General features: G+C 38.2%; 2 protein-coding genes and 1 pseudogene across 2 annotated transcripts; all 3 read left to right on the top strand.

Annotated features, from left to right (window-relative positions):
* The first annotated feature begins 10301 nt into the window (after positions 1 to 10301).
* LOC114684191 (killer cell immunoglobulin-like receptor 3DL1) lies at positions 10302 to 16923 on the top strand. Its single transcript, XM_037199546.1, has 6 exons — positions 10302 to 10661; positions 11924 to 12118; positions 13414 to 13707; positions 15815 to 15988; positions 16408 to 16454; positions 16562 to 16923. Exons 1-6 carry the CDS (start codon positions 10517 to 10519, stop codon positions 16703 to 16705), a joined length of 999 nt encoding a protein of 332 aa, XP_037055441.1. The 5' UTR covers positions 10302 to 10516; the 3' UTR covers positions 16706 to 16923.
* Positions 16924 to 46919: 29996 nt separating this feature from the next.
* LOC114684195 (killer cell immunoglobulin-like receptor 3DL1) lies at positions 46920 to 58684 on the top strand. Its single transcript, XM_037202168.1, has 9 exons — positions 46920 to 46981; positions 47209 to 47244; positions 51918 to 52202; positions 53342 to 53647; positions 55542 to 55835; positions 56616 to 56666; positions 57027 to 57194; positions 57599 to 57645; positions 57748 to 58684. Exons 1-9 carry the CDS (start codon positions 46945 to 46947, stop codon positions 57901 to 57903), a joined length of 1380 nt encoding a protein of 459 aa, XP_037058063.1. The 5' UTR covers positions 46920 to 46944; the 3' UTR covers positions 57904 to 58684.
* A 12487-nt stretch (positions 58685 to 71171) lies between these two features.
* LOC114684192 overlaps positions 71172 to 72089 on the top strand; it is a 15007-nt pseudogene continuing 14089 nt past the window's right edge.

Raw genomic sequence — 72089 nt, 5'->3', positions numbered from 1 at the left:
TCTTTTATCTGAAGTCATCCAGTTTGATCAAAACTATTTGTTGAAGACACTGTCTTTTTTTCAATGAATGTTTCAGATTTCTTTAGCAAAGATCAGATATACATAAATGTCTCGAATTCTGTCTGTGTCTTCATTTTGATTTCATTGATGAACTTGTCTGTCTTTGTACCAATACAGCAGTGTGTTTATTAATATATCTCTATAGTATAACTTGAAATTGGGAATGAGACTTTAGTCATTCTTTTATTGTTCATAGGAGTTTAGTTATCTTGTTATTTTGTGTGTATGTTTGCATTAAAGCTGAAACTGTCTTCTTAAGATCTGTGCAGCACTGTGATGGAATTTTGATGGGATTGCATAGATGGGATTCTATATATTACTTTGGTAGGATGCCATTTTTATTATGCTATTCTTACTGATACACAAGCATAAGGGATTCTCTACCTTTTGATATTCAACTTCTTAAAAACAAATTTCAAATAAAGCAACAACATACTTGCTTTGTTTGACTGATTCTTTAAAAGAAGTAGAATTTTATTATTTTAAATAACTACATGATTTATTAAGAAAATGAATAACTATAGCCTGACACTGGATTAATGGCAGCATTTGACTGATTGTTCATATAACATGAATAATTATTGAACATGTTGCATAGAACACCAGTGGAAACACTGAGTCTTGGATTTAAAAAGCAAAAGAACACATCAAAAGTTTGAGTACAATAATCAAATTGGATGATTTTGAATAAAGACAGTGGGTTCAAGATGCAACCCAATTGTAGTCATGGTCAATGTTGTTGCTGAAAAGCTAAAATCTGAAAAATTTGCAAAAAGCTAGGGTCCTCAAAGGCAATGGTAAAATGGGAGAATTTTTAAGCCTGGTATGAGAACACAAACCTTTAATCCAAGCACTTGGGAGGCAGATGCTAGTGAGGATTTGAATTCAAAGCCAGCCTGGTCTACAAAGTGCATTCCAGTATAAAAAGGGCTACAGAGACAGCCTGTCAAACAAAAAATAATGAACCTAGCGGTGAGGGCAGATGTTTCTGTTATTAAGCTTTCCGTGCTGTGGTCAGGTAGATGCCTCAAGCCTCTTACAACACCCAATATGTTTTATTCTGGTTCTGCCTCTTGTCAGCCAAAGCAGCACCATGCTGTCTGTGCTCCTAAACCTGATCTCTACTGGTGAGTCCTGCTGGGAATAGATGGTATGGAATAACAAGCTGGAAATATCATCCTGGGAGACTGAATCTGTCTACAGCAGAAACACTGGCCTCCATGTTTTATATTAGTACATGAGTTCATCCTACCTAAGTAAGATCTGATTCTAATGTACAGAGATCCAACAGGACAGGGATGTCAGATGACCAGGCTACTGGAAAAACAAAGATCATTCATCATGAGTTTTTCTTCCCAGGCCTCTTCCTAATACTGAGGACATTGGCACAAGCAGGTGAGTCTGTCCTTAAAACCTTGAGATACTATATATCATATAAATAGATAGGTTTCATTCTAATGGGAGAGCAGGCATCACAGGGTGTTAGCTGGTGGCTTCTGTGAGTGACTTGTTGGTGAGTGTTTTGAATTTCAAAATTAAGACCCTGGAAACCTGCCTATCAGTCAGTTCTTTCCCAGATTGTCCCAGACATTGCCCTTGGCTGGGTCAGGCATCAACTTTGACTGGATGAAATTTTATTTTTTGGTTTTTCAACACAGGGTTTCTCTGTGTTACCTTGGCTATCCTAGAATTTACTTTGTAGACCAGGACATCCATGAACTCAGATATTCACCTGCCTCCACCTCTCAAGTTTTGCAATTAAAAGTTTGGTCCACAGCACCTGCTGGATGATCATTTTTTAAAATGTATCTTCTACACTGCCACAGTTCCCACCTGATCACCTCCACATGTACTGAGATTTTAATGTTATGATTTATGACTTTTTAGATATATATGTCACTGGACAAATTACTATGGGATTATTTTGTCTTTAAACATCTGTGCTACAGAGATAATTTGTCTACCATCACCACCCTATTGTAACATCTAATTTTGTTTTGCTTTAGTGAGCTAATTTTACTTTTTCTACATGACAATATTTTCATGTAACTCATTATTAGCCTTTTCTTTCAGTTTCAAAAACACCACAGCATTTCCTGAGCTTACTGTGATGAACTTTATCTGCTACTGTATTTCTGAGAAGATCTGTATGTGCTTCATTTCTGAACAACACTGTTGCTGACATTTGTAGGCAGTGTCTTTCTTTTTCCACTATCTGGTCACTCTGGTCTCTTGTGTCCTGTAGATATTTGCTCAGAAGACTGCCATTAGCTGTACTGGAAATGCCTCATATGTTCTTTGCTTCTTTTGTCATTCTGATATCAGAATCTCTTACAATAATTATACATTCTGTGATCTTGATTATTTGGTTGGAATTTGTTTCATGTCATTTGCCCATCTTGGACCTGACCTTATCCTTTTTTTTATGCTTCAAGAATGTTGTATAGTTTTTTCTGCTTATTTTATTAGCTACTTTTTATGTCTTTTTGTAAATGTTTTACAAATTCTTTGAGAATTTCATACAATACTTTAATAATATTCAAACAGCTCTGTAAACTCATTCTACGCCCCACCGCTATCCCCGCAAGTAAACCTCAACATTCCTTTATACTTTGTTAAATTTTTCTGACTCATAATTTGGAATTTAGATAGTGTTAAAATATCTGGTCATTCTTCTCATTGTATTTTTATTCAATTTCTGTATTTACCTCTCAGATTATAAAGTGCCCAATCTAAGCTCACACATTCTCCTATTTTACCATGAAGTATACTATTGAAATGCTCTCTTAACTTTTTAAAGTTTTTATTCATTTGATGTATCTGTGTGTGTGTGTGTGTGTGTGTGTGTGTGTGTGTGTGTGTGTACATATACTATTTCACAAGTGTGGAGGTCAGAGGAAAACCTACTGGGATCAGTTTTCTCCTCTCCCCATTTGGGTCCCAGCAATGGTTTTCAGAATCAGGCTTGGCAGCAATAGCCGTTACCTACATATACATCAATCTGGTCCATAAAGTTCTCCAATTCAGTAGGTGTATTCTTTGTCTGTGGGGTGGTTTTCAAAGTTTTTATATTGTTTGATGATTCTTTTAAAAAATTCATAACATTTGCAACCCAGAGATTTTTTTCATAGTTAGATCACATCTCTTTTCTTTAATAAAATATGTTTTTCTCTGTAAATTCAATATTTTTGAGACTTTCATACATGAGTACTATACATTCATCATTTCCACCCCTTGGCATGTACCCAAAGAACCTGACATCCTATGCCATGGATGCTTGTTCCATCATGTTCTTTGCTGCTCTATTCTCAGTAGTTAGGACAAGGTAATAACCTGAATGTTCTTCAGCTGATGAATGGATAGTGAAAATGTATCACATGTACACTGTGGAATACTATTCAATAATAAATAACAATGAAATTTAGTAAGAACATAGATGGAACTAGGAAATATTATACTGGTCAAAGCAATACAGATTGAGAAAAACAAATGGCATATTTTCTCTTTTGTCTGTGGTTCATAGCTCCAAAGTTTTATTCATGCGGGGTGTTTTTTGGTAATAAATGGTAGGGATTATTTTTTATTCTTCTCTCATATATCATGTCCTGACCACCATTTCTGCTACATTCTCTCCTCCTAGCTCCCTCTTCCCTTTTTGCCAAGATCAAGTCCTCCTTTGTTTCCCTTCAGAAAAGAACAGGCCTCCCAATGGTATCAACTGAGCACAGGATAACAAGTGACAATAAGAGTAGATACACACTTTCAAGCCAAGGCTGAACAAGACAACCCCGTAGGAGGAACAAGGGCCCACATGTAGGTCCAAGAGTCATAACAAACAACAACATCCACTTCTCAGAGTCCCAGAAGAACACCAAGCTACACAACCATAACATATGCAGAGGTTCCCTGATGTTCTCTTCAGTCTCTGTAACTGAAGGCCATCAGCCTGGCTTAGTAAAAGCCTTGGGTCATGTTCTGATGATGCCCTTGATCACTCTGGCATCTATAATCCTTCCCCTCTCTTCCTTGGGCTTCCTGAGCACTGCCTAATGTTTGGCTGTGGATTGCTGCATCTGCTCCCATCTGTTGATGTATCTGGTCTGATGTTGAGGTCTTTGATCCATTTGGACTTTAGTTTTGCATTATTTTACATGTAGTAATCCAATTAGACCACCACCATCTGTTGAAGATGATTTTTTTTTTCCCTTGTATATTTCTGTCTTCTTTCTCAAAAATCTAGCTTTGCAGATTGACATTTGGGTCTTCAATTCAGTTTGATTAACCAACCTCTCTGTTTTAAAATCAATACATTATGGATTTTATTACTATAGCTCTGCCATACAGCTTGAAATCAAGGATGGTGATACCTCTGGAAGTCTGCTTATTTTTCAATATTGTTTTAGCTATCCTGGGTTTTTTTTCCACATGAAGTTGAGTATTGTTCTTTCAAGGTATATAAAGAATTGTGTTGGATTTTGAAGGAGATTTCATGGAATTTGTAGATTGCTTTTTGTACCATGGCCATATTTACTATGTTGGTTTTACTAATTTCTGAGTATGGGAGATGTTTTCAACTTCTGATATTGATTTCAATTTCCTTCTTTAAAAACTTGAAGTTATTGACATACAAGTCTTTCATTTACTTGGTTAGAGTTATTCCAAAGCTATTTTATATTACTTGTGACTATTGTGAAGGTTGTTGTATCTCTAATTTCTTTCTTAGCCTGTTTGTCATTTGTATATATAAGGGCTACTGATTGTTTTTAGATAATCTTGTATTTTGCCACTTAGCTGAAGGTATCTTTTGGCTATAGGAGTTCCCTGGTAGAATATTTTTGTATTGTTTTTGTATAACTATAATTTCATTTGCAAATGATGATACTTTGACTTCTTTTTAATTTGTATCTACTGGATTTCATTCAGGTCTGTCATTACTGAAGCTAGAATTTGAAGTACTAAATAGCATACATACAGAGAAAGTGGATAGCCTTGTGTTTTTCCTGATTTTCTTGGAATTAGAGTTTAGAGTTTCACTCCTTTTAGTTTGATATTGACCATAGGCTTTCTGTATATTGCTTTTGTTATATTTAAGTACATTCCTTGTATCCCTAATATTCTTTTACCATAAAGCTACGTTAATTTTTTTCAAAGGCTTTTTCAGCATCTAATGAGGAAATTATGTGGGTTTTTTTTCCTTTCAGGTTGTATACTATAGATTACATTGATAAATTTTCATATGTTGAAACAGCCCTACATCTCTGTGATGGAGCCTACATGATCATGGTGGATGATCTTTTTGATGTGTTCTTGGATGAATATTCTGAGTATTTATTTGAATGATTTGCATCAATGTTCATGAGGGAAATTGGTCTGTAATTGTATTTTTATGGTATCTTTGTGTGGTTTGAGTATTACGGTGACTGTGGACTCATTAAATAAGGTATTGTTGCTTCTGTTTCTAGGAATAATTTATGGAATATTGGCATTAACTCTCCTTAAATCTGGAAGAATTATTCTCTAGAATCTATTGGCCCTGTACTTTTATCTTCGGGAAAATTTTATTGACAGCTTCTGTTTCCTTGGAGATTATAGGTCTATTTAAATTGCTTATCTGATCTTGATCCTACTTTGGAAAGTGGTAGCTATTGAGAAAAATTTCCATTTCATTTAGATTTTCCAATTTTGTATTAGAGGTTCTTAAAGTATGCCCTGACTATCCTTTTGGTATATTTGGTGTCTATTGTTATGTCCCACTTTCATTTCTGATTTTGTTAATTCGATATTCTCTCCCTGCCTTTTAGTTAGTTTGGATAAGGCAGTGTCCATACTGTTGATTTTCTTAAAGAACCAACTCTTGGTTTTATTGATTCTTTATATTGCTCTCTTTGTTTCTCCTTTATTGATTTCAGCCCTCAGTTAGATTATTTCCTACTGTTTTTGATGTGTTTGTTTTATTCTGTTCTAGATCTCTCAGGTGTGCTGTTAAGTTACTAATATGAGACCTCTTCAATTTATTTATGTAGGCAGTTAGTGTTATGAACTTTTCTCTTAGCATTGATCTCATTGTGTCCCATAAGTTTGTGTATGTCATACATTCATTTTCATTGAATTCTATAAAGCCTTTACTTTCTTATTTCTGTCTTGATCCAATTTTCATTCAGTAGAGGATTCTTCAGTCTCCATGATTTTGTAGGCTGTCTTTTGTTTCTGTTTCCTAGAATTCCAGCTTCAATCTGTAGTGGTCTGATATGATACAGGGATAATTTCTATTTTCTTGTATGTGTTGAGACTTGCTCTGAGACCTACCTCCACAGCAACTCACTTCCTCCAACAAGACATCTACCTCAACAAGGCCACTACTCCTAATAGTCCCACTCCCTCGAGGCCATTGCCTTTCAAATCACCATAGAAGTCTATTTTGTTAGATATTAGAAAGGCTAAACCAGCTTGATTCTTGTATCTATTTGCTTAGAAATTCTTTTTCCACTGCTTTACTATGAGGTGATTAGGTAATGTTTATCTTTGATGTTAAGGGTATTTCTTGTATGCAACAGAAGCATGGATCCTGTTTTTATACCATTCTGATAGTCTGGGAATTTTTATTAGATTGAGTCTATTGATATTGAAAAATATTAATGACCAAGGATTGTTAATTCCTGCTATTTTGGTGGTGGTAGTGATCTGCTCTCTCTCTCTCTCTCTCTCTCTCTCTCTCTCTCTCTCTCTCTCTCTCTCTCTCTCTCTCTCTCCCCTCTCTTTCTTCCTTTTTTTTGGCTTTTTCGAGACAGCGTTTCTCTCTGTAGTTTTGGTGCCTGTCCTGGATCTCACTCTGTAGACCAAGCTGGCCTCAAACTCACAGCGATCCACCTGGCTCTGCCTTCCAAGTGCTGGGATTAAAGTCATGAGCCACCACTGCTCCGCTTCTCCTCCTTTTTTTTTCTCTGCATGTGTGTGGGTGGGTGGGCACAACATGAACATGTATGTTCTTCCATTGTTTGTTTTTATTAGTATAAGATTATTTATTTTTTATTTTTTCATGGGTGTAGTTAATCTCACTATGTTGAAGTTGTCTTTCTACTATCTGCTGGAGGGCTGGATCTGTGGATAGATATTGTTTGAATTTGACTTTATCATGGAATACCTTGTTTTTCCATCTATGGTGATTGAAGGCTTTACTGGATAGTAGGACAAGAAGGGGAGGCAGTTGAAATGGCCTACTCTGGTAATCAGATTGGTGAATACCCTAAATGTCATCCTAGAACCCTCATCCAGTAACTGGTGGAAGCAGATGCAGAGATCCACGCATGGGCACCAATCTGAGCTCCAGGGGTCCAGTCAATGAGAGAGAGGAGAGATTCTATGAGCGAGGGACATCAAAATCATGTTGGAAAAACATACAGAAATGTCCAGGTCAAACTAGTGGGAACTCATGAACTGTGGACCAATAGCTGTGGAGCCCCAAGGCACTGTACTTGGCTCTCTGCTTAGCTGAGACAGTTGTTTAGCTTGAACTGTTTAGGGGGCACCCCTAGCAGTGAGATCTGGATCTGTCCCTGGTGTATGAGCATGTTTTTTGAAGACCAGTGCCTATGGAGGGACACCCTGCACAGCCTTGGTGCAGGGAGCTGGGCTTGGGCCTGCCTCAACTGAATGTAGCAGGCTCTGCTGACTCCCTATGGGAGGTCTTGCCTTGGAGGAGGTGGGAATGTGGGGTGGTTGAGGGGAAGGCTGGGGAGCTGAAGGAGGAAGGACAGGGTGATCTGTGGTTGGTATGTAAAATGAATAGAAAATTTCTTAACAGGAAAAAAAGAAAAAAGAAGGAGAGGCAGCATACTGAGTCTATGGAAGCTGAACCTACTGAGTTGGAGAGTTACACATGCTGGAGGGCAGCCTATCTGTTCTTCATGCTTGTGTGACCTTCACCTGATCTTCTGACTGTTCTGGACTATCCATGGGCAGTAGATATCTACCCAGGTTTTGTTGGTGGTTTCTTATACTTCTGTAACTTAATTCAAAACACTCTGGGAATTATTCATCATGGGATTTATAGGTCTCCCTTTCTTTTTTGTTTTCTTCTTAAGCCTCACCATTGTTCTGTGTAATGTTTTACTTCTCTGATTTTAATGCTTATGCTCTTACACCTGGGTGCCTGTGCACTAATAATAATGAACTCCTCTGTCATTTATAGGAGTTCACTATTGGTAAACAGACCTTTGCTATTTAGTATAACTAGGGCGATTAGTCAGGTCAACTAGTTGCAACCATGGACAGGCTGCAGTTGGTGTCAGCTTCTGTAGTTTGGCTGGGATCCTTCCTGTATTTTGAAATCAGATGCTGTTCCTGGATGTACTTTCTGGTTCTTTAAGAGCCCTGAAAACACTCTGTAATCAGAGACAGTTTCTGGACAGGGTCTATGATGGCTCCTGGCTGGTCAGTGTTGCAAGATGTCTACCATGGATGACTGGAAGTATAGCTTGGAGTCTACCTGGTCTTCACTACAGAGGCTAGCTGTTGTCTCCTTCCTCAGTAATATCAACCAGGTAGATACATATCAATGATCAACATTCATGTGCTGGCCATCATGAGTCCAAATCCATTCTAAATACAAGTAAACAAGTTGTTGAGTTATGCTGTACTGCAAATGCTTCACATACAAGGAGCTGTGAAATGATGGAGAAACTATATATTGGCCTCTAAATTATCACCCTTAGTACAAAAACATGAGCCTGTAAAACCTCTGTAAAGGAAGATCTTTATGAAAGTACATTAGGAGAAAAGTAGTTCAAAAGGCTCATTCCCCCTGACTTGTTATAGATATTCTCAATTCTGTGGTCCTGGGGGCGATCTTCTGCATTGTCCATGAGTTTTGGAATATTCACAATGTATTTCTCATCTGAATATTGTTATATTTCTAGATTGCTGAATCAAGAGCAGTTTTTTCTGCTACCTTGGTTGAATCAATTCTGATCTATCATCTCACTCATAATAACCTTTCCTTCTACACTTCTGGTATAATTTCTTCTTAGATTACAATGATCATGATGAAAATGACTTCTTTATTCAATACTCAAAATTCCAAGCTTGGATCTTAGCATGAAAGATATATAATATATATGTGGTAGTTGGAGCATACTTACAGTCTTTTACTTAAGGCTTCTGTTGCTGTGAAGAGACACCACGACCATTGGCAATTCTAATAAAGGAAAACATTGGATTGGGGCTGACTTACAGTTCCAAGTTTTAGTCCATTATCATCATGGTAGGAAACCTGGCAGTGTGCAGGCAGAGGTGATATTGGAGAAGGAGAAGAGAGTTCTTCATCTTGATCCACTGGCAGAAGAAGGATACTATTCCACACTGGTAAAAGCTTGAGCATGGGAGACCTCAAAGCCCGCCTCCAGAGTGACACACTTCCTCCAACAAGGCCACACCTACTCCAATGAGGCCATGTCTCCTATTAGTGGCATTCCATATGTACCATGCATTCAAACAGGTAAGTCTACGGGGACCATAGCTATTCAAGCCACCACAATCTTTTGCAGCCAACACTTCAAAATGACCCTATTAAGTCTGAAACTTTCTTTGCAGAAATACAACACATACAAATCTACTCAGCTCATAAATGAAACCCCTGACAGACAAAACAAAGATTGCACCAAAGCACAACTTGGTGACTCCAAGGGTTTACTGATGTTATTAATAACCGTGTAGTTTAGGGGTATCTTACAGAAACAAGGGGTGACTCAAACCTATACTAAAAGCACAACTCTATATAGGTGCTTATCATGAAAGCCAAAACCCTGGAGCTCTGTGCACAACTTGCAGGCAACTGAACAGGTCTTAGAAATCTCAGTTATAGAGCTCAGCTGGCCAAGTAGCTTACTTTTTCTTTTTTTTTATTTTTTTTTTTTTTTTTTTTGGTTTTTCGAGACAGGGTTTCTCTGTGTAGCTTTGCGCCTTTCCTGGAGCTCACTTGGTAGCCTAGGCTGGCCTCGAACTCACAGAGATCCGCCTGGCTCTGCCTCCCGAGTGCTGGGATTAAAGGCGTGCGCCACCAACGCCCAGCTTGCTTACTTTTTCTATAGAGTTGGAAAGGGTCACTGGTGAATCTTGGATGCTTCAGCCTCCCAGGGCATAGAAAGATTGTTTGCTTTCTGATTATCCCAAGCCTCTCAACCTCTCATATTAAAACAGTGATGTTTCAATTCAGAGAAAATTGTTATACAGAAGATCCCAACAGAAGTAAAAATTGGAAGCTCAGCTCTCAGGGAAAAAGGAAAATCATTAAATTTTTTACGCTGTGCATCTCTTTGCAGGTGATCAAAACAAGCCTTTACTCTCTGCTTGGCCAAGCCATGTTGTTCCTCAGGGACATCATGTGGAATTTCAGTGTGACTATCATAGTGACTATGACACACTCAAGTTGTACAAAGAACATGGTAATCCTATTCCTCAGATGCATGGAAGCTCATCCACAGGGAAATTTGTCTTGGGTCCTGTGACACCAGCATATGCAGGAACATACAGATGCTATGGTTTTAATTATCAATCCCCTGATGAAACTTCAGCACACAGTGACCCTCTGAAGATCATAATTTCAGGTCAGAGATGACATTTGTAGTATCTTTTCATTCCCCAAAATATCTCAACCCTGTAATTGTCTGAAAAAGTATTAGTCAGAGGCTTGGATTTATAAGGAATATTCAACACAGAGAAATATATAATATTCTGGGCATAATATAATACACAAGGTCATGCATTTTTCTAGTCCCTAAGGCTTCCTGTGTGTTAAACAAGTGAAGCAAAATTTGGGCTTTAAGATGGAACTCAAATCTTAATAAGTTGACATCAGGAAGGGAGAATATCATGAATTCTCCCAGGTCTATAGCACTACAAGAATTGATATAACAAAATAAGGAAAAATTCAGTTGTAGGCAAAACAAATCATCATGAGGGAGACCCCCTGTCACAAACTCTGAACATGGAGGAAGGGTCCAGGTGCCAAGGAATGCATGAGGCTCTAGAAGCTGGAAGGCAAAAAAAATGGACACTTTCCTAGGGATCAGTAGTTACTATCCCTGAAGATACTTGATTTATGCCATTTGGGCTTTTCAGAATTCTTATCTCCACAACACTTACATTCTTTTTAAGAATCAAATTTGTGGTATTTGTTATGTTAGCATTTGGAAAATAATATGGGAACCCATGTCAAGGGCAAATTAAGAAGCATGGAAGGGATGCTCTGAGAGCAGTAAGTCAGGATGCTAATTCTTCAACATGTTGAAAGGAAACACTGTTCATGATTCTGGATCAGGAATGCCTTACAGAGGTTTGAACCACAGAGAGGGCTGAAGTGATTCCCTAGTTACTGTGGTCAACACTAATTCCTTTATCCTACCAAGGATTATACCTTATCCAAAGTAGCATCAAAAGGACACATAAAGCAGCCTGATTTGAAGATTGCCATGTTTCCTACACTCTCCAATCTTAGAAAAAGACAATAGTGTCTATGGAAGAAGGGTTCAAAAGACACATTCTCACAACAAGCCAGTGGGAAAATATTGTGCTAATTCTAGGGTCAAAGAAGTGGGAAATGGACACAAAGATGGAGGATTCTGTGTCCAGAGTTGAAACAGACAAGAACAAGTGCCCTGGAGCACTAACAGGGAGCAGAGACCAATTGAGGGAGAACCATAGGTCTTCAAGGACACAGGGATTTTGATCAGGTTCATACAATTTCTTTATTCTTAGGAATCTACAGGAAGCCTTTCCTTTTGGCCTTACCAACTCCCCTGGTGAATTTAGGAGAGAAGGTGACACTGGAGTGTCAATCAGAGATTATGTTTGAAACCTTCATTTTGACTTCACATAAAAAAGGAACAATCAAGGACTCTCTCCAGACTTTCTGCTGAAAATCGTCTTGGGAGGTCCCAGGCTAACTTCAAAATAGGTCCTGTGACACCTGACCATGCTGGGACTTACACATGCTATGGTTCTTACAATCCCTCACCATATGAGTGGTCAGACTCTAGTGACCCCATTGACATAAAGATCACAGGTAAGAGAGTGTTGCCTGCTCATTATTCTCTTTGTGATACAGAAAAATAATCTATACACTAAAATCTGTGGGAGGTCACAAGGAAAATGAGTGTGGGAAATTTACATGAAGCCAACCTTGGTGAGAGTTTTACTGACATAGAGAATGAAAAGAAATACACAAGAACAGACCATTTGTTGTAACATAAAGCACAGATACAGGGAGGTGCAAATGAGTCCTAAGTAGAGATAAACAGAAAATGGCGATTGGGTGAGCATGATATGAACCAGAGAGAATGAAGTCTTTCTACTAACATTTAGAAAATTTTTAACTTCTACCTTTACAAGAAGTCTACCAAGAGAACCAGACATATAATGTGTTATGACCTGAGTCCAAATAATTAGTTGGGCTGGTTCTTAATGAATCCTCATGCCTTCACACAGGTGGCACCCAGGAATTGCTGGGAATTAGTAAACATGGAATTTGTGCTAAGAGAAAAACTACAAAAAGACAGAATCAATCCTGAATGGAAACTTTGAAAATGGAGATGGAAAAAATATAGCAGATATTAAATATTTCAAGACAGAGCTTGTCAGATACATAATATATCTGGCTTTCTTGGTAGAATTCTTATAGACATAGAACCCCAAAACAATTCTAAAACAAATGCTTGGGAGGCAAACAATAGATCACACTTGAGCAGTACACACACTGAGAGGAACAAGAGAGGAAAGATCACCATGGCCACTGTTCAAGAGAAATACAAATGTTTATGAGTTATTCTGTACTTCGAAGTGAGATTAATTAGTGGAAATTGATGGACAATTGAGAATAATAGCATTATTATGATTAATATTCTACATATATAAATATATGTAACAATTTCTAAAAACAATTTAACACATGAAATGATATAACTATTTCAATTTCAAAAACTAAAAATATTTCTTAAAAAGTATAAATATATATTATGTATATTGAATGCACATGATATTTCATAATGATATCAATTGCTAGATAAAATTTATTTTGTTATAAAAACATATTTTAAAACACAGATGGAATGAACCAATGAAAATAGAGGCAGAAAATGTAAAAAAGCAAAAACTGTCATAAAATATTTGAGTAAGAAGTGATGTCATAGACTAAATATGATAACATAGAATGGAAGAGAGAAAAGGAAAAAGAGAGAAGAGAGGGAGATGGTGAGAGGCAGGAAGATCACAGAAATGGAATCATGAAGAGGGAACACTGAGCAGTGAATAAACACTAGTAAGACACTCTCTCTCTAACTGTCTCTGGCTCTTTTCTTCCAGGTTTATATAAGAAACCTTCTCTGTCAGCCCTGATGAGCCCTGTGGTGATGTCAGGAGAGAATGTGACATTGTCCTGCATCTCTGACCATCAGTTTGACATGTTCCACCTGTCCAGGGAAGGGGTGCCTCTGGGACAGGGGCTGCCTGCAATGCAGAGTCACAACAGGACATTCCAAGCCAACTTCCTTCTTGGTCCTGTAATCTGGAAAGGCAACTATAGATGCTATGGCTCTTTCAGTAACTCTTCCCATGTGTGGTCATCCCCAAGTGACCCATGGTACCTTCCTGTCACAGGTAAGAAAGCCTCATATAGATCCCATGTCTTGTGACTAATGAAATACTAAAACCATGTCTGGGACCCATCCAATTGATAATATAGAGAAAGTATCATGGGAAACTACAGTGAAGGATTGCTGTGCATGCTAGTGTCATATATGTATATGTGTGTGTATGTGTATGTAAGATATTTATATATCTACATATGTGTACATATGTAAAAATATGTATATAGGTATATATGTGTATGTATATATCTGACACATATATATGTAAATATGCATATCTGTAGACATACATGTACCAATAATTATCAGAAAAAAGAAGCTATCAACTTAAGAGTGGTATGGGATATATAAAAGCTTGGTAGAAAGGTAAATGAAAGGGCCTGGAGACAGGAAAGAGAGAAAGAAATGGACACACTTATATTTCAGTTGAAAACCTTTTATAAAAGACATGAAACTTGAGACATGATATCAGATTACAAAATGATAGACAGGTAGCCTCCCAAACACTCCTTATATGACTGCACCCACACTGGGAGATCTGTGTGTCCAGGCAGATATAGAAACAGGTCAGGACAGACTCATTAGGGATGAGGTTCAAATCAGTTTGGAAAGAGCAGAGATGGAGCAGCCCTCCTGAAATCTCACTCACCCAGATCTTCCCACAGCATTCCACTTGTATCATAACAAGCCATGATACTTTCTCTCTATTATCAATCTAAAGAGAGAGTCTACATCTAGAGAACACGCAATGGTACCCTGTGACTCTAAAGGTTCAACACTAAATGTTTTCATGGGTTCTGGTCACTCTCCAAATTTAAAAAATAAAAAAAAGCATTCCATAGAGGAAGGCAGACAGGCTCTTGATGAAGTGTCTTGTAAACTCATCAAGAAAGTGCACTTCCTGTATAGAATTGGATTCCACAACTAGTGAAACTCTCTACTGTGGAAACTTAGGATCCAAAATCTCCTTGGCTCATTTTTTTCCTCAGTTCCATCCTGGCTCATTAGTCTTGACATTGTCATCTCCACTCTCTGATTCTTGAACCCTGCAACATTAGAAGTTGTTTAGGAACAGTATGAGAAATATAAGGACTATCTGTCTCGAACTTTTGTACCTAGACATTCTGCGAGTGAAAAATAGAGTAAATTTTACTCCCTTCTCAGAATCAATGAAGTTCTTCTAGCTCTGTTCCTCATAGAGAGGAGGTGATGGGCCTGCAAAAGGAATCAAGCAAGCAGAATAGAAAATTTTATATAAAAAATACTACTTCTGACAGAATAGACTTGACTTTGCTTTTTCCCTACAAGAGAATTCAATGTCTAGTTCAAGGTGTTGTAGAAGTAGAAGTTGCAAAGCAGCTTAGCTGAGCACTGGTGTCAATCTCAGATGGAGAAACTGAACACGTGATTTACACATAGGGTCCTGCAGGTTTCTGCCAATGGCAAAATGTAAATATATTCCTGGATTGTGGTCTTCTCCTGGGCCATAGTCAATTTACAAGTAACAACACTCCTAACACTGACTCTCTTCTGAATAGTTATCAGTTGTCTACAGTACCTTGATAGGAGTAGGACTTCATGTTCACCTCCACTGTCTATGCTGGGATTTTCTCTACCTTGAGCTTGCACTGGTCTTGGGGATGCAGCAACATCCTCTTGTGGAGTTTATGTATGCATCCGCCCTACTGTGTCCAGAGACATTTTCTCTGTAGTTATCCATAGAATCTTTTTGGAATTTCTTCTTCCATCTCTTTCACAATGATCCCTGAACACATGGAGATGTGATGTAATGGTCTCATTTATGGACATGAATTATAAAATCTCTTATTCTGTGCAACTTGTCCAGTAGTGGCTATCTGTATAATTACCATCTACCATAAATATAAGTTTCTGTACTAAGAATTGAGAAATGTGTGAATATATGGGTCTAATGATAAGTCATTATGAGTCAGTATAATACTGTGTCCATTTAGCAAAATAACAGGAGTAGGTTCTCCATCAAGACTCCCATCCTATAGAAACATTATAGTAATTATCCATCAATAAATAAAAATTAAGAAATCTATCAAATTGGAATCCCAAAATGTACCTCTTATTGGGTTCACATCTTCCTCCAGATAACCACTGGAACCTGCATATTCTGATTGGGTTGTCAGTGACCATGATCCTTGTTGTCCTCATCATCATCATCCTCAACTGTTATTGTTGTTCTGGCATAAAAAGAAAGTCTCAGGAACAAGCTAGTGAACGTCATCTGAGTAGTGTGAGAAACCAACACCAGAGAAATACAGGTATGTGTTCTTTGTTTACCAAAGGATACTTTCACCAAGACAAGAGAACTCAGGCAGGGTTTTCTAGAGAGGAACCAGAGCCTTGGCTCTTTCCCTCAACTCTCAGAACACTGAGAAATTTCTGAATGAAAATTCAGCATTTTCACATCAATTGCATACACTGATATCTAGGACAAGGTTTTACGAGAGAGATGGGGGAAAGAGAGATAGAAGAAGAGATAATGTTGAAGAGGGAATTATTAAGGTAGATCATGGGTGGGGTGGGACTGTGAATATAGAGATGCAGAACAAATGACTCTGCTTTGAGGAAAGTGAGGAACCTTGTGTTTTAACATACATCTAACTAGTACATGGGATATGGAATGAAAAGGCATTGCTTATTATGTGAGTTTAATTACATCTGTCACCTAAAAATGCAGCCATCATGGACCAAGACTCTGAAGTGAGAGCAACACTGAACAGACAGGTAGGTTCTCCTGAGTCTGCTCTCTTCCATACAGTCTAATATTCCTTTATTCGCTGCAAGTTTGTGTTCGCTGCAAACAATATCACTTGATGTTTACCTCTTCCTAGGACCCTGAAAGACAAGAAGTGCAGGAGGTGACATACTTAAAATTTGATCAGATGATCTTCAAACAAATATTGGCCACTCCCAATTCCCAGATTCATAAGGAATTTTCTACTAATCCCAGTTTGTACTTGGAAGTCAGAAAATGATAAATTGAAATCAAAGATTGTCTGTACCCCCATGAGTTCTCCAAGATCTGAGGAAGTTTTCTGTGGAGTCCACAGCCCTTTCTCCAGTAAAGACTGATAGATGTAGTGAAATAACAGCTGAAATCTGAGACAGAGGTCTCTAACTTTGGGACCATCCTTCATTATTCTCATATGTTTTTCAAGGTGGATTTCCTTTACTTACAAAGTTTATGGCCCTCACAAACCACTCAACAGAAATAAAACTCTAGTGTTTAGTCCATGGATCTCTATTTCATTTCATGCTGGAGACCTCTGAAACCTGAGTAGCTATAAATTCTAAACTTACTTGAAGCTGTAACCATGTTGGGTATTTCACAATTCCCAATCAACAAAAACTCACTCTTTTGTAAGTATATATGAGCAATATATTATAACTTTATACAAAATAATGGGTCTTATCACAGTTTCTTTTATGTATGTGTATTTTGATCATGTTCATACCTAATTACCCTACACTGACTTTCTTCCACACCTACTGATATCCTTCAAGAAGGCTACTCTTCATATTGGGCCTTAACATATGTTGATTTTTGTACTCCAGATACCCTTTGTTAATGTTTTTCTCATCAGGAGCATGTATTTGTTTCTTTAATATTTCAGTGTAGACTTCCCTCAATTATAACATTTTCTAAGATGTGGTTAAAGTAAGACACATCCTCTTTCTCACATCTTTCCATTACTATGCTGCTGAAAACTTTGTGCCACTGAATTAGAGCATTGCTTTTTGGAAGAAGACTCACTAATACTCAAGAAATAAACAACACTTCACAAGTCTCAGGAGGACCATGAAACATGCAAGACTCACAGATTCAAAATCATGCTCAATAAAGTTATAGGAGTAATAATAATACCTGAGGAGAGGAGATCCTCCAATTAACCAAGCTGCCTGCAAGTCATGCAGAAACATCCAAGAATGAAGTTTTCATAAGATATCACTTGCAATAGTGTGCAAATTTGTTGGTGCAGCGTTGAGTCACCCATGATCCCATAATTATCCCCTGATCCATGATCCTATAAGTAATCCTAAACCTTGTTAGTTCAATTTAAACATATCTGGGTGGATCATTTCTTGGATCTGTCATTAGTGCCTATCTGTGATCAACAGATGTTTTCTCATATCTCAAAAGAAAGAGTCACTCAACACATTAACAATCTTAGATATGGTTTCTAAAGCTGTAATTAAAAAACATGACCAAAGATAATTGAAGGACAGGGTTTCTTGGCTTACATACCTCACATGTCTGAGGTCATGGTCCAATGAGGGAAGGCAAGGCAGGAACCTGGAGATAGGAATTGAAGCACATGCCTTGGAAGTTCATCATAGGTTGGATTTTTTCTTATAGTTTACCCAGCATAAGATGACCTGCCCCAGAATGGCACCACCCACGTGGGGATAGGCCTAGCTACATCATTTGAGAATAAAGAAAATGCCCAAAGGATTTGCCTATAGGCCAAGCTTGTGAGGATATTTTTTTAAATGACTAGATCTTGTGTCAAGATGACAAAAAAAAACAACTAGGACATTGCCCATATATAAGGCTCTCTTTTTCTGTAGGGAAAGAGAGGCAGAGTGGATCTAGGAAAGAAAGGAACCTAAGTTTGCCTGAACAGCATTGAGGGAGGAGAAATTGGACCTGGGACAAATTGTATGAGAAAAGAATACATGAAAATTATTTAAAAAATCATGCCTGGACTATTAGATGAATCTTTGTTTTTGTCTGTTGTTTTTTAAACAGGGAGTTGCCAAGTGACCTCTGACTAGTGGTCATACTGTCTCAGTCTCCGAGAGTTAAGATTCCAAGGACTGTGGGCATCCTGAAGATTAATTTTACATCTCTTTAACACAAGTTCCCTTCCAAGAATGCAGCACAGAAGTAAATTTGGGGGATATGTGTGATATAAAAGTTTCAGGGGTCCCTACAAATGCTATGGCTGTCAGAGAAACCAACCGTAGGAGGCAAGAATAAGACTTGGTTCAGTATTACTTAGTAATCCTGGCTAGTTTAAACTTCTAGAGCATATTTAAACACAATACAATTTGGGGAAAAAAAGATGTTTCCTGGTGTAATGCAGTAGTCAGTGCACAAAATTAAACTCAATGTACATGTTATACCTTCCAAGAAGATGGGCTCTAGAGATTGTCTCTATTAGTTTAAGGGTCTGAGGAAGGATCTGAAGTGGTCACCGTCATAAAAATAGCTTGCATGCTTAACATTCTTAGTTTCCTTGGTATTTGTAGGTGCAAGGATTTTTTTGCTCACAAAATCTCCTCCTTTCTAATATTTAAAGAAAAATAGTGTCTATAATAGACTCCAAGGTTGCATTCATTACTTCTATGACATGTTTAATTAATTTAGGTAACCATAAGAGAATTATAAGAAATTCTAACAGAGCCTCCCACAAAAAAGAGAGGAAAGCCATCTTAACCATGATGGCCATTCATAGGTCATTTGAGAATGTTGTCTATCTCTACACAAATCATTATTTTGTCCATCAACTGGATTGGAAATCTGACATTAAAGCATGTAAAAATGCTAGAAAATGTATTTAGCTCTATTTTTATTGTGGTCCTCAATTCATACATCTCTTGATTTATTTCTGCTATTTTTGCTGCAATATTAGTAGTTTCAATAATCATACAAACCATCTTTGAGACCTCTGTATTCCAGTTTGTATTTCTGGGATTGATAGTAAAGGAGCCACTACATGATTGAGTATTATAAAGCAATTAACATATCACAAAATTGGCAGTCAAATGGATGGAACTAAAAAAAATCATCCTAAGAGAGGTAATCCAGACCCAGAAAGAAAAAAAAAACATGTTATGAACTCACTTTTAAGTGAATATTTGCTGTTTAGTAAATAATAGTGGCCCTGGCCAGATGTAATTTAATGAAGAATAAACACAACTGGAGAAAGTTATACAACTACCCCAAATGTATAGGGGAAGCTGTGCCCATAAGATTACATGTATACATTACATGGGAATGCATGGTAAGTGGGAAGAATCATAGCTGTTATTGCACAAGAAGTTTACAACAAGAAACAGCCAATTCATTCTAAAGGCAGTAATTCCATAACGCCTTGCATGATGGTTTCCTCTAACAGAACCCTTAGTTCTGATAGGTTGACCTTCTGAACTCTAGTTGTCACCCACTGTATACTCCCATGGTCTTTTGCTACCAGCAGCTATTAATAACCTACCATATAAAGAGAAACAAACACCACGTGCTCATCTCATTAGATGCATAAAAGACCCTTGGCAACAACCAACATCCTTTCATCATAAAAGTTCTTGGGAGTTTAGAAATTCAAGGGTTTTACCCCAACATACTAAGGGGAATTTACAACAATCCCACAGCCAACATGAACTTAACTGGAAAGAAACTAAAAACCATTCCACTTAAATCTTAGGAACAAGACAAAACCTGTTCACTCTCTCAATACCTGCTGTGGGATGTTCTGTATGGCAAATGTGTTGCTCTGATTGGTTAGTAAATATAACACTGATTGGCCAGTAATCAGGCAGGAGTAAGTATAGGCGGGACAAGGAGGAGAAGAATTCTGGAAAGTAGAAGGCTGAGTCAGAGACACTACCAGCCACCACCATGACAAGCTGCATGTGAAGATGCTGGTAAGTCATGAGCCACATGGCAAGGTGTAGATTTATAGAAATGGGTTAATTTAATCTATAAGAACAGTTAGCAAGAAGCCTGCCACCGCCATACAGTTTGTAAGCAATATAAGTCTCTGTGTTTACTTAGTTGGGGCTGAGCGGCTGTGGGACTGGTGGGTGAGAGAGATTTGTCCTGACTGTGGGCCAGGCAGGAAAACTCTAGCTACAAACACCTATTCAAAATAGTACCTGAAGTCTTAGCTATACTAATAAGAAAACTAAGGAACTTCAAGGGGAAACAAATGGAAAAGAAGAAGCCTTTGTATTCGCAAGTGATAGGATAGAATACATACCTGAACTGAAAATTTCCACAGGGAAATAACTACAGTTGGATTACAAAAACTTCCCCAAATAGCTGGATACAAAACTAACTCACAAAAATCAATAGCCTGTCGGGGGGGGGGGGGCAGGGGAGAGGTTGTGTCACATGCCTTTAATGCCAGCATTCAGGGAGGCAAAGGCAGGTGGATCACTGTGAGTTCAGAGCTAGCCTGGTCTACAGAATGAGTTAAAGAACAGCCAGAGCTACACAGAGAAACTCTGTCTGGAAAACAATAGCCCTCCAATACACAAGTTACAAAAGTACTGAAAAAGAAATCCAGGTACCAAACCCTTCACAGTAGCCTCAAAAATATGAAATGTCCTGGAGAATCTCTAACCAAGAAAGTGAAAGACTTGTTTGATAAGAAACATCTAGACATTAAAGAAAGAAGCCAATGAATATAATAAAAGAAGGAAAGATCTCCCATGCTCATGAATTAGTAGGAATAGCAGTAAAAGTGGCCACCTTACCAAAAGTAATCTACATTCCATCAAAATTCCAATAGAATTCTACACAGATCTTTTTTTTTTGGGGGGGGGAAAGGTTTATTTCATCTTACAGGTTATATATAGTACCTCAGCGAGGGAAGCCTCAGCAGGTGCTGAAGCAGGAACTTAGAGCAGAAACTAGGGAGGAATGCTGCTTACTGGCTTGATTCCAGTCTCACTTTCAGTTTTACCTTTCTTACAGAAAACAGGCACGGGAATCAGGATCTGTCCCTGGTGCATGGGCAGGCTTTTGGGAGCCCGGTGCCTGTGGTGTAAATCCTTAGTGCAGTGGGGAGGGATTTGGACCTGCCTAGGCTCAGTGTGCAGGGCTCTGCTGACTCCCCATGGGAGGCCTTGATTTGGGGGATGTGGGAATGTGGTGTGGATTGGGAGGGAGGGCTGGGGGTAGGAGGAGGGAGGAGGTGGGATTTTGGGTGGTATGAATTCTACACAGATCTTAAAATGACATTTCACCTTCATATGGCAAAACCAAAAAAAAAAAAATCAGATTAGCTAAAACAATCCTGAACAATAAAAGAACTGGTGGAGGTCTCACTATTACCAATTTCAAGTTGTGCTGCTGAGCTATTGTAGTGAAAAAACATGGTATTGGTATAAAAACAGGCATGTTGGACAATGGAATTAAGTTTAACAGCCAGAAATATCTCCACACAGCTGTGAATATCTGATCTTTGTTAAAGAATCCAAAAACACACACTGGGGAAAAGACACCATCTTCAACAAATGGTACTGGCCAGTCTGGATGGCTACATGTTGAAGGATGGAAATAAATCCATACATATTGTGCTGCAAAAAAAAAAAAAACTAAACATGAAATGGTTTTAATTCCTAAACAAACAAAAAAAATGTAGGTACACTGGAACTGATAGAAGATAATGTGTGGAAGAGTCTTGAACTCACCTGCAGAGGAAAAGACTTTCTGAAGATAATGATGTTAGCACAGGAACTAAGATCAACCATTAAAAAATGAGACCTCATGAAACTGAGAAACTTCTAGACAACAAAGCAAACCATCATTCATACAAAGTGGCAGTGTACAGAATGGGAGAAGATTTTTACCACCACCACATATGATAGAAGATTAATGTCTAAACTACAGAAAGAACTGAAAAAACTGCATATCAAGTAAACATTTTAAGATGGGGTACAGATATAAACAGAGTTCTCTAAAGATTTAATTCAAATAGCTGAAAGCAGTTAAAGGAATATTCAATAACCTAGACATCAAGAAAATGCAAATTAAAACTACACTGAGATTTCATCTTATACCTGTCAAAATGGCTAAGGTCAACAAAAAGGAAACAGTTGATACTGGCAAGGATGTGGATCAAAGAGAACCTCAGGTATAGCAAGTGGGAGTGAAAACTTGTACAGCCACTATGAAAATCAGTGCAGTGGTCCCTAAAGAGGATGGGAATCAATATACAATTCAAAATATAATATCTCTTTTGAGTGTATACTCAAAGGATGCTTCACCATGTCCAATGCTGTTTTATTCAAAAACACTCGAAACAACCTAGATGTAACTCAACATAAAAATGAACACAGAAAATATGGTACATTTATACAATTGAGTACCAATGGGCCATTTAAAAATGAGGTCATCTTAATATTTGCAGGCAAATGGATGGAACTAGAGAAAATCATCCTGATTAAGGAAGAACAGAACCAGAAAGAACAATATGGTATGTATTCATTTATATGAGGATATTTTCTGCTAAATCAATGATAACCAAGCTACATTTTGTAGATCACAGAGGTTAGGTATAGACTATAGGACTAGTGAAAGAGATCTATCTGGTTAGGAATTGAAAATAGAATATAGTTATGGAGGGGCAGCAATAGGAGAAGGTGGGCAAAGGGTGGACAAGGGAGGACTATGGGGAGACATAGCTAAAATTAAGGACTTTTTAAGGGGTAGTATGGAAGCTTCTTAAATATAGACATATATGAAGCCAATATAACTAGAACTGCCAAATAATGGGAGAGACAGAGTCCCAACAGGACCTCTCTTATCCCAAACTGAAGCTTCCAGTAGCAGAAATGTGTTACATCTAACTGAGATGTTGGATAAAGTGGTACCATGAGAATCTCCAAATTACATAGCCTGTTGCCAAGACTAAAGGTTGCTCTCAAAACATTGACAGCAAGGCAATATTATTGAAGGAAGTACATGACTCATTGAACATAGAGAAGTCAAGATGGCGAGTAAATGGAGCCTTCACTCCTATGTACTAGCACCTTTGCCACAGGAATGTACTCTACATATTACCAAAAGAAAAATATAAACATCAACCCAGCCACAAAACCTTTGATTTACATTGGTGTCATGCCTACAAGATAAGCTATAGCAATATTAGCACAAAACTTGCAGGAGTAGCTAATCAATATCTTGTTTGACTTAAGGCCCACCCCATGTGATGGAACATATACCTGACACTACTTGGAGGACCAAGAACCTGAGACTAGATAGTTCAGAGTTCAAAAAAAGAAAAAGAAAAAACAATAAATGAGTTCTAATGACAATCTGAGATCAGTGCCTTGCTCAACCATCGTCAGGAAAGCATCCTCCTAAAAACAGATGGGAACAAACAGAGAGACCCACAGCCAGACATTATGCAGAGAGTGAGAGGCCTTGGAACACTCAGAACTAAATGGGATGTCTCCATCAAAACCCTCCCCTTGGAGCTCAGTGAACACAGAGGGAGAGGAGACAGAAAGGGTGTAAGGACCAGAGGGGATGGTGGACACAAAGATAACAGGATACTCTAAATCATGTTCAAAGCTCATATGAACTCACAGAGACTGGAGCACAGGTCTTGCACTAGTCTTCTGGCTAACTATTACAGGTTTCAACTTACAGTTTGTATGAGACTCCTGAGTGTGCAAACAAGTGAGTCTCCAGTTCTTCTGCCTCTCCTTAGGATCTTTTACATTTGTTTCTTTGTCTTGTCCAATTCTGATGTGATAGTTTTTTTTTCTCATATTTTATTTTGTTATATTTTCTTATTATTCCTTAGAAACCTGTTTGTACTCTGAGACAGAAAGAAGTATATATGGATGGGAGAAAATGTGTGGAGAAACTAGGAGGAGTAGAGGGAGGGAAAACCATAATCAGAAATATATGAGAAAAAATCTATTTTCAAGAAAATGAATGCTAAAATTTTAGATGTTATTGTCATAAGGATGTTCACCTCCCCTTGACATCTTGAAGCAACCTTGGAGCTACTGGAATATATAATTTGTGATCTACATAATTTATATATTTATTACTACTGGGGGAGTATGGTGAGGGAAGGGGTAGGGTAGTGGTGGAGTGCTTGCCACAACACATGGGTTTAGGTCAGTGGACCACTTTGTGGAGTCAGTTCATGTCCTCCAGCTTAAGTGGATTCCTGGGATGGATCTTGTGTTACCAGACTTTACATGTCAAGTGTTTCAATCACTGAACTCTCTCACCAATATCCAAGTAATTATTTTTAAAACTAGTATTGTGGACATACTGAACCATTTCTCTTCAAGAAGCATTGCTAGGAAGCTATTGCTGATGCTTCAGTGTTTCTGAAGATGAAGGTTTTAGACCTTGTTTACCTTCTTCATGACTAGTGTGACACAATAATCCTACGAGTGCAATAGTGGCACACATATCTAAGTGGTAGATAATAGTTGTCTAGTTGAACTTAAGGTCTACTCAAACACAAGGAACCATTGCCTGGTTCTGGAAATCTAATAACTATCCAGGACTAGTAAGATCATTGACCTTGGAGTAATCTACAACGGCCACTTTACTAAATAAACATAATTCAGAATATTCTGAAAAGAGTTTAGTCACAATCCTATCAGGACAAAAGGAATGTGTCCAAACAACTTTGATAAAGGAATATTCAACACAGTGAATTGTATACTAAGGTGGGCATGACATTATTCCCTGAGGACATGCATTTTCTAGTCTGTGAGACCTCTTGAATGTTAAATAAATCAACAAAAACTTGGGTTTGTGATGGAATTTAGGTAGTGTAAAGTTGACATTAGAATGGGAGACTATCCTGAATTTCCCTAGTTCTATAGAACCATAAAGTTTCATATAACAAAATTAGGAAATATACAGTAATGGTCAGTACAAAGCATTATGACAATGACAACCTACTGAAATCATTACAATGAAGGAAGTGACTAAGACCAAGAAATTTGTGATGCCCCCAGAAGCTCGAAGGCAAGAAATGGGTTCTCTAGAAATTTGAGCAGTAACATATCCCTGAAGACACCTGACATTCCATTTGAGCTTTTCAGAATTCTGATCTCCAGATCACTTATGTTGTTTTAATAATCACAATTGTGATAATTCGTTATGGTAGTGTTTGGAAAGAAATACAAAAATCCACAGAAAAGACAAATTAAAAAAAAAACAGGAAAAGGTTTGGCAGACAGGAGTAGAATCATGATGTGGATTCGCCAACATATTTGGAGGGGACAACATCCATGATTCTGAATCAGGTCTACCTTATAGAAATTTGAAACTTAGAGAAGACAAGAAGATATTTCCTGTTACCCACACTTATCACTAATTCTCTTATCCTGTCAAGGATTATACATGTTGCAAAATATCATAAAATGAATTCATAAAAGAGCATGTTGTTAAGGTTGTCATGATGTTTCATTTCAGCAATAGAAACCTTAATAAGACAGAAATTGTTACTTGCATAGTGGGATATTGCTGTAATAGACCTGACCCTGTCTTTGGAAGGATTGTGGAAAGACTTTGGAACTTTGGGTTAGAAAAGCCATTGAGTAGTGAGTCTTAAGTAGAATGTTCTGTGAGAACTTGGAAGGTGAGAATGTTAAGTTTGAGGCTTGGCTTGCAAAGTTTCAGAGGGAAGTTTAAAGACTATCAGGGCCATTTGTGATTTTAAATTAAGGTCCTGTGGTTCTGGTTAGCTGGGTCTCAAAAATCTGCTGTGATTAACAAGAAATCCAGACCTACTACAGTGAAATCTTTATATTACTTAGACAATTGATGCTGGTTAGCTCAAGCTAAGAAATTAGAAGTGATTAGGAAGAGACCGGCATCACTAGTGAAAACTTCTGGGAAGTGTTTCCTGAGAGTAAAGAGAATCTGTGTTACAGAGTTGGCCAAGGTTGTACCTCCTGCTGTCAGCCAGACTTGGTAATGTGTAAGTCACCCAGGTGGTACTGGTTTTGAAGGCATGAAGGGGGCACGGAGAACAGCTGAGGCTTGGCACTGTGAGAGCCCAGGAGAGGCCATTGGTGAAAGATGCAGCCTCAGGGACAGTTGAGGGCCCAGGACTGAAGGGGCCACACAAAAAAAATTGAGGTTTGGCACCATGAGGAGAGCCTATGAGAGGCTATTGGTACAGCCCAGTAGCAGCAGAAGACCCCAAAGTTTTGGAGATGCCAGTACCATGGGAAGATCATTGGGAACAGCAGTCTAGCAACACAGTGGAGCCAGTCAGAGCCTAGAAGATGAGCTGTGTATGCTGTGTATATTGCAGAGGGCAGAACCAGAGAAATTGACCCAAGCCCTTTGAAAGAGACCAGAAGATAATGCGTGATTGGAATTTTGTCTTGCTTTGATTTGATTATGACAGTGCCCTGATTCTTCCCTCTTGAAGTAAGAATGTATTTAACTGGAGGCCACAGTTGAAATACTTTGAAATTTAAAAGACTTTGGATTTTAAGAGATTGGATATTTTAAAGGAACTGAACGGGTTTGAATTTGTTAATACTGTAGGACTTTTAAAGTTATTTAAGATCATGGGGTGAGTAAGAAAGGAAGGGTTGTGGCTTCATGGTGACATGTTTGAGGGTCAAGTTGCCAAGAGGTCGGTTTTATTGGGTGGTTTTGTGTGTCAACATGGCACAAGCTATAGAGTCATCAGAAAGGAAGGATCCTCAGCTGTGGAATGCCTCTTTGAGATGCAGCTGTAAGGCATTTTCTTATTTAGTGATCAATGGAGGATGACCCAGCCCATGGTAGGTGGTAACATTCCTGGGCTGCTGGTCGTGGGTTCTGTAAGAAGATAGGATGAACAAGACATTGGGATGAAGCCAGGAAGCAGCACCCCTCCATGACCTCTGCATAAGCTTCTGCCTCCAGAGTCCTGGCCTGTTTGAGTTCCTGTCCCAACTTCCTTCAGTGATGAATAGCAGTGCTGAAGCACAAGCCAAATAAACCCTTTCCTTCCCAATTTGCTTTTTGGTCATGGTGTTTCATTGCAGCAGTAGAAACCCCAAAGTCCACTCACACAGGGACACATATTCTGCAACAAAGCTATACCTACTCCAACAAAGCCAAATTCCCTAATAGTGCCACACCCTATGAGCTTATGAGGGCCAATGGCATACATTCAAACTATTACATTAGTGATTAATAAAATCCTAAAACTATGATGGAGAGAAGGAATTGGGGAGCTATAGAGAAGTAATTCTAGAATTCCTTTTGTAATATATATAATGCATGTATATATATACACACACAAACTGTAGCAACTGATTCAGTAAGGTACATACATACATGTGTATATAAACATATACCTATAATATTAATGATCAATATGAAAAAGAGACTATCAACTTAAGGGGTGTGATAAGGCTTGAAAGTTGGAGGAAGTATATCTGGGAGAGGGTGGAGATATGAAATGGAGCAGAAAGAGATATAATTATAGTTAATTAATTAAAAAACTTTATTTGAAGTGATGGAGTTTGAGAATGGGTGTCAGATTACAAAATGATAGACAAGAAGCCTCACAAACTATCCTTATCTTGCTTGGCCAGTCATACTGGGACATCTTTGTATTCAGACAGATACAGAAAACAAGTCAGGAAAGACTCATTAGGAATGTGGTTGGGATTATTTGGGGCAGAGCAGAGATGGAGCAGCCCTCCTGATCTCTTACTCACAGTTCTCTCTATAATATGCCTTTTGTCCCATCACAATGTGAAATCCATGGAAAGTGCCATCTCCTCCAAGTAAACCACATAATGGCATCCCATAATACTAAAGGCTCAGAACTAAGGTGTGAAGTGTGTGCTGGTCAATGATCAAATTCAAAGACTTTTTCTGTAAGAGAAAGACAGATAGCATCACTGACCAGCTCTTGCTCACCCTCCTGTTGTGTTCTCTAGTATATTTATCAAGAACCTGCCCTTCCTACACAGAACCAGACTCCAACACTAGTGAGTAAATGATTTCTCTTCTCTATTGTGGAAACTTGGGGACCAAAAACTCATGGGTCTATGTTTTATATCAGCTGCATCACGGCTCTGTAGTCTTAGGGTCATTTCTCCTCTCTCAGTCATAAAATCTGCAATATCAGAAGTCTTTTAAGTGAAGTTTGGGACCTGGAGTGATTATTCTTTTCTAATTATTGTACCTAAAACTCCTGCAAGTAAACAGTATAGGACATTTAATCCCATCCAAGGGAAAATGAAGTGCTCCTTCTAGCTCTGTTCCTCCTGGAGAAGGGGTGGCGAGGCCTGAAAAAGGAAGAAAAACAGATGGGAAGCTTTTGTAGAAACACTATCTATAAAGTAATGGCCTTGACTTTAATTTTTCTCTTTGAGGGTATTTACTGCTTAATTAAAAGGTGTAGAAGTTGCAGAGCAGATTAACTGAGCAGTGGTATTAATCTCAGGTTAAGACACTGAACATATGACCTGCACCTCATGTCCTGCAGTTTTTTGCCAATGGCATAAGGCTGATGAGGTAAAACACTCATGCACAAGTCACATGAACTAATAATTATTGACAATTTAACTGTAAGAGATAAAAGTTGAGGATTCATGGTTTCCCCATATGCCAAGTATTAGAAATGCTGCAGTATGATAATGGAGTTACATCAGTACCTGACCTCAACCTTCCCTGCTCAGTAACCCATAGGATATGAAGGACTGCCCATCCTTAATTTTATATGCTGAGGTCATAAGGGCACATAGGCAAAGCATAAGGCAAATTCTAGTACAAACAGTAACAGAGCCTAGGGCATCTGGACAGATCTTGATTTCCACCATTTATTGCATGCATGGCACATCTTATATATTTTTTCTTTTTATTTATCCCTCTCTCTCTTTTTATTTATACCTCACCTCCCTACTTACTTCCAAGACCCCACCATCACCACCTGCCCAAGATTCACTGTTCTTCCATTTTCCTTCAGAAAACTGCAGGTCTCTCATTGATGTCAACTGAGCAAGGCTTAACAAGATTCAATAAGACTTGGCAAAAATCCTCATATCAAACCTGAATGTGGCAACCCAGGAGGAGGGTCCTACTAACAGACAAAAGAGTCAGAGATACACCTACTCTTCCCACTGTCAGAATGCCAACAAAACCCCAAGCTAAATAACAACAGCATTATGCAGAGGGTCTAGCTCACATCCAGGCTTGTTGGTGGTCACTTCAGTCTCTGTGAGCCCCTATGAGTCCTGCTTAGTTCATTCAGTGGGCTGTGTTCTCCTGGTGCTCTGGTCCCCTCAGGCCCCTACAATCCTACCTCCCTATCATGTTTGGTTCCCTCGCTCAACCTAGAATTTGGCTGTATTTGTTCCCATCAGCTGCTGTAGGAAGACTCTGTGATGATAATTGGGATAGGGACTGAGTAAAGTAAAATTTCATGAGGAATCATTTCATTGACATTTTTGTCAGTTATATTTGGTTATACCCTAGGTCTCTGAACCTTTCATCCAAGCTTTGTCGATCATGGGCTCCCTCTAGTGGCTTGGCTGCATTGACCCATGAGGTTGGAGGGAACAGAAGCAAGGAACAAGGTTCAAGATGGCTGTGGGAACCACGGAGACAGCTCTCTGGGACACTGCTTTCAGTGAAACAGCTCAGATTTATTTCAGAGTTTAAGCGATATGTAGTATTGGGGAGCCTGGTGGCAAACCCTAATTTGCATTTAGTGGAATGCTCCTACCACAGGCTTCATATGTGGTAGTAGAGTCCTATAGCAGAGTTTTGAGAATAACTCCTCAAGCAGGAATCTGTGACAAGGTTCAGGCTAAAGACAAATCAGATATCTGGTGTAGAGACAGCTTTCACATAAGGTCAGTCCTCCAGGCCCAGAGACATTCTCCAAATAAGGGCAGATAGAGGCAGGAAGTTTCACTGGGGAGGGAGGGAGTTTCCTTTTTGGAAAAAGCTGCCAGGCCATGAGAGACTGCAACCTCGACCAGCCAGCAATGCCTTCCAACAATGAGGAGAAAGCAGCATGAGCAGTAAGGAGAGATAAGGTAACAAGACATGTGAATGAGTGTAGATTAAAATTAATGGGTAATTTAAGTTTTAAGAACTAATGGGACAAGACTAAGCTAAGGCCAAGCTTTCATAATTAGTCATAAGTCTCTGTGTCATTATTTGGGAGCTCATGGTACAAAGAAAGACTTGCTACAATATGTATTATCTCTGGGCATAGGGAAGAATCTGGCATGGTCTCAGTCATACAGATAGCCATTGGGCTATTAGCCACCTCTGTTCCTGGTTTGGGAAGCATGGGAAACCCAAGATATATAGATAATCTAAGTGTCATCTGGACCATTAAGTATTTCTGGTCCTGCTTATAGGAGGTTGATATGGCTTGGCCCATCAGATAACATAGATCACCATGCTGTTAATCATCTCCCAGGTCCCAGCCTTTTAGGTGGAAATATAGGCTATGCATCTCTCTATTTGAAAAGACAACCCTGCATGCTTAACATTCTTGGTTATCCTAGTGATCTGTGAGCATATGGGGAGCTTAATGCTTCCAATATCCCCTCCTTTCCAATTTTTGAAAGAGAAATAATGGTTGAAATAGAGGTCAAAGTTGAATACATTAATTCTATGACTGGTCTAAATAATATAGGTAAGTATAGGAGAATTATAAGAATATCTAATGGAGAAACAAGGAAAGGGGAAAGACATCTTAACGATAATGGCCATTCAAAGGTCCCTTGAGAGATATTGTCTTTCTCTTTATGTAAATAATTATTTTGACCATCAATATTATGAGAAAATCTGACATATTTAAGTAACATTTGCTGGGAGGTTAGATAATCAAGATTATGCTTTAGCAACAAATGATCTATTAATGCTCTATTTTTTAGTTGTGGTCTTCAATTTACCCATCTCTTGATTAATTTTTGCAATTTTTTGCTATAATATTAGTAGTTTTACTAATCATACAGTCAATCTTTGAGAACTCTCTTTGTATTCCAGTAACCATTCCTCAGATTGGCAGTAAAAGTGCTATTGTGGCTGCAACCATTACAGGATCCAACAAATACAAACAATCATCACAGTTTTTGGGGGGAGAGGTCTCTTAATTTTATTGATCAATTGCAAAGATTTACTTAATTAGCCAGGCTGGATGAAAATTCTGGAGTCTGACCCCAAGCAGGTAATTTCAAGCATATTTAAACACAGTACAATTTTTTGAGGGTGGGTTCTTGATATGATACAATCTCCAGTGCAAAATGAAATATAATGGCATTGAAACTCAACTCAATGTACGTGTCATTTCTCCCAAGAGTGTAGGCTCTAGAGATAAGCTGTCTCTAATAGTCTAAGGGCCTAAGGAAGGAGCTAGAATAGTCTCAGTCATAAAAATAGCTTAGAGGTCATTTGGGCTATTAGCCAACCCTGCTCTGGGTTGTGGGAGCCTGAGGAAGTTCCTGGCTCTATAAAAATGTAAGGGTCATCTAGACTATTAAGTGTTTGCAAGTCTCATTGTGGGAACTTAGTATGACCTGGGCTTTCAGATAATACAGAGATAATAGAGACTGTTAGCTACCTCTGGCCCTGTAGTAGGAGAGTCATATGATCTGACCCTTCAGATAACAAAGATCATCATTCTATTAATCATACCTAATTCTCAGACTTTGGGGAGGAAAAATAAGTTAACCATCTGTTTCATAGAAGAGACAATCATGGATAGTTAACTTTCCTGGTTTCTTTTGTGGTTGCTGAGAACAAGGACCATTGTGCTCCCAACATGCAATCATAGAAAAATTTAAATAAAACATTTGCAAGAAAATGGATACAACTGGAAACTGGTATTCAGAAAGGTAAATCCTACATACTTCAATATATGAAAGCTAGATTAAAAATTATGTTTCTATATTTTTAATTTTTATTAACTTTTAAGGTCAGGTAACATATTTATCAAATATTTACACATATGTGTCATTCTCTGTGTGTGTGTATGTATGAGAGAGAGAGAGAGAGAGAGAGAGAGAGAGAGAGAGAGAGAGAGAGAACGAACTAGTTCTGTATTTTTTATGATGATCCCTGGAACTTGTAGAGACATATGTGATATAGAGAAGAAAGAAGAATAAGGATGGTGGAGAATAATGAATGGTGGGTGACAGAATTCATATACTACCTAAACAGAAGAGAGAACAAACTAGGAGAAGAATGGAAACCAGTGAGAGCAGGGGGAGACTGTGATCTAAAGTCTTCCAAGAGCAAATTCAGTCATTTCTCAGACTCTTCAGCCCAAGGGATCTTAAACAATATACAGAGATGAACAGTCATCTTGGAACATCTACAGAAACCCATTTCAAGACTTAGGGATGATCACAAAAGAGGGACAATGGAAGAACATAAGAGATAGAGGGTGTGAAGGAGTACTGTGAAAGTCTAGTTTCTAAACATGACGTGACTATTATTAAAATAAACACAGCAGCTGTTATTACCTAGGGGATCAATAAACATGAATATGCAACTGTATCTATGGTGTGCTGATGACTAACAGTCCTTCTGGTATATTCTCAAGATTGGTTCCTAGAGCTAGATGAAGTGGTGACACTTGTTTTTAAAATTTATAGGCAATCATAAATGTGAGTGTTATCTTGGTTTTTCTGCTACTGTGATTTTTAATTTAAAATGTCAACTTGCCACAATTTATACTCACTTCAAGATAAAGTCTGAGAGTTTGTCTAAATCACAAGAGTTGGCCTGTGGGCACATCTGGGGTGGAATTTTACTGTTTAGTTGGTGTGAGAAAACTTGCCCACTATTTAGGGAGTAGCAACATTACCTTGGCAAGATATCCTTAAATGTTTCAAAGTGAAGAAAACAAGCTAAGAATAAGCATGAGTTCCTTAAGCTCTGATTTTTAACTATGGATACAATGTGGTCAATTGTCTTTCTCAAGTGACTCTCTCTGTGACTCCACCAAAATGATGGCTCTCTAATTGAAATGAACCTTTTATATTTTAAAAAGGGTGAAATAGAAAAATGGTAATGCACTCATGTGTTACCAGCATTGAGAAGGCTGGGAGAGAAGGAACTCAAGTTTGAGGCCAGTCTGTTCTTAAGTGAATTCCGTTATACACTGGGCTGCATAATAAGTCCTACCAGAAAAAATAAATAAAAAGAAATTTAAGGTGAAAATAGAGGCAGAAAATTTAGCACCACTATAAATTTTCTGAGGAAAACCATCCTACATGGCAGAAATATAAATAGAAGAATTCTTGATCTCTTCTAATTGTCTATACAAGAGTAACTGAGAATTAAGTATTTAAAGAACAAAGTGTTCATTTTGCCTTTGAAGTAACACATATAGAAATATGTGGTCAGGAACTCAGACCTCATACATCCTGTAGGTTAATCTACTTATCAGAATTATCAGTTGTTATGAACACACACGGACAGGAAGCTAACTGGGCTGAGTCTGTATCAGAATAATGGCCACACAGGACACCACCATCCTGTTCTCACTAACTGCTCAAATGAAAGTGGGCTACCAAGGAAGAACAGACTCCCACAAAAGCTAGACCCACTCTTTACACAAAGATGAGTTGACACCTGTGGTAGCCAAGGATAGTCTATTCTCCTTAGCATTCTGCTGAGGGAGCTGTAATGGGTCTCAAGGTGTGGAGCTTGGCTGCCTCTGTTCGATACTTATCATACTGTTTGGGTTTCATGATGACTGTTGAGCTTCTGGCAACAAGAGACTGAACAACTGATACTTAAAAGGGACCCTCAAGACTGCTCATTTTGAAAAAAATGTTTTATTGATATATAGACATACAAATAATAGCTAGAGCTATTTTAAAAAAGACAGGCAGAGAGACAAACAAATGAAAATGGAGGAAAGATGGGTGATAAAGAAATTATTAAAAGTAGATAAATAAATCACATATACATACATGATTGACTGACAGATTGGTTGATTGATAGAATGAAGAGGCTAGATAAAAGATGATCAAATAATAGATTATAGCTATATACATATAATGGATAGAGAGAAGACAAATGACAGACAGACAGACAGATAATAGCTGATAGATACAACATGACTATAGATCACAGAGATATAAATAATTGGCATATCAAACTAATGGGACACATTGAAGTTGTTCATAGCACTAAGTACCTAAATAAAAATATTGTAGAGATATAATACCAGAAACTTAACAGCACATTGAAAATTATAGAACACCAAGAAGAAATCACACCAAAAAAGTGGAGGGCAAAAATAACCAAACCCATGGCAGAATTTAATTAAATAGAAACAAAATAAATACAAAGAATCAATATAACAAGAAGTTTGTTAATTGAGAAAATCAATAAGATTGACAAACACAATTCCAAATTAGATAAAACACAAAGAGAGAATATCCAAATTAACAAATTAGACCTGAATATAGGAATATAACAACAGACACTGAGTAAATTCAGAAAATCATAAAGACATAGTTTAAAAACTTGTATTGTACCAAATTGGAAAGATAAAAGAAATGGGTAATTTACTCGATATATACCACTTACAAAGTTAAGTAAAGATTAGATAAGCAATTTAAACAGACCTATAACTCCTAGTAAAATAAAGCAGTCATTAAAAATTTCCCAACAGCAACAAAATGCCTGACAGCAGATGAATTTAGCACAGCATTCTAACAGAAGTTCAAAGAAGATCTAATTCCAATAATCTTCAATTATTCCACAATATAATATAAACAAAAGTAACATTGTGCAATTCATTTCTGAGACTACATTCGCCATGATACACAAACCACATAAATCCCCAATTAAAACAGAATTGCAGACCAATTTCACTAAGAAAATTGGGTATAAAAATACATAATAAAATACTTGCAAACTGAATCCAAGAACAGATTAAAAAAGTTAATACACTATGATCATATAGGCTCCATCCAGGGATGCTTCAACATATGTAAATTGGTAATTGTGATCCACCATATAAACAAAGAAAAAAAAACACAAGATCATCTCATTCAGTGAAGAAAAGGCCCTAGGCAAACTCCAACTAAGTTTTATAATAATGTCTTGGAGATTTGGGGGCAACAACGGTCATACTTTAACACAATAAAGTCAATCTACAGCAAGCCCATAGAAAACATCAACTTAAATGGAGAGAAATGAAAAGTAATTCCAGTAAAATCAGGAAAAAGACAAACTTGTCCACTCTCTCAATACCTTTTCAATATACTGCTTAAAGTCCTAACTAGATCACTAAGACAAATGAAGGAGATCAAGGGGATACAAAAATGAAGAGAGAAGTTAATGCATCTATATTTGCAGATAATAGGATAGTATACAAATGTGACCTGGAAAATTCCACATAGAAAAGACTACATGTGTTATAATTTTCAGCAAAATAGCTTGATACGAAATTAACTCATAAACATCAGAAGTCCTATTATATACAAGTGACAAGTGGACATTACTGAGAGAGAACTATGGGAAATAACAACTTTCACATTAGACTCAAGTAATATAAAATAACTTCGAGTATCTCTAAACACGCAATAGAAACACTTGTAGAATAAAATCCATCAAGTCATTGAAGAAAGACAGAATCTTCAACAAATGGTTCTAGTCAAACTTGATGACTGAATATAGAAGAACTTAAATAGACCCATACTTATCACCTTACACAAAACTAACTCCAAATATGTAGCATGATCATATTCAACAAATGGTGCTGGCACAGCTGGGTGTCAACATGCAGAAGATTGCAAATAGATCCATATCTGTCGCCATGCACAAAAGTCAAGTCCAAGTGGATCAAAGACATCAGCATAAATCCAGCTACACTGAACTTGATAGAAGAGAAAGTTGGAAGTAGTCTGAAACACATTGGCACAGGAGACCACTTCCTAAATATAACACCAGTAGCACAGACACTGAGAACAACAATTAATAAATGGGACCTCCTGAAACTAAGAAGCTTTTGTAGAGCAAAGGACACAGTCAATAAGACAAAACAACAGCCTACAGAATGAGAAAAGATCTTCACCAATCCCACATCTGACAGAGGGCTGATCTCCAAAATATCTAAAGAACTCAAAAAGCTAGACTTCAAAATACTAAACAATCCAATTAAAAAGTGGGTTACAGAGCTTAACAGAGATTTCTCAACAAAAGAATCTCAAACGCCTGAAAGACAATTAAGGAATTGCTCAACATCCTTAGTCATCAGGGAAATGTAAATCAAAACAACTCCAAGATACCATCTTACACCTGTCAGAATGGCTAAGATCAAAAACACTGCGGACAGCTTATATTGGAGAGGATGTGAAGCAAGGGGAACACTCCTCCACTGTAGGTGGGAATGCAAACTTGTATAGCCACTCTGGAAATCAGTATGGTGGTTTCTCAGAAAATTGGGAATAAGTCTCCCTCAAGACCCATCTACACCACTCTTGGGCACATACCTAAAGAATGCTCAATCTTACCACAAGGACATATGCTGAACTATGTTCATATCAGCATTATTCGTAATAGCCAGAACCTGGAAACAACCTAGATGCCCTTCAACTGAAGAATGGGTAAAGAAAATGTGGCACATATACACAATGGAGTACTATTCAGCAGTAAAGAAAAATGATATCATGAAATTTGCAGGCAAATACATAGAACTAGAAAATATCATCCTGAGTGAGGTAACCCAGACTCAGAAGGACAAACATAGTATCTACTCACTCATAAGTGGATACTAGATGGGAGGGAAGGGATGGCCAGACTGCAACCCACAACTCCATAGAGGCTAACTAACAGGGAAAGACCCTAGGAGGGACACATGGATGAGCATGTGAAGGAGAAGTGGATGAGATCTACATGAGTAGACGGGGAGGGGGGCGTGGCAGGCGAGGAGTGGGGGATGAGAACATAAGGAAATGGGAGGATTGAGCTGGAACAGGGACAGAGTGGGAGGGCAGGGAGGGAGTTATCATGATAGATGAGGACATCATGGAAATTGGAAGAGGCAGGGTACTGGGGAGGCTCTCAGGAATCCACAAGGATGACCCCACCTTGGACTGCTGGCAGTGGTCTAGAGGGTACCTGGACCGGTCTACTCTGGTGACCGATCTAGCAACTACCCTAACTGTCATCGAAGAGCCTTTATCCAGTGAAGGATGGAAGCAGATGCAGAGATCCACGGCCAGCCTCCAGGCTGAGCTCTGGGAATCCAATTGATGAGAGAAATGAGGGATTCTGCAGGCAGGGGACATCAAGATCATGATGGGAGGACATGCAGAGATGACTGGCCACACAAGAGGAAGCCCATGAACTGTATAGACCAGTGGCTGTGGAGCCCTCATTTGACTGCACTAGGCCCTCTGGATATGGAAGATGGTTGTTTGGCTGGAACTGTTTGGGGGGCACCCAGGCAGGGGGATCGAGATCCATCCCTGGTGCATGGGCAGGTTTTTGGGAATCCAGTGCCTGTGGTGTGACACCTTACACAGCTTTGGTGCAGTGGGAAGGGGCTTGGACCTGCCTAGGCTCAGTGTGCTGGTCTGTGCTGACTCCCCATTGGAGACCTTGATTTGGGAGATGTGGGGATGTGGGGTGGCTTGGGAAAGAGGGTTGGGGGGTGGGAGGAGGGAGGAGACAGGATCTGTGGGTGGTATGTAGAGTGAGTAGAAAAATTCTTAATAAAGTAAAATGAAAAAAAATAAATTAAAAAATTAAAACTAGGAGTTAAATATCAGGGTAATAACCTGAAAGATCAGAGAAGCAAAAGAGCAGCCACCAGTGACTTCTTACATTTATGCATCCTCTGACTAAATAGTGACTGAGATCCTGTATCCACTTGCCTTATATTCCTGTCTCCACCTCCCTAGTGCTGGGATTAAAGGTGTTCACCTACACTGCCCAGCTGTTTCTCTTTTAGACTGGTTCAATCTTGTGTAGCCCAGGATGGCCTTGAACTCATGATCTTCTTGCCTCCTCCTCCCAAATGCTGGGATTAAAGGTGTGTGTCACCACTGACTTGGCCTCTATGGTTAACTATTGGCTAGCTCCACCTTCTGCTTTCTAGGCAAGCTTTTTTTTGTCAGAACACAAACAAAATATCATATAATACAAAGGTTCAAAGACCTCAATTTAAAAAAAAAAGATATATTGAACCTGAAAGAAGAGAAGCTGGGTAATACATTTGGACACATTGGCATAGGAAATGACTTTCTGAACAGAAATGCCCTACGAACAACAATTGATAAGTAGGATCTCTTGAGATTGAGAACCTTCAACAAAACAAAGGGTACCATCATTCAAGGCAGACAAGGCAGCAGTCTAGAGAATGGGAAAGGACATTTTCCAACTCCACATCTAATAGAAGACTAGTATCCAAAATACATAATAAACTCAAAAAAACTAGATATCAACAAAACAAATCACCCTATTTTAAGATAAGTCATAGATATAAACAGAGAATTCTCAAAAGAGTTATCAAAAATACCTGAAAATCACACAAAGTGATGTTCAAAATGATTAGCTATTAGCGATATGAAAATCAAAATTACTTTAAGATTCCATCTTACAACTGTTAGAATGGCTAAAATCAATAAAACAAGTAACAGTTCATGTTGATAAGGAAATGAATCAAAGAAAAAACTCATCTATTGCTGATGGGAGTGCAAACTTGTACAGCTACTGTGAAAATCAGAGTGTTAGTACTTCAGGAAGGTGTGAATCAATATAAATCAAGGTACAGCTATATTAAACTTTGCCAAGGACAATTTTAAGAGCCATGCCATATTGCCTGCCTGTGTTAAGTTTCTGTTATCCAGTATTGAGCCACTAACCAGAAACTTTTGACATGCCTGAACAAGTCCAGAGTTATTAGAAAGTAACTTAACATTTCCTTATTTTTCGGCTACACTGACCATTAGTAACAATGTTTTGTGGTTGGGTTGCTTGGTTGGGTTGCTTGGCAACTCAAGAGTCCCCTGATCTTTTCTCAAAGAAAGCTTCCTGGTCTGCTTACTATAAAACCCGCCTGAGAAAAATAAAATTTTGCAGCTTGATCAGAATACTGTCTTGCTGTCAACTCTTTGTGTCTCTTGACCCTTTCATTCACCATTCTCTCTTCTAGGGTCTCTGCTGAAGATCCTGCTGGCCAGGACAAAACTTAGGCATATATCCAAAGATATTCCATCCTACCAAAGAGATACTGGCTCAGATATATTCATTGCTGCTCTGTTTATGATAGATAGTATCTGTAATCAACATAGATGTTCCTCAACAGAAGAATGGATGAGAAAAATATGGTATATTTAAACAATGAAGTATTACTTGGCCATTAAATACAGGGGCCATCACAAAATTCATAGGTGAATAGATGGAACTAGAGAAAAACCATTCTCAGTGAAATAACCCAGACACAGAAAGACAATATGGTATATGTTTGCTTATATGTGGATATTAGCTAGTAAGTCAATGCTAACTAAGCTGCAATCCATGGATCCAGAGATTGAGTATAGACTGGGGGACTAGAGGTACAGACAGATCCAGTGGGAAAGGGCAATAGAATAGATAGTAATGGACAAATGACAGGGGCCCTAGAATAGGATGATCAAGTGGGGATGGGGAGTGAAGGGAGAATAAAGGAGGGAAGGTGGGAAAGCAGCTAAAATTAAGGGCCATTTGAGGGGTAGTAATACCTAATACAGTAGAAGCTTCCTAAAATATATTCATATATGAAGGTGATCTAAATAAAATTGTCTACAAATAAATGGAAGAAACAGAGTTCTAACAGGATTCTTGTCAAAAGAATCTTCCAGTACTATAAATAGGCCAAAGGGGTCCCATGGCAATCCAAACAACCCAAGCTGTAATGAACACAAACTGACAGCAAGGCCCTAGTGCTAAAGACATCACAACTCATTGAACATGGACAAGTTGATTTGGTGCCTACATAGAGCACAAAGGTACACAAGGATACTCTGCCCACTACTATGCATAAACATCAACACAGCCACTAACCCTTTGATATATATTGTTGTCATGCCTACAAGCTATGCTAGAGCTTTGGCAACAGAAGGTTGTTAGAGTAACCAACCAATATCTGGTTTCACTTGTGGTCTGGGACACAAGAGGGAACTGGTACTGAACACTGCTCAGGAGACCAAGAACCAGAGACCAGATAGCTCAGAGACCTGGGGTATAAGAAACACTACTGCTCTTTTTTAAAAAGTAGCAATAAAATGACTCCTAATGATATTCTACCACACTCAGTTGAGTACCTGAACACTCAGTCCTAAATAGATGCATCTACAAACTCCTCTTAGAGCTCAATGAACCTAAAGAAAGAGGAAGCAGAAAAAGTATAAGTCAAAGAGGATGGAGGACACCAAATGAGCAAGACCCTCTAAATCAGTGGATCTCAACCTTCCTAATGCTGCAACATGTTCCTTATGTGGTTACCACAAACCATAAAATTGTTTCTGTTACTAGTACATAACTCTAATTTTGATGCTGCTAAGAATTTTAATTTAAATATCTTATATGCAAGATATCTAATATGCAACACAAGTGAAAGGGTCATTTGACTATAAAGGGGTCCTGACCCACAGGTTGAGAACTTCTGCTTTAAAGCACAGTGATCAAAGCTCGTATAAACTCACAGACTGGAGAGCAGCATTCACAGGGCCCACAAGTGTCCTCTGAATATATATTATGGCTTCCAACTTAGAGTTTTCAATGGGATTCCTGAGTGTGCAAATGAGTGGGTCTCTGATTCTTGTGACTTCTTCCTCCTGTTTCTTTGTCTTGTCAAATTCTGATGTGATAGCTTTTGTTTTCTCTTACTATATTTTATTTTATCATATTTTATTGTTATCCCTTAGAAGCCTGTGAATTTGCAAAGAAGAGACAGAAAGGGAGTGGATCTATATTAGAGTGGAGGTGTGGAGGAACTTGTAGGGGGTAGAACAAATGAAAACCATAACCATAATCAAGATGTATTATATGAAAAACAAATCCATTTTTAATTAGAAGAAAAATAAAACTTAAAATGCAAGTTATTTTCACTTACCTACTGCTGGATTCTTGAAGGAACGATGGAGCTACTGGAATATTGCAATTTGTGTCCTATGTAATTTACTTATTTATTAATAACAGTGGGTACTGATAAGGAGGGGTAGGGCAAGGGTAGGGTGTTTTCTATCATTCGTGTGGAGGTCAGTGACCATGATGTGGAATCAGTACTTGTCCTACGACTTTAAATGGATTCCTGGAATGGATTCCATGTCACCAGACTTACATAGCAGGTCTATCCCTCATTGAGCCATCCTTCCCATAGACAAGTAATTATTTTTAAAGCTAGTCCTGTGGACACATTTGATCATTTATCTTCAAGAACCATTAACAGGAAGCTATTGCTGATGATTCAGAAATTCTGAAGATGAAAGGTTGAAGCCTTATTTAGTCTCTTCAAGACCAGTATGGCACAATGACACTAAGGCTCCAATAGTGGCCCATACATCTTAGAGGTAGATAGTAGCTGTTAAATTGGACTTAAGTTCTGCTCAAATACAAGGAAATATTGTCTGGTTCTGAAAATCTAATCAACTATTAAGGGCTAGTGTGGTTACTGACCTTGAAAAAAATTGAAACTACAGCTTTACTAAATAAGCATAATTCCTGATTACAATCTAAATATCTAAATATTTATCCTTGTACCCACAGATAGATATAGCTCTTACATCTCATCAAAAGCAAACTTCTATTAGTCTCAGCCAAACACCATTACAAAAACAGAAACTAATAAAAAATACAGATGACAGGTGATTGCGTCATACCCAGCTTATCTGATCTATCTACAACAGAACTCCTACACCCTATAGCTCAGGGGACATCATGCAAGATGGAGAAGAAAGGTCGTAAGAACCAGAGGAATGGGAAGTTTACTGTGAGATTGTATCTCCTAGAAATGTAGTCAGTCTGGAAATAATATGCATAACGTTATACAGATTAACAGGTTCCATTTAGATACTTAAGAATCTAAATATATAAGTGTGTCTCTGTGTGTTTGCAGATATATAAAGGTAATTAAAGATGAAGATGAATTAACAAAAGAGTTATGTATGAAAAACTGAGGGAAGTAAGGAAAAAAGATGTGGTATGATTATAATACATTTGAAAAATCTGTTAGCAAAATTTTAACTATAGAAATATAAAGTAATACATAAAAGAACAGTTTAACAATGTAATAAACTACAGCATACAATAAATACTATAAATACATACCACAATCCCAAGTTTTGTGTGGCCTTGCCAGTCTCTTTTCAAATATTACCAGTTTTTTGCAGTCTCTTGCAGATTTTTGTCCTTTGACAGATTGTACTAAAAATACACCATAAGAATATTGAAGTTTTTTGTTTAGTGCTGTGGATATCGCTCTGTATGCTGAAAATGTGTTGCTCTGATTTGGTTGATAAATAAAATGTTGATTGGCCAGTAGCCAGGCAGTAAGTATAGTACAGGCAGGACAAAGAGAAAGGAAAATTCCGGGAACAGGAAGGCTGAGTCAGGAGATGCTGCCAGCCACCACCATGAGAAGCAAGTTGTAAAGATACCAATAAGCCACAAGCCACATGTCAAGGTATAGATTTATAGAAATGGGTTAATTTAAGGTGTAAGATCTAGCTAGCAAGAAGCCTGAGCCATTAAGCCATACAATTTTAATTAATATAAACCTCTGTGTGTTTTCTTGGGTCCAAGCAGCCACAGGGCCATGGGAGCTGGGCAGGAACAGGAAACCTTTAGCAACGATTTAGATTCATTGGCATTTATTTAAAGTGCTATAGAGTCAGGGATGAGCCCTCTAAAATAAAACTGTTTGAAAAAATGCAGAAACAACTTGTCAAATTGAACATATTGGATATTCTCAGATATCTATGTCAACCATTCAACAATGAAGTGAAACAACACAACATAATAAGTATATATCTGGGACTTGGGGTAAAGAATGATAAGTGTTTAGAGCTGGACAGATTTCTCAGAGGTGAACAATGTATTCTGCACTTGCAGAGAACCAACTTCAGTTTGCAATGCCCACAGCAAGAATCTTACAACAGCCTGAGATCCAGTTCCAGGGGATCCAATCAATGCCCTCTTCTAGCCTAACAAGAAACCAGCAATCACATGTACATTGTGGTAGTATTGTGTTCCCCAAAATATTGTGTACCTAATAAACTTATCTGGGGTCAGAGAACAGAACAGCCACCAGATACAAAGGCTAAAAAATGGTGGCACTCACACCTTTAATCCTAGCATTCCAGAGGCAGAAATCCCTCTGGATCTCTGTGAGTTCATGGCCACACTGGAAACAGCCAGGTATGGTGACACACGCTTTTAATCCCAGAAAGCAAGCCTTTAATCCCAGGGAGTACTGGTAGAAAGCAGAAAGGTGTATAAGGTGTGAGGACCAGAAACTAGAAGCATTTGGCCTGGTTAAGGATTCAGGCTTTTGAGCAGCAATTCAGCTGAGACCCATTCTGGATATGAGGACTCAGAAGCCTCCAGTCTGAGGAAACAAGACCAGCTGAGGATCCAGCAAGGTGAGATAGCTGTGGCTTCTTCTGGCTCTCTGATTTTCCAGTGTTCACCCCAATAACTGGCCTCAGGCTTGATTTTATTAATAAGGACTTTTAAGATTCATGCTACATCTGGCACCCAATGTTGATGGTACGAATTCTCAAAAAATCTACTTGCCTGTGGCCTTGTGGGCCCCAGCTCAGGCCTGAGCTACACTTGGCCGGTTGTGGTGGTGCATGCCAGTAGCATTTGATTAAGGAGGCAGAGGCAGGAGAATCCTGAGTTTGAGGATGGCCTAGGAAGCTGGCTAAGGAGAAGCTTTGGCTGGGGGCCCAGCCACAAACGGTGGCAGTGGGACCATGGAGGCAGTGGCTACTGCTCAAAGTTGCTGGCTGCTTCTCATCATGTCGGTCACTGCGGTGATGCTGCTACCTGGGATGAAGGGTTTACTGCTGCTTGTTCAGAGAAGAATTGTCAGGACCATTGTGTTACAAGAAAGCATCGACAAAGGTCAGTTTGGAAAAGTTTGGCAAGACAAATGGTGGGGAGAAATTGCTGTGAAGATTTTCTCTTTTAGGGAAGAACATTCATGGTTCTGAGAGACAGACATTTATCAGACTATGATTGCCCCAAACTACAGAGGAGGTGCAAAAAAAAAAATCTGCAGGGAATCATGAACACGCCTAACAGCAACTTTGAAAAAGGATGATGGAACCCCACAAAGATGATTCCACATGGGCTATGGTAAAGCCATTAAGCTTATTAAACACCATAGAAATATTGACTTTGGACTAGGGCTATGGTAAAGCCATTAAGCTTATTAAACACCATAGAAATATTGACTTTGGACTACAAACTGTTCAGGACAATTTCGAGATGATTAGCTGAGATGATCCAGCCTGACAGACTACTCAAACAAGGACTTGTGAAAAGCCCTGAACTTTCCTATTATGCAGAGACTGGACAAATGATACAGGACTTGACAATTAACCCAAAAATTTTCTTTTCAGGATTCCTTAAAGATGTCTTCACCCTTAGAAAGCGGGAAGTAATTTTAAAAAAAACGATACCCACATTCCCAAAAGGTGGGATGAGAGGTTTTTGGTCGTTTAATGAGTTTTGGATATTGTCATTGTTTATGACAGTTGGTTACAAGTTAATTGTTAATGGTCAAGAAAAAAGCTGAACATGGAGATTAGATTCAGAGGTTTTTGTTTAAAAAAAGGAAAAAGAAAGATAAAGAAATAATAGGATAAATGGGTAGATCACAGAATCTACTCTAAAAAGAAAAGGGTAAGACATAAAAATGACAAAAGGTAGATTACTGAATCTATTATGAAAGGAAAAAATACTTTTAAAAAGGAACTACTTGTTTTAAATAAGATGAGTAATGAAAACTTTTTGTCTGAGTTTATCAAATGTTACTGGACTAGACATTGTTAATATATATAATGGAGTTTTTCGACTGAATCTGTCAAATAATGGACTAGACATTGTTAATGTAATCTTGACTGTGTATATTGTATTTACTTATTGGATATAATTTGTCTTGTATTAGTTATAAGCTTTTTAAATTTTAGACAAAAAGAGAGGAAATGTGGTGGTATTGTGTTCCCCAGAATATTGTGTACCTAATAAACTTATCTGGGGTCAGAGAACAGAACAGCCACTAGATACAAAGGCTAGAAAATGGTGGCACTCACACCTTTAATCCTAGCATTCCAGAGGCAGAAATCCCTCTGGATCTCTGTGAGTTCATGGCCACACTAGAAACAGCCAGGCATTGTGACACACACCTTTAATCCCAGAAAGTGAGCCTTTAATCCCAGGGAGTGGTGGTAGAAAGCAGAAAGGTATATAAGGTGTGAGGACCAGAAACTAGAAACATTTGGCTGGTTAAGCTTTTAGGTTTTGAGAAGCACAGTTCAGCTGAGAACCATTTGGATATGAGGACACAGAGGCTTCCAGTCTGAGGAAACAAGATCAGCTGAAAAGTTGGCTAGGCGAGGTTAACTGTGGCTTGTTCTGTCTCTCTGATCTTCCAGAGTTCACCCCAATAACTGGCCTCAGGTTTGATTTTATTAATAAGACTCTCTAAGATTCATGCTACAGTACATAATCACACAGACATGTACATATTCACACATAATTTAAAATGAAACTTTTAAAGACTCTAAACACTAGGTATTAAAATAAATTTCAGTTAAAGCAAAAACATACTTGCTTTGTTTCTTTGATTTTTGAAAATATGTACAATTTTATTATTCTAGAGAAACCACACAATCATATAAGAAACTGAACAAGTATAACCTGACCCTTGATTATTACTAGCATAATCATTTTGATTGACATATTGTGATTGCTGTTATAACATGAATCCTCATTGCACATGTTGCAAAGAACACAAGAGGATGCAATGAGTTTCAGATTTAAAAAGTATCAACATGCAAATATTTAGGACCATAATCAAATTTGATTATTTGGAATAAAATGTGTTGGGTCCAGAATACAAAACACAGTTGTAGTCATGGTAAATGCTGTGGCTGAAGAGCTGAAATCTGAACAATTTCCAAGACGCTGTGGTCCCCTAAAACCATAGTAAAAGGAGGGAGCGCTTTTGATGTCTGGGATGGAGACACACACCTTCAATCCAAGCCCATGGGAGGCCCTCTAGGGTAGACCTTTGAATTCAGGCCAGCCTGGACTACCTACAAGTGCATTCTAGGACAACCAGAACTACAGAGAAACCCTGTGTGGAAAAAAGTCAATAAATGTAAGGGTGAGAGCGGATGTGCTCTGTTGGTAATATTTTCATGCTGTGGTCACGTAGATGTGCCAAGCCTCTCAGAGCATCCTGTGAGTTTTATTCTGGCTCTGCCTCTTGTCAGCTAAAGCAGCACCATGCTGTACAGACAGCTCATGAACCTTGTGTGTACTGGTGAGTCCTCCTGGGAATGGGGGTGTGTGTCCTGGGAAATACTGTCCTGGGAGGCTGGATCCACCCACAGCAGAAACACTGGCATCCATGGTGGATTTTGGTGCATGAGTTTATCTTAACTAAATGGTTCCTGAATCTACTGTACAGAGGCCCAACAAGGAAAGGTAGGTCATATCACCAGGCTATTGGAAGGGGATAGATGATCCATCATGAGTTTTTCTTTTCAGGCTTCTTCCTAATCCTGAGGACCTTGGTACAAGCAGGTGAGTCTATCCTTAAAACCTTGAGATACTACCATTACCAATAGATAAGTTTCATTCTGACAGGAGAAAAAGCATCACAGAATGTTGACTGATGGATCTTGTGAGTGACTCTTTGGTGTGTTTTCTGAACTTCAAAGGTAAGACCTTAGAAACCTGCCTCTCAGTTCTCTCCCAGAAACTCTCAGAAACTGCCCCTGGCTGAGTTAGTCAACAACGTTGACCAGATAAATTTTTGTGGTCTTTATTTATTATTAATAATTTTTTATTCATTTTACATACCAGCCACAGATCCCCCTCTCATCCTTCCTCCTGTTCCCCAGTCTCTCCCCTGGAAAACCCACCCCTCATTCCTTCCTCTAACAAGGTAAGGCATCCCATGGGGAGTCAGCAGAGCCTGGTACATTCAGTTGAGTCGGGTCCAAGCCCCTCCCCCTGCATCAAAGCTGTGCAAGGTGTCCCAGCATAGGTAGTGAGCTCCAAAAAGCCAGCTCATGCACCAAGGATGGATCCTGATCCTACTGCCAGGGGCCTCCTTAAGCATATCAAGTTACAAAACTGTCTTACTTATGCAGAGGGCCTAGTCCAGTCCCATGGAGGCTCCTTGAGCCAGGGTTTTGCTGTGGAGCCCTGCTGTCCTAGAAGTTACTTTGTACAACAGGCTGCCCATGAATTCAGATATTGCCCTGCCTCAGACACCCAAGTGCTCTGATTAAAAGAGTGGTCTATAACACTGGGAGGATAATCAATATTTTCAAATAAAAAATAATCTTCCCTATTGCTACACTATCACGTGACCACCCCCACATATTTCGAGATTTTGATGTTATAATTTATGACTTTTTGAATATGTGTGTCACTTGACAAACCACTGAAGTTATTATTTTTCTTCAAACATCTGTGCTACAGATAGAATTTGTATACCACCAGCACACTATTGCAAACTCTTATATTGGCTTGCATTTACTGAGCTACTTTTGCTTTTTCTACATGAATATGTTTTCAGGTAACTCATTAGCAGCCTTTTCTTTCAGCTTAACTTCATAGCATTTCCTGTGCTTATTGTGATGAACTCTGTCTGCTACTATTTTTCTAAGAAATTAATTTTCCCCATTTCTGAAGATCAGTGTTGCTGACATTTATAGGCAGTGTCTCTCTTTGTTTTTTTCAACTTACCTTATTGAATATATCATCCTGAACCTCTTGAGGCCTGTAGGTCTTTGCTCAGAAGTCTGCCATGAGCTGTATTGGAAGTCTCACGTGTGTTCTTTGCTTCTTTTATCATTCTGATTTCAGGATCTCTTATTATAATTATATGCTCTCTGGTCATTATTATTTGGGTTGAATTTCTTTTGTGTCACTTGATCTTTTTTGTTCTTGACCATGTAAGTTTTACTCCACATTCAAGAATGCTCTATACTTTCTTCTCTACATTTTTTCTGTTTATTTTTATTAGTGCTGTTATTTCTTCTTTTAACATTTTTTTATTTTTTGAGAACACAATGTGTATTAGTTATATTCATCTCCTGCCTAAACTCATCCTAGTTCCATCCCCTCCTCTCCACATCCAAGGAAACCTCTCTATTTCTTTACACATTCTTGATTTTTATTACTGATAATTTGGTATTTGGGTAGTATCAAAAAATCCTGTCATTCTTCTTCATTATGTTTTCATTCAGTTTCTGTATTTATCTATCAGGATGCATAATGTCTGATGTAAGCTCACTCATTCTCCTATTGAATTAAGTGTATTATTGAAACACTATTAACTTTTTTAAATTTTGCATTTACTTGAGACACTCCCATGTGCACCTACATGAATGTGTTTTCATGTGTGAGTGTGTGTGTGTGTGTGTGTGTGTGTGTGTGTGTGTGTGGTATTGTATATACATGGAGTATTGCACAAGTGTGGAGGTCAAAGAACAACCTTCTTGAATCAGTTATCTATCTCCTCTCACCACATGAGTCCCAGTGATGGATTCCAGAGAGTCAGGCATGGTAGCAAGATCCTTTCCTACTTAGACATCAGGCTAGCCCACACATTTTCCAACTCAGTAGTTGTATTGTTTACCTAAAAGGGATGTTACCAAATTTTATGTTGTTCAATGATTCATTTCCAAATATTATAAAATATTCTAACAGTTTCTCTCTACATAGTTAGATCATGGCTATTGTTTTATAAAATACTTTTCTTTTTAAGTTTAATTTCTTGAGACTTTCATACATGAAAACTATCTTTGCATCATTTCTACCAATTGGCATATATCCAAATAACCTGACAGACTAAGGCATGGATGCTTTTTCAGTTTTGTTCTTTGCTGCTCTATTCTCAACAGCTAGGAGAAGGAAACAACTTAATGTTTTTCAGCATTTGAATGGATAACAAAAATATATTACATGTTCACTTTGGTATAGTAGTCAGTGGTAAGTAACAGTGACCATGAAAATCTGAGAAAAATAAATGAAACTATAAAATATTATACTGAGTGAGGCAACCCAGATCCAGAAAAAAACTGCAACATTTTTTCCATCATTTGTGCTTCATAGCTCCAAATCTTTAGTCATGGTTTCTTATAATTCTGTCATTTCATTAAAGATAAAATACTACTCTGAATTATTTATTATGGGCTCCATGGGTCTTCCTTTCCTCTGTGCTCACTACCAGAACCTCACCATTGTTCTCTGTTAATGTTTGACTTCTCTGATTCATATTTAAGTTCTGACACAAACACACCTGCATATTGAAGAGAACCACCTCCTCTGCCATATGCAGAAGTTCTTTGGTTGGAAATAGACCTTTGCTATATAATCTAACCTGAGAATGAAGTTGAGCAAATCGGTTGCAATCTTGTACCAGATGACCTTGGTGTCAATGTCTGCAGTTTGACTAGCTTGCATCCTTTGTTTTGAGATCAGATATTGTTGCTACTTGGGCTTCTGGCTCAGTAAGATCACTGACCACACTCCACAATCAGGGACAGTTTCTCACTGGGTCCATAATCGCCTCTACCAGGGCAGTGTTGCAAGATGCCATCACTGGCTGGAGTCCATACTGTCTTCACTGTAGTGTTTTGCTATTGTCTCTTTCCTCATGAACATCCACCATGTGGCTACAGAACATGGACCAAGATGCATGGGCTGTCAATCATGAATCCAAATCCTTTTCATCACCAAGTGATCCAAGTAGCAGAACAATACTATATTTTCAATTTTTATCATGCCAGGAGCTTTGAAAAGGTGGAAAAACTATATATCTGCCTCTAACTTACCACTCTTAGTGTAGAAAAATGAGCCAGTATAACCTCTGTGAATGAAACTCTATGCAAGAGTGCCTTAGGGACACTGTACTTCCAAGGACTATTCCCTCCTATTTTTGTGGATTTTCTCAATTCTGTGGTCCTATGGGCTGGCTCATCCTCATCGCTTAAGTCTAGAAAAATCACAATGTAATTCTAATCTGAGTATTGTGACATATCTAGATTAGTGTGTTGCTTGAGTTTTCCTGCCTTGCCCACAGTCAGGACAAATCTTTGTCACCCGCCAGTCCCACAGCCGCTCAGACCCAACCAAGTAAACACAGAGACTTATATTGCATACAAACTGTATGGCCGTGTCAGACTTCTTGCTAACTGTTCTTATAGCTTAAATTAATCCATTTCCATAAATCTATACCTTGCCACGTGGCTGGTGGCTTACCGGCATCTTCACATGCTGCTGGTCATGGCGGCGGCTGCAGTGTCTCTCTCCTCAGCCTTCCGCTTCCCAGAATTCTCCTCTCTCCTTGTCCCACCTACTTCCTGCCTGGCCACCTATTTCCTGCCTGGTCACTGGCCATCAGTATTTTATTTAAATAGAATGATATCCACGGCATTAGTGATGGTAAATCAAGGGCATTCCTTTTCTGCCATATTAGTGGCCACAATTTCTATCTGTCATATCACAAATGAATCTTTTCCTCTAATCGTCTGATATAATTTCTTTTGAGATTACATTTTCTATGACCAAATCTACTTTGTTATTTAATACTTAAGCAAAAATCTTAGGTAACATATCTTAGCATAATAGAAAGATATACCATATGAAATGTTTTAGTTGAGGGAGCACTCATTACAGGAAAATTATCTTATTGTATTGGGTAGTTTCCTTGGAAAGATGTGATACATACAAGTCTGCTCACCCCATAAAGGAAACCTATGACAGAGCAAACAATAATTGCACCAGATTCCAAATATGTGAATCTGTAGGTTTACCAAGAGTACTAATAGTAGTATGAGTAACAGGGTTATTTTCAGAAGCAAGGGATGACTCAAAGCTTTACTTAAAACACACCTCACTATGTGTAAGTATCATGAAAACCAAAACCCTGTAGATTTCTGCACAACTTGAATACAACTCAGCAGGTCTTAGATATTAACAAGGAGAGCTCAGCTGGCCCAGTAGTTTACTCTCTCTATAGAGCTGGGAACGGCCACTGGTGAATGTTGCAAGTTTCTATTTCCAGTCCATACAATATTTGTTTATCACCTGAACATCTCAGCCTCTCATATCAAAACAGGGATGTTTCAATTCAGAAAAAAATGTTATATGTAGGACTCCAAAGCCATGAAAATTTGAGGCTCAGTTCTTGAGGATGAATGGGCATCACTACATTTTTTACTCTGTCCATCTTTCTGCAGGAAGTCATGACAAGCCTTCACTGTCTGCCTTACCAAGCCATGTTGTTGCTCGGGGACAAAATGTGACTCTTATCTGTGACACTCATAATGAGTCTTTGACATTCAAGCTGTACAAAGAATTTGGGGCTGCTGTACCTCAGTTACATGAAGAAATATTCCAAAAGAACTATGTCTTGGGTCCTATGACTCCAGAATATTCTGGAACATACAGATGCTATTGTAACAGTCATCAATACACTAATGAACTGTCATCACACAGTGACCCTCTGAAGATCATAATTTCAGGTGAGAGTCTATATTTTGAGTGTCCCTTCATTCACTCCAAACCTCCCAACCTTAGAATTTCCAAGGAATATTAGGCAGAGTCTCATCATTATAAAGAATATTTAACACAGGGAATTGGATACTGCTATGGCCATAACATAAACCCAAGGACATGCACTTTCTTGTACCTAACACTTCCTAAGTGTTAAACAAATCAAGGAAAATTGGGATTAAAGATGGAATTCAAGGACTAGCAAGTTGACATCAGGATGAGAGAATGTCCTGAATTACCCTGTAGAACAAAAAGAATACTTGTAACAAAATAAGAAAAATGCAGTTGTAGGCAAAACAAATCAGTATGAAGGACACAATTTATTGCTAACTCTGACAGTGGAGGAGGATCCAAGTGCCAAGGATTGCATGAGGCCTCTGGAAGCTGGAAGGCAAAAATAATGGATACTTCCCTAGTGATTTCAGCAGTATCATATTCATGCATATAACTGATTTATGCTATTTGGGCTTGTTTCATAATTCTGATCTTCAAAACACTTGTGTTCTTTTTAATAATCATGTTTGTATAATTTGTTATGGTAGTGACTGAAAAATAATACAGGAATTCAATCAAGGGCAAATAAAGAACTCAGCAGGAAAGTGTAGCAGTCAATAAAGTCAGGAAGGTAATATTTTGGGAGGAAATAATGCTCATGATGTCAGATTTGGAATGCCTTACAGAAGTTTGATCTGTAGAGAAGGCCAGAAGAGATTCCCTGATACCAACCTTTACTATTAACTCTCTTATCTTGCCAATGATTATACTTAGTCCAAAGTAGCATCTAAAGAACGCATTAAGGAACCTGGCAGGAAGCTTGCCATGTTTTGTGCCTTCCCAGAACTTAGAAAGGGACAATAGTGGCTAGGGTAGACAGGTTCAGCAGATACACTCTCACAAGAAGCCAAGGGAAAATGTTGTGCTGCAACAAGAGTCATAGAAGTGGGAAATGTTCAGAAAATGATGGAGGAGTTTGTTTACAAAGTTAAAATAAACAGAAACAAGGACACCGGGACACAGACAGGAAATACAGCTGAAGGAGGAAAACCATAGGTTTTCTGGGATTCATAGATTGGTGTCAGGTTCATACTCACAATCTCTTTATTTCTAGGAATCTACAGGAAGCCTTTCTTCTTGACCCTGCCAACTCTCCTGATAAATTCAGGAGAGAAGGTGAAACTGGAGTGTCATTCAGAGATTATGTTTGACAACTTCATTTTGACTCTACACAAAAATAAGATAACCAAGGACTCTATCCAGCTTTCTGCAGAATCTCATCTTGGGGGGTCCCATGCCAACTTTTCAATAGGTCCTGTGACGCCTGACCATGCTGGGACTTACACATGCTATGGTTCTTACAATCAAACACCATATGAGTGGTCCGAATCCAGTGACCCTGTTGACATAAAGATCACAGGTAAGAGGGTGTTATCTACCCTTCATCCTCTCTGTGGTGCAAAGAAATTATTCTATAGACTGCAAGTCCTGGGATGTCATGAGTAATATGAGGGTGTCAAACTTAGAGAAAGGCAGCCTTGGTGAGTTTATTACTGACATGAACAATGAAAACAGAGATACAAAAACAGATCACTGGTTACAATGGAAGGCACAGCTACAGGGAAATCAAAGGAGTTATAACTGGGAGTAAGGAAAAAGAGGCAGCTTGATGAGCTTGATATGAATAAAAGACAATGAAGTCTTTTTCTAATGTTCAAAGGCCTTGAAAGTGCAGGATTTTGATTGCCTTCTACAGACACAGGACATCTGCAAGAATACATAGACATATTGTAAGTCTGACCTGAGTTCATGTGAAGGGTGGGGCTGGTTCTTCATGAGTCCTGAAGTCTTGGTACAGATGGCACCCTTAGAATTTCTGTCTAGACTGTCATGATTCCTTTCTGGTGGTTGACCCATTATTCATCCCAGAATAGTATTACCTTGGGTAACTGAGTAGATCACCAATCACTGTCTGTTCTCCATATCACCACACTCTTGTCAGTTCATGTTCTAAGTTATTCAGACATTTGAGGATGGCTGAAGGAAAAAAATCTGATAGGGTGCCTGCTGGGATAAGCAGACACATGTAAAACAGAGACATGGAAATATATGCACACAGTAACTCAGACAGGGCCTGAGAGAAAGATTCAAAGATGGAAAGTGCTGAGGAAATAATAAGCATGGCATGGGAAGAGAAAACGTGTAAAAGTCTTAAGCTTGAATGGAAGACTTGAAAGTAGAGGTGGAGAAGTAATGGCAAATGCTGTAAGTTTCCAGACAAAACTAGGGAGGCAGATGGTAGATCACACTTGAACAGTACACATGCTAAGAGAAACAAGAGAAGGAAGATCATCTTGTCCCCATACCAAGGGAAACAAACACATTTCATAGAACATCCTGTGCTTTGAAAAGAGAGACTAATTAAAATGGATTGCAAAAAGAGAAGATAGAATATGAAAAACATAGAATGAAGTCAGATTCTGGATTATCAGCATACATAGGATGAAGGAGTTATAGGTTATGAAATTGGAAACTAACCATGAGGGGAGAGGAGATTTACAAGCAGGGATGGGGAAAGAGGTGGAATACACATGCCATGGAAGAGTAAATGGGGGGAAAGGACCAGCAAAGGTGGTACAAGTGAGGGAACCAGGAAGAACTGTCTGAGGATGTCTTAACGAAATCCATTACACTGCACTCTAATTAAAACAAAATAACCTGTGCCTCTAATTAAAAGAATTGATTGACAAAACATTTGGAAAAACTGAAAGGACAAAATATAACATAATGGAATCAGTGGAAGTTTGTGGACAAGAGTGAATAACAGCATAAATATGATCCACATTAGATATATAAATATATATGAGACATCACTTAAAGAAAAAGAGGCCAGAAAATTTTTAATTATATTTTAATTTCAAGTTTTTATTGAAAATAAATACACTAATACATTATATACACAAGAAAATTTCATAAGGCATTCAATAGCTATATAAAGTTAACATGTTAATGAAAACAAACTTTAGAAACACAGATGGTATGAACCAATGCATATAGAGGCAGACACTGGCAAAAAGCAAAAAATGGGGTACAATGTATGATTGCAGGATTGAATTCAGAGCCTCGAAAAAACAATATAGGAGGTAAGAGGGAGAGGGGAAAATCATGAAGTAGAAAAAAGGAGAGATATAGGCGGGAGAGAGACAGACAGACAGACAGAGATGAGAGACCAGGAAGGAGAAGAGAGAAATGAGGAGGAAATAAACACTGGTAAAGAACAGCCCCTCTAAATGTCTCTGCCTCCTTTCTTCCAGGTTTATACAAGAAACCTTCTCTTTCAGCCCTTATAGACCCTGTGGTGACATCAGGAGAGAACATGACCTTGTCCTGTGTGTCTGACCATCAGTTTGACATGTTCCATCTCTCCAGAGAAGGAGTGCCTCAGGGACATGGGCTGCCTGTAGTTAAGAGCCACAATGAGACATTTCAGGCCAATTTCTATCTTGGCTATGTGATCCAGGCAGGGACCTATAGATGTTATGGCTCTTTCCGTAATTCTTCCAATGTGTGGTCATCCTCAAGTGACCCATTGTACATTCCTGTCACAGGTATGAAAGCCATACAAATATGACTGATGAAATACTAAAGCCATATCTGAGAATCATTGTACTGATGATAGAGAGAAAGTTCTTAGGCAGCTACAGAAAATGGTTACTGGGAGTTATTTATAATATATATATATATAATATATATATATAAATAATACTATATATATATCACATTATATATGTATATATATATAAATGACTCAGTAAGATACACATTTACATATGTATATATATTTGTGTGTGTCTAAACACATGTAACAATATTAATCAAAGAAAAATAGGCTTTCAACTTAAGGGGTGTGTGGAAAAGCTTGGAGAAAGTTTACCTGGGAGGGGATGGAGAGATGAAAGTGAGATAGTTGTATTTCATTTAAGAACTTTTTAAAAAAGACATGGAATTTGAGAATGGCTATCAGATTATGAAATAATAGACAAGGAGCCTCCCAAACAGTGCTTATGCTGCTTGGCCAGTCACACTGGGATGTGTATGTATTCAGGGAGAATAAAAAAAGTCAGGACAGACTCATTAAAGATACGATTGGCATCAGTTTGGGCAGATCAGAGATGGTACAGTCCTCCTGATCTCTTCCTCACATACATTCCCTATTGTCTCATCACAATTTGAAATCCAAGGAGAAAATCCACAAAGAAAACTATATAATAGCAATCCTGTAAGAGACAGAGTGGGTGTTGGTTACTGTCCAAATTTAAAAAATGTTCCTTAAGGGGAAGGCAGACAGCCTCTGATGAACTCTCTCCCTCTCTTGTCCCCTTCTCCAGTTAACTCAACAAGAAACTGCACTTCATGTACAGAACCAGATTCCAAAACTAGTGAGTAAATGATACATCTTCTCCATTGTGGAAACTTAGGGAACAAAAAATCTAGGGTTCCTGTTTTGGCTCAGCTCCGATTATGAAGTTGTGGTATCTGTATTAATCAGTATCTATCACAAATATAAACTACCTTGATGAGAATTGAGAAAAGAATTAATATATGGGTGTAATGATAAGTCATTAGGAGTCAGTTTAATATTCTTTCCATTAAGCAGAACATTATTGGTGGGTTCTCCATCAAGACTCTTGTCCTAAAGCAGCATTGTATCAATTATCCATCAATCAATAAATATTATGCAATTTGTCAAAATGTGGACATTAAGATTTGCCTCTTATTAGGTTCATGTCTTCTTCCAGATATTCACAGGAACATGTATATTCTGATTGGCCTGTCAGTGACCATGATCCTTGTCTTCCTCATCATCCTGCTTTACTTTTGTTACTTGGCCAAAAAGAGCAAGTCTCAGGAAGAAGCCAGTGAGTGTCAACTGAGTAACACGAGGAACCAAGACTGGAGAAATACAGGTGTGTTTTCTTCATTTACAAATGATACTTGGGCAAAGACAGGGAAACTGAGGCAGGGATTTCTAGAGAGAAATAGAGTCCTTGCTCTTCCCCTCAGCTCTCAGACCACTGACTAATTCTTCAATGAATCTTCTGCATCTTCACATCCAAAGCTAATATTGAAGAGAAGGTTTTACGAAAGAGAGTAAGGGGGAGAGAGAATATGCTAAAGAAAGAATTATTAGGGTACACCATGTGTGGGATGTGACTGTGAATATAGAGCAGCAGAAAATCTGATTCTAATTTGCCACAGGTGAGCAAACTTGGTTTTTTCCATACATCTCACTAGCACTTTGGATTTAAAATGAGAGTGCATAAGTCCTTTATTATGTGTGTTTGATTACTTCTGTGTCCTAACAATGCAGCCATCATGGACCAGGACTCTGACATGAGAACAACACTGAACAGACAGGTAGGTCCTCCTGAGTCTGCCCTCTTCCATACAGTTTAATATTCTTTCATTCTCTGCAAGAATGTATGCACACAACATCACTTGACATTTACCTATTCCTAGGATCCTGAAAGACAAGAAGTGCAGGATGTGGCATACTTAGAATTTGATCAGATGATCTTCAAACAAAAATTGACCACTCCCAATTCCAGATTCCCAAGGACTTTTCCACAGATCCCACTGTGTACATGGAAGTCAGGAAATGTTACGCTGAGATGAAAGATCTTCTTCATCCCATGAGCTCTTAAAGAAAGCTCTGAGGAAGTCCTCTGTGGGGACCACAGTCCTTTCTCCAGTAAAGACTGATAGATGCAGTGAAACAACAGCTGGAATGTGAAGACAGAGGTCTATAATTTTTTGACCATCCTTTATTATTCTCATATGGTTCTCACAGTGACTTTCCTTTACTTATGAAAGTATGGTCCTCATTAACTCCTCCAAAGTAATCAAACCCTTTTGCTTAGTACTTAGGTATGTATTTCATTTCACTCTGGCAGACCACTACAAACGTTCTACCTGTACATTGTTGACCTACTTGAAGCTATTTTAAGTATCTTACAATTGCAGATCAACAGGAGGCTCACTCTGTATTGCTAATATGTAATAATGTTATACAAAATAATGGTTTTTAAGGCAAATTTGTATATGTATAAAATCTATGTTGATCATAATTCATACCCAGTTACCCTATATTGACTTTCCACCATTCCTGATGATATCATTCACCAAGCCCACTCTTAACATTGGGTTTTATATTTTGCTGTACTGTGTACCCTAAATGCTGTAAGTCAAAGTCTTCTCTCACCAGAAGAATCTTCATATTTCTTTAATATTTCAATGTAGGCTTCCCCAATATTGAAACATTTTCTAAGATGTGGTTGAAATAAACACCTCCTACTCTCATCATTCAATTACCTTCCTATTGAAAAATTAGTTTATCAGTCCTTGGATGGGGTTTCTGGTACAACTATTAGGGTGTTTGGCCATCCCATCACCAGAGTAGGTCAGTCCCAGCTGTCTCTCGGCCATTGCCAGCAGTCTTTTGTGGGGGTATCTTTGTGGATTTCTGTGGGCCTCTTTAGCACTTTGTTTCTTCCTTTTCTCATGTGGTCTTCATTTACCATGGCCTCCTATTCCTTGTTCTCCCTCTCTGTTCTTGATTCAGCTGGGATCTCCTGCTCTCTTTCCCTCAACCCTTGCCCTTCATTACTCCCATTCATGTCCAGGTTGTTCATGTAGATCTCATCCATTTCTCCATCATTGGGCAATCCTCGTGTCTTTCTTGGGGTCCTATTTTCCAGGTAGCCTCACTGGTGATGTGAGTAGCAGTCCAGTCATCTTTGTTCCACATCTAGTATCCTCCTATGAGTAGGTACATACCATATTTGTCTTTCTGAGTCTGGGTCACCTCACTCAGGATGATTTTTTCTAGATTCATCCATTTGCCTGCAAACCTCATGATGTCATTGCTTTTCTCTGCTGAGTAGTATTCCGTGGTGTATATGTGCCACAATTTATTTATCCATTCTTCAGTTGAAGGGCATCTAGGTTGTTTCCAGGTTCTGGATGCAGACATCCACGGCTAGGCCCCAGGTGGAGCGCCGGGAGTCTAATTAGCGAGAAAGAGGAGGGTTTATATGGGCAAGAATTGTTGAAACCAAGGTTGGATAAAGCACAGGGACAAATAGCCAAAAGAATGGGAACACATGAACTATGAACCAAAGGCTGAGGGGCCCCCAACTGGATCAGGCCCTCTGAATAGGTGAGATAGTTGATTGGCTTGATCTGTTTGGGAGTCATCTAGGCAGTGGTACCAGGCCCTGGGCTCATTGCATGAGTTAGCTGTTTGAAACCTGGGACTTATGCAGGGACGCTCAGCTCAATCTGGAAGGAGGGGACTGAACCTTCCTGGACTGAGTCTATCAGGTTTATCTCAGTCCTCGGGGGAGGCCTTGCTCTGGAGGAGGTGGGAATGTGGGGTGGGCTGGGGGCAAGGGGAGGGGGCAGGAAGGGGGAGAACAAGGGAATCTGTGGCTATTATGTAGAACTGAATAGTATTGTAAAATAAAATAAAATAAATATATAAAAAAAGAAAAGTTAGTTTCTCTGAATTGAAATATTGCCTTTTGGAGGAGAAATCATTAAGACACCAGAAGTAAACTAAACTTCAAAAGACTCAGGAAGATGCTGAGACATACACAATTCACAGGGGTCCTCCCTAATTTTGCATGAGTAATAACAAAAGCAGAGGAGACCCTCAAGTTTACCAAGCTGCACAATATGTCAGGAGCTGCAGGGATTCAAGTTTCCTGTAGCCTCACCCATGTTGGCATTGGCTTTGGGGGTGCTTCAAATTTGTGTCACTCATGCTCCCATAATCATTTCCTCGTGCATTAGGATGGCTAAAGTTACATTGATGGCTAAGTATATGTTGAAAGTTGGAAGTTTCTGTAATTAAAAGAACTAGATATAAAAATTGAATTTACACATGATAAAGTCTGCTTATATTTTATTTTTAACTGTCTGGTATGTTATAAATATAGCAATTCTTTTTCTGTTTCTCCAAATAAAAGGTTTCTTTGTACCAGATGATACTTTGTTTGCACATAGACGGAATGTTTACTTTAGGTACTTGGCCTTTAAAATCACCTGACTGAGGTGTCTGGGTGCTGCATTCAGGAATCCCAAGTCGCAGATATGTACGTGGTGCCACTATATGAATAAGAATCCCTTCTTTGTTAAACTTTATTAATGGTGTTGTCTCCTGAGTTTGTCATTGTTGGATGGGTGTTTTGTTCCTTGCTTCTTTTTTCTCTCAGATTTTCTGACCTAAGTGGCCAGTGGTTCTGGTGACTAGAAAGTCATCAGATCCAGTAGGGTACCTCCCCTGGGTATTGTGTAGTCTGTGAGACATCTGTGAGTTTTGGGTGCAAAAGTTGCTCTGAGGTTCCGAGAACCCATGTTGTCTCTGGGGCTCAGGATACCCGCTTAGTCTCTGGGATTCCTAATATATTGTGGCCTCCAGTAAAGTAGAAGTTTTCTGCCAAAGTTGTGGGATGGGATATGGAGCTTGGGGAAGAAGGAGCAGTTGGGGACTGTTGGGGCAGGTTTATGGAGTTCAAGCTGGCAGTGGGTAGTTTCTTTCCTTGGGTCCTAAGAACCAGCCTGGCTTTGGATAAACAGAAGTGTTCTGCTAAAGTTGTGGGTTGGAATATGGAGCCTAGGGGAAGGGGTACTGACGGGACCTGTTGGGTGGGCTTTAAGGAATGTTAGTGGGCAGTGGGCAGTGTTTTACCTTGGGTACCTAGAACCAGCCTGGCCTCCCATAAATCAGAAGTCTTCTGCTGAATTTGTAGGCTGGAAAATGGAACCCAGGAGAGAGGGTACAGTCTGAGGCCTTGTGGCATGATGTAAGGTGTGCTAGCAGGCAATGGATGGTGTATTATCTTGGGTTATTAGAAACAGCCTGACCTCCAGTAAAACATCAAGAGTTGTGGCAAACTCAGGAACCAGCATGTAGACTTATGATCATTCAAAAACCAGTTGCCAAAATGCCTGTATAAGGACACAATCAACATTAGAAAGGGCAACATAGTACCTCTAGAGCCCAGCTATCTTACAATAGCAAGACCTAAACATTCCAAGCCAGGGGAAGCATAAGAAAATGACCTCAAAATCAAATTTATGAAGATGATAGCAGTTGCTAAAGAGGAAATTTTTAAAAATCCCTTAAGTAAATTGAAGAAAAGACAAATAAAAATTGGATGAAATAAATAAATCTCATAATATGCCAAGAAAATTAACAGAAAAAAAACAGATGAATGAAACCATTCAAGACAAGAAAATGGAAATAGAATCAAAAGAGAAAACACAACAGCAGGGAAATATGGAAATAGAAAATCTGGGGAAGTAAACAGGAACTACACATGTAAGCATCACAAACAGAATATAAGAGATGGAAGAGAGAATCTCAGGCATAGAGGAAATAATAGAGGAAATAGATTAATCAGTCAGTCAAGAAAATGTTAAATCTAAAACATTCTGAACACAAAACATCCAGGAAATCTGGGGTACTGTGAAAGTGCCAAACCTAAGAATCATACAGTTGAATATCCTGCCCTGCACAGCATACACACTGAAAATGGTAGCTACAAAAACTGCTGAGAGTAGGGCTAGTGAAATGGCTCATGAGTTAAGAGTGCTTGTGATGTAGAAGAGGACCTGTGTTCAGTTCCTGTCACCCATGTGTGGTTGCTCACAACCAACTTTAATTCCATTTCCAGAGGATCTAATGCATATGTGAACATACAAATATACATGCACATTGATATAATTAAAATTGATATGTTAAAATTTTTCTGAAAATAAAAACCTGATCTGAGGAGGAAAAAATGATGTAGTAAAGATCAGTAATAACTCCTTGGTGTGTACCTAAAGGTATCTAATACTGAACGCTGATAATACTTGCACACACATGTCGATTGCCACTGTGTTCACAGTATCCAAGACAGGGAACCAGGCTAGATGCCTGTCAACAGATGAGTTCGAGTTAAGAAATGTGGTATACATATCTCAAATGGATTCTTATGCAGCCATAAAGAATAATGAAGTGATGCCATTTGAAGGATAGTGGATAGCACTGGGGGTCATCAAGTTAAATAAAATAAGTTAGGAAAAGAAAGATAAATATGACAATTTCTTCCATATGCATAATCTAGATTTAAATGTGAGTGGAAGTTTGTGTGTGTGTGTGTGTGTGTGTGTGTGTGTGTGACATGAAATGTATATTTACTTTCTTATGGTGAATTCATCCAATCTGTCTTTATGTGTTTTGTTATAAAAGCAGAAGAAATGGGAGAAGTTTGGGGATAGGAACTGAGTTCTGAGGTAAGAAAGAGGAGCAAAGAAGATAGTAGGGGAGGAGATATAAGCAAGGGACAGTATGTATGTATGTATGTATGTATGTATGTATGTATGTATGTATGAAAATATCATGGTGCCATTATTTTATACACTAAAAATACCTTAATGTCAAAAAAGAAAAACTCAGCTGTATAAAACCCACACAACAAAAAGACAGAAATTGTCAAAATCTTACTGTATTAAACAGTTCTAAAAATAAGTAGCAATATTTTTTATTCCAAAAAAGCAATACTTTGTGGAACAAAAAAGTATAAATGCTCAAACTGGTGAAGCTCTGAACAAAACCAGACCCATAACACCATAATTCTGTAAGTAATTCTAATAAACACAGTAGTTCAGTAAAATAGACCTAAAAGGATCATTTATTTGACCTGTCATTGGTACCATATCTGGGATCAACAGATGAATGCACTTATCTTCTGAAAAGGAGTCACACAACCTATGTACACACTACCAGTCTTATATATGGTTTCCATTTACTGTGATAAAACCCCATGACCAAAAGCTCATTGAGGTAAGAGCTTATTTGGATGATATATCTTACATATCCCTGGTCACAATCCCCTGAGGGAAGCCAAGGCAGAAATTTGAAGGCAGGAATAGCAGCAGATGCAATGAAGATTCACCACATACTGGATTGTTCCTCATGCCTTGCTCAACCTACTTTCTTGCACAATTTAGGATGACCTGCTGAGGAGTGGTGTCACCCACAGTGGTCTAGGCTTTCCTACACCATGAAATAAGACAATGGCCAACAGACTTGCCTAGGGGTAATGATGTGGAAGAGTTTTCTCAGTTGAGTGTACCACTTCCCAAATGGCTATAGCTTGTTTCAAACTGAAAAACCAAAAACCAAAACAAAACAAAGCACAAGTCAGATACTATGCCATATGTTCTTTTTGCATTTTCATACTGTGACTGTGAGATACATCTTTTTTGTGTGTGTGTGTGTGTGTGTGTATGTGTGTGTGTGTGTGTACTTGCCTGCCTGCCTGCCTGTCTGTCTGTTATTTGATAAAGGGACTCACTAAGTATCCTCCAACTTGTGCACATCCAGCTTCAGCTTCAATGTCTCAAGCATTAAGGATACAGGAACTGTGAGAATCTAATGATAGAATTTTATTTGAAGTCTCTTTAATCCAAGTGGCCTTCCATAAAAGTAGCAGAGAAGTGTTTTCAAAGGCCATGGGACTTAAAAATTTTTATGCACTATAAGTCAAATGCAAGAATATGGATGCAACATGAAATCATTATGTTTAGCAAAATAAGTCAGATTCAGAAAGGTAAATACTGCATTTTTTATATGTTTAAAATATATTTAAAAGTAATATTTTAGATTTTTTATTAACTTTTTAAGTTAGCATACTATGTATTGTGTTTCATTATGACATCTGTACACATATGTGTCAATCTGTATATGTCTGTGAGAGAGAGTAAGGGATGATGTGTGTTTTGTTTTGTGTGTGTGTGTGTGTGTGTAAGAGAGAGAGAAAACTAGAAAAAAGTCATTGGAAGGAAAGTAGAAATCTTAATATAAGAATTTCTAATTGGAAAGAAATTTTATATATGTATACTTTGTATTTTGGTCATATTCAATGCTCCCTCATTTCCCTAACCTCTCAGAAGAACAGTAATCTTGAAACATCTACATAAACCTCTTCCAGGACTCAGAAAACAACACAAAAGAGGACCCAGTGAAATGAATGTAATATCCAGACTATGGGGAAGAGTGTTGTGAAAGTCTGGTTTCTAAACATGACATGACTCTTATGCAAATAAACTCAACAGCTGTGACTACTTAGTAGATCAATAAACATGAATATGCAACTGTATCCATGGTGTGCTGAAGACTAACAGTCCTTTTTCACATGTATTCTCATGATTGGTTGGTATAGTTAGATAAAGTGGTAAGACTTGGGTCTAAATATTTTAGGCAATTGTAAATGGTAGTGTTATCTTAATTTTTCTGCTATTGTTATATATATTTTAAAAGTCAACTTGCCATAATCCAGAATCACTTCAAAATAGTGTCTGACAGAAAACTGGTCTAAATCACAAAGATTTGGTCTATGGGCATGTCTAGGGAAATTTTACCTGTTTAGTTTAATTGGTGTGAGAAGACCTGCCCACTATTTAAAGAATAAGAGAATTCCCTAAGTGGGATATCCTGAACTGTTTAAAAGTGAAGAAAACAAGTTGAAGATAAGCATGAACTCATTAGTCTCTGTTTTTTAACTGTGGATGCAATGTGACCAGTTGCCTGTCTCTAGGGAATATCTCTGTGACTCACTCACAATGATGGAACTGTGAGTCAAATAAACATTGTTTTAATTAAAAATAAAAGTAAAATCAGTTAAATAAAAGTATGGTAATATGCACAAATATACCCAGCATTTGGCAGGCTGAAGGGGAAGAAACTTGAGTGTAAGGCCAGTCTGTGCTTAATAAACTGGATGTAAATTGAACTTCATAATAAAGCACACCAGAAAAAATTAAAAAGAAATTTAAGGTGAAAAATAATCAGAAATTTGAGCACTGAAAGGCATGCTTTGAGGAAGACCTTCATAAATGTCAGAAATATAAACAGAAGGACTCTTCTGTCTCTCCTAAGACTCCAGTCAGGATCAATTGAGAACTAAATATTTCAAGAAGGAACTGTTCTTTTGCCTTTGGATTAACAGATATAGAAATATGTGGTCAGGTTATCAGAACTCACCATCCTGTGCATTCTACTCTATCACAAATATCTGTTGTTTTGAACACACAGACAGGAAGCTAAGTGGGCTGAGGCCATATTAACATCATGGCCACACAGGACACCACACTCTTGCCTCTCAGTGAGTCCTGAAATGAAAATTAGCAAGTAATACAGGGCTCCCACGAAAGCTAGACCTGCTATTAACACCAAGACTAGCTAATTGTAGTAGCATCCAAGGATAGTGTAATCTCCTTAGTGTTCTGCTGTGGTGGCTGTACCTGGGTCTTGAGCGGTGGGGTTTGGTTGTCTCTATTCAACCCATGACATACTGTCTGGGTTTCGTAGTGACCCCTGGAATTCTGGAAAGAAAGTACTGAGAGCAAAAAACGTAAGGGTGGTTCTCAAGACTGTGCTTATTTTGGAAATAAATGGTTATGGATATACAGACTAATATGAGAGCTAGACCTAGATAAAAAAAGGATACACAGACAAAAATAGATGACCTATAGAAGAAAGATAACTGGTAAATAAATAATGGAAAGATTGTTTGATAAATAAATACATAAATGAATGAATGACAGGTTTGTTGATAGACTGAAGATAATAGATAAAATATGATCAATTAATAAATAGCTATATAGGTAGGTAGAGAGAGACTATAGATGGATAGTGTTTCAATCAATAAGCCATCTCCCTAATATCCAAGTAATTACTTTTAAAACTAGTCATTGTGGACACACTGAGCCATTTATGGTCAAGAAGCATTACCAGGGAGCTATTGCTGATGTTTCAGCACATCTAAAGGTAAAGGATGGAAACTGTGTTTAGCTTCTTCATGACCACCATGGCACAGTGATCTTAAGTGTGCAACAGTGGCACACATATCTTAGTGGCAGATCACAGCTGTCTAACTGGACTCAAGTTCTGCTCAAACACAAGGGAATGTGGCCTGGTACTGGAAATCTACCAAACTACCCAGAGCTAGTGAAGTCTTTGACCTTGGAGAAATCTACAACTGCCACTTTACTAAATAAGCTAATTCCTAATTGCATTCCGAATATCTTAATATTTTTCTTTATACCCACAGATAAATCTAGCTCCAACTCAAAAAAAAAAACTGTAATTAGTCTCAAAAAACATCATTATAAAAGTAGAAATAAATACAAATATAGAGAACATGTGATTGTATGTTGTACACCTCCAGCAGATCCATCTATAACAGATTTCGTGCAACTAAGGCCGAGTGAACATTATGTAGGAAGGAGTGGATGGATTGTGAGAACCAGAGGAAAAGGAAGAAATGAAGTTTTCTGTGAAATTGCACTTCCTAGGAATATGTTCAACACTGAAATTATATACACATAAGTAACATCATACAGATTAATCAGATTATGGTTTAGATTTATGAATATGTGTGTATATGTGTGTGTGTGTGTGTGTGTGCAGATACATAGAAGTAATTAAAGATAAAAATATATTTGAGAAAACAAAATAGCTATACAGGAAAGATTGAGAGCAGTAAAAGCAAGAGAAATGATAGAATTATAATTTATTTGGAAAAATTGTCAACAAAATTTTTAAGTTTAAAAATGTAGAGTAATATGTAAAAAGCATAACAATGTAATAAAATATAGAAGACAATGAATATTACATATACATAGTACATTCCCAGAGTGAGTGTAGTGAGTTATTCCTGTTTCAAAATCCCATTTCCTTGCAATGTCTTTCAGGTTCTTGTCCTCTGACAGATTCTTCTAGAAATACATCACTAGTATATTGATGTTTCTCATCTAGGTTCACTGTTGTGTATTTAATATGTCCTATGGAATTGAAGAATAAGTGCTATGGGAAGCCTTTCAGTATGCAATGAATATGTGCATCTCCCATTGGATAATAAATAAAGCTCTTTTGGCCACTGGCAAGAAAGCTTACAGTCGGGTGGGAAATCCACGCAGAGACACAAAGAGAAGAAGGCAAAATCGGGGAGGCGGGGAGAGACAACAGCCTGTTGCCCAAGGAGCAAGATGCCCGCAGACCACGAATGTCATGGCCTTGTGGCAACATGTAGATTAATAGGAATGGGTTAATTTAAGATGAAAGAGTTAGCTAGCCAGAAGCCTGACCCATAGGCCATATAGTTTGTAAATAATATAAGCCTCTGTGTGTTTACTTGGGACCAAGAGGCTGCAGCACATGGGTGGGAGAGATGTGTCCCAACTGTGAGCAGGACTGGAGAAACTTTCAGCTACATTTGTCACCCAACATGGTAGCAAGAATTTCTACCTAAAACCTGAGAAAGCTTTTTTAAAAAGATTCTAAAACAGAGCTAAAAGCAGCTTCCTAGTTGTATCTCTCAGGCAAGCCATGATACAGAGTTGCTGCAGCTTGCAGGCTTGAGCTACAGAATGGTGGGTTCTCCATGTGTGGGCTTAACCTACAGCATGGCCAATTCCTGCTGCAGTACAGAGAGGTGTCTCCAAGCCATGCAGTGTACTACATAGTGGTTTTAGCTTTTGCTAGTACAGAAAAAAAGGTTCCTGGGCAACATGCTGCTGGAAGGAGGCATAGACCCACTGCTTCCCAGAGTCGGCAGTGAGCATGGTTCCCCCAGAGCTGGCAGTAAACATACCTGTCCCATGTTGAGAAGCTGAGATGGGTGGAGCCAGCAGCAAGAGCTCCCGCTTCAGTCCTAGCCACACTCCAGTTTAAACCAATGGTCAAAAATTATTACAGATTCACAATAAGACAGATACATATGGAATAAAACTCTAAACAGTTTACAGTATGTGTAGAAATGTATGTAGGCTTGGAAGAGTGAGGAAAAAAGAATATAGACAATTATATAATGAAATGGTTTTAAAAAATAAAATCTTTAAAGAAACAATCAGAATAATATGAAAGTTAAGCCACATAAAGATGGAAATTACACAAAGAATCTGGATAAAACATTATTATATTGTTTTGGGAATTTTTAACTAGAGAGAGATATTTGATTGTAAAGGCTACTCAGTTAAACCCATATGTATATTTTAAAGATATCTTGACTTCAAAATTCATGTCTAAGAATACGTTGCTTTGGAAAAGAGCTTCTGATTTTGTTTCCACAGAAGATGAGAAACTATGAATTACTTCCAGGCTAAAATAGTTTGATCAAACAAGACCCCTTGAAAGGTTGATAGAGCCTCACAGACTACTATAGCCAAGATTTAACTATAATTTTTAAGTATTTCAGGATCCCCATATTGCCAAATCCCCCAACCAGCAGGAAGTAGTATGAGAAGCTATGCCTAAATTCACAAAATACTGTTTATAAATGTTTATTTTTTATTTAAAGGGTGTTGATTTTAATGCAGTCTCTTTCTAAAGAAAAAGAAGAGGATATAGATATGATAGGATGAAAGGGTAGATTATTCAATCTACTTTTAAAGAGCAAACACTTATTTGAAATGTTTTACATTGCTATGGATTTTGGTTTATTGATACAAATTTAAAGTTGATTTTGTTATACTATAGATATATTTTACTCTTGTTTAAGGTGTTATGTATATGCAACTCATTAAAATTGTAATCTATAATTAAAAATACAGAATAATTAGTCATTTATGATAATAAAACTTACAATCATGTTAGTTAAGTTTTCTAGATATATAGAGATATATTATCAATTAGGTAGATAATATTCAAACACTTCAAAGACCTACAGAATATGGCATTTAAAATGTTTTAAGAACTTAGACTTTTCTGGACAGTGAGACACTTCTGCTACTGGAAGCACCAATTACCTCAAAGAGGATGATGGGCACCAAAGAAACTAATTATGTATGAAGTTTGCTTTCTTTGTGGAAAAAGTTATTCACTGGGCAAAATAGTTCTCTTGCATTGACTGCTTGACAGGATGCTATATTAAACTGGACATGCAGGACACATAGGAAGGTGACCACTGAAATTTGCAAGTTAAGATTCCTGCTTTCAAACTTTTCCAGAATGGACATAACAGTCATTAAAATTTCTTGTTTCACTGGAAGATATTCCAGAGACTCTAGGCCTATAGGATGAAAATAGATGCCCCAACATTACAGAGGAACTTTGGATGACTATCCAGGCAGCCAGATGTCTCTGTCATTTCTAGAATTTTGGAAGTTGCTGACAATGCACTTTCTGTTTTCTTAGGTAATATATCCTTCTGGGGTCTTTGATAGAGTTGAAGATTAGAAAGTTATAATTATAGTTTTCCTTAGTCATGTTAAAAGATAAATTAGATATGAAACTTTAGACACAAAGAAATAGAATAGATGATAGAATATTTTAATTTTGCCAAATACAAATAAACTAGATATTGTAACTATAATTCTTGCTTGGTAACTATTTTGTTATATGTAATTTTACTATGTTAAAGTTAAAAAATTCCTTTTTGATTAGACAGAAAAGGAGAAGCTGCATGAGGTCTTTCTGTATGCTGTGAATATATGTAGCTCCCATTGGATAATAAATAAAGCTGTTTTGGTCTATGGCAAGAAAGCTTGCAGCCAGGTAGGAAATCCAAGCAGAGATACAGAGAGATGAAGGGTGGAGTGGGGGGAGATACCAGACTGCTGCCCAAGGAACAATAAGATGCCAGCAGACCAGTAATGTCACTGCCATGTGGCAACATGTAGATTAATAGAAATGGGTTCATTTAAGATGAGAGAGTTAACTAACCAGAAGCATGACCCATAGCCCATGCAGTCTGGAAATAATATAAGTCTCTGTGTGTTTACTTGGGACCAAGCAACTGCAGGACACAGGTGGGAGAGATGTGTCCTGACCCCAGGGCCAGGCAGGACTGGAGAATTTTCCTCCTACAAATAAGTCCTACAGAGTCGGGAACCAACCTTGTAAAATAATAATGCCTGAGAATGCAAAGACAACACGTCAAATTGTACATATTAAACATTCTAAGGTATTTCTATATCAACCATTCAACATTGAAGTGAAAAAACACAACACAATAAACATGTATCTGAGGATTTGGGCTAAATTTTGGCAAGAAGGATAACTCAGAGATCAAAAATATCTTCTGCATATGCAGAGGACCCAATGTTGGTTTCTAATGTCTACACAAGAGACTCACAACTATCTATGACTACAGCTCTAGGGCATTCAAACAATGGCTACTTCTGGCCTTACAATGTACCAGCACTAACATGCACATACTCAAATAGACATGTACATGCTCATACATAATTTAAAAATGAAAATTTTTTAAAGAAAGTGAATGCTAGGTCTTAAAATAAATTTCAGTTAACACAAAAACATACTTGTTTTTTTTAATGATTTTTAAAAATAAGTGGAATTTTATTATTCTAAAAAAATTACAGAGTCAATTAAGAAATTGAATAGTCATAACCTGACAACAGATTACTACCAGCATAATCATTTTGATTGACACATAAAGATTGATGTTATAACAAGAATAATATTCATTGGATATGTTGCACAGAACACCAGAGGAGGCATTGACTCTCAGAAGTAAAAAACACCAGCAGAAAAACCTGTAGTACAATAATCGAATTTGATTATTTGGAATAAAGGATGTTGGGTCCAGGATATAACCCAGTTGTGGTCAAGGTAAATGCTGTGTGTGGGTGAAGACTTGAAGTGTGAAAAATTTCCAAGAAGCTATGTTCCTCCAAGGCCATGGTAAAAGGTTGAGCACTTTATGAACCCTCATATGCGAACATACACTATTAATCCAAGCAACTGGGAGTCACTATCAGGTAAACTTTGGAATTCAAAGACAACCTGGCCTACAAAGTGCATTTCAGGAAAGCCAGGGTTGCACAGAAACACTTTTGGAAAAATATCAATAAACATGGGGGTGAGGACGATGTGCTCTGTTGGTAAGCTTTCCTTGCTGTGGTCAGGTAAATTCTTCAAGCCTCTCACAACATCATGTAAGCTTTATTCTGGCTCTGCCTCTTGTCAGCTGAAGGAATACCATGTTGTCTGCTCTCCTAAACCTTGTGTGTACTGGTGAGTAATGCTGGGAATGAAGGGGGTGGAATAACAAGGTAAAAAATCATCCTAGGAGGCCTACAGCAGAAACACTGGCCTCCATGGTTTATATTAGTACATGAGTTCATCTTAACTAAGTAAGCTCTGATTCTAATGTACAGAGAACAACGGAGATAGGGATGTCAGATGGTCAGGCTACTGAAAAAGAAAGATGAGTTCAACATGAGTTTTTCTTTCCAGGCCTCTTCCTAGTCCTCAGGACATTGGCACAAGCAGGTGAGTCCATCTTTAAATATTGAGATACTATCCATTGCAATAGATAGGTTTCATTCTAACAGGAGAGCAGGCATCACAGGGTGTTGGCTGCTGGCTTCTGTGAGTGACTTGTTGGTGAGCCTTCTGAATTGTGAAATTAGGACTCTGAAACCTGTCCATCAGCTCTCTCCTAGATTGTCTCAGGCACAGCCCTTGGCTTAGTCAGGCATCAACGTATATTGGATAAACTTCTAATTTCTGGTTGTTCAACACAGGGTTTCTCTGTGTTACCCTGACTCTCCTAGCATTTACTTTGTAGACCAGGCTACCCATGAACTGAGATATTCACGTGCCTCTGCCTCTCAAGTGGTGCAGTTAAAATTGTAGACCAGAACAACTGGTGGATAAACAATTTTGAAATAAAAATATCTTCCTTTATTACAATCTCACCTGACCACCTTAAAATGTATTGAGATTTTGATGTTATAATTTATGACTTCTTACATATATGTGTCACCAGACAAATTATTTAGGG

The sequence above is a fragment of the Peromyscus leucopus genome, chromosome 1 (assembly GCF_004664715.2).
Source record: "Peromyscus leucopus breed LL Stock chromosome 1, UCI_PerLeu_2.1, whole genome shotgun sequence".
Taxonomy (NCBI): Eukaryota; Metazoa; Chordata; class Mammalia; order Rodentia; family Cricetidae; genus Peromyscus; species Peromyscus leucopus.
Note: the sequence above shows the minus strand (reverse complement) of the source record. Positions and strands in the feature narration are given on the sequence as shown.

Excerpts from the sequence above, each read along its gene's own strand:
- LOC114684191 (XM_037199546.1), top strand. The coding sequence starts at position 10,517 with ATGCATGGAAGCTCATCCACAGGGAAATTTGTCTTGGGTCCTGTGACA. Across the intron at positions 12,119-13,413 it reads CATTGACATAAAGATCACAG|GTTTATATAAGAAACCTTCT; the intron begins GTAAGAGAGTGT and ends CTTTTCTTCCAG. Across the intron at positions 15,989-16,407 it reads CCAACACCAGAGAAATACAG|CCATCATGGACCAAGACTCT; the intron begins GTATGTGTTCTT and ends CTAAAAATGCAG.
- LOC114684195 (XM_037202168.1), top strand. The coding sequence starts at position 46,945 with ATGCTGTACAGACAGCTCATGAACCTTGTGTGTACTG. Across the intron at positions 46,982-47,208 it reads CATGAACCTTGTGTGTACTG|GCTTCTTCCTAATCCTGAGG; the intron begins GTGAGTCCTCCT and ends TTTTCTTTTCAG. Across the intron at positions 56,667-57,026 it reads AGAACCAGATTCCAAAACTA|ATATTCACAGGAACATGTAT; the intron begins GTGAGTAAATGA and ends GTCTTCTTCCAG.